At 40.8% G+C, this 72,089-nt stretch overlaps 1 protein-coding gene across 1 annotated transcript; it reads right to left on the minus strand.

The window, feature by feature from the left end:
• Positions 1–1,614: 1,614 nt before the first annotated feature.
• LOC122782264 (dipeptidyl aminopeptidase-like protein 6) lies at positions 1,615–52,154 on the minus strand. The gene is made up of 8 exons (XM_044046554.1): positions 51,141–52,154; positions 11,888–12,002; positions 9,741–9,839; positions 5,964–6,058; positions 5,777–5,851; positions 5,634–5,686; positions 5,141–5,222; positions 1,615–1,773 (listed from the first exon to the last, which is right to left on the minus strand). Exons 1-8 carry the CDS (start codon positions 51,333–51,335, stop codon positions 1,615–1,617), a joined length of 873 nt encoding a protein of 290 aa, XP_043902489.1. The 5' UTR covers positions 51,336–52,154.
• Positions 52,155–72,089: the final 19,935 nt, after the last annotated feature.

The raw sequence follows: 72,089 nt of genomic DNA on the forward strand, positions 1-72,089 counted from the left end.
GCATACTAAACTATGACATTTATGTCAAATTTATGATGACATACTAAACTATGACTTTTTTGTGTCATTTAGGCCATTTGACTGTTTACTGTTAGTGGCATGTTGATGTAGTGGTTAGTAGTTGTCACCATTGGTGCTTGTTGTAAGAAAGTGCTGTGTTCGATTCCAGGTCTGGGATCTTGTGGGATATATTTTGTATGAGCTCCCTGTCTCTCCCATGCCTTACTAAAACACAATGCTTAGTAAGGCATGGGAGACATTCGTACATAGAAAAAAAAATTAGACATGGGATTGAACACAGGACATTCTTAGTAACATAGTTAAGACCACTAACCACTACCCCACTATACCACGCAAGTTTCAGAGTAAAATGTCATAGTTTAGTATGTCATCCAAAATTTGACAAAAAAGTCATTGTATCGTTTGTCGTCCAAAATGTGACAAAAATGTCATTGTTTAGTAAGTTGTTTAAAATTTGACAAAAATGTCATAGTTTAGTATGTTGTCCAAAAAGTCACCAAAATGTCATAGTTTAGTATGTCGTATGTTGTCCAAAATGTGACAAAAAAGTAATCGTATAGTATTTCGTCCAAAATGTGACAAAAATGTAATTGTTTAGTAAGTTGTTCAAAATTTGACAAAAATGTCATAGCTTAGTATATCGTCCAATATTTGACAAAAATGTCATAGTTTAGTATATGGTGCAAAATTTGACAAACATGTCATAGTTAAGTGTATAGTGTAAAATTTGACAAAATGTCATAGTTTAGTATGTCATCCAAAATTTGACAAAATGTCACAGTTTAGTATGTGGTCCAAAATTTGACAAAATGTCACAGTTTAGTATGTGTCCAAAATTCCAAAACAAAAAACAAAAAAAATGTAATAGTTTAGTATGTGGTCCAAAAATTTGACAAAATGTAAAAGTTTAGTATGTGGTCCAAAATTTGACAAAAATGTCATGTTTAGCATATGGTCCAAAATTTGACAAAAATGTCATAGTTTTGTATGTGGTGCAAAATTTGACAAACATGTCATAGTTAAGTATATAGTCTAAAATTTGACATCCAAAATTTGACAAAATGTCATAGTTTAGTATGTGGTCCAAATTTGACAAAAATGTAATAGTTTAGTATGTGGTCCAAAATTTGACAAAATGTAATAGTTTTGTATGTGGTCCAAAATTTGACAAAATGTAATTTTTAGTATGTGGTCCAAAATTTGACAAAATGTAAAAGTTTAGTATGTGGTCCAAAATTTGACAAAATGTCATGTTTAGCATATGGTCCAAAATTTGACAAAAATGTCATAGTTTTGTATGTGGTGCAAAATTTGACAAACATGTCATAGTTAAGTATATAGTCTAAAATTTGACATCCAAAATTTGACAAAATGTCACAGTTTAGTATGTGGTCCAAAATTTGACAAAAATGTCAGTTTAGTATGTCGTTCAAAATTTGGCAAAAATGTATTAATTAAACACTGTTTAATTAAAAAATTAATTTGTATGTAAAAGTTACTGTTAAAAAAAGGTGTGAAGTGTCCATTGGCCCCCGAACATCTTTACATCAAAGGTTCAATCCACCCAAAATCGGCAGCAAGAAGCAGGCGCGATCAAAATTTTGCCACATAATTTTCTAGTTTATACTTACCCTCATACAGCCAGTCAGCGAGGCCGTTGAAGATGACTCCCTCTTGTCCAGTGGAAACCAGGCGGATTGCTCGGCTCTCTATTGTTGTTTTGTAGTAGATGTTGTTCTCAAATATGAAGATCTGGACAGGGAAAGGCAGAGCAGTTTTCAATCATTATTGTCTTCTATCAGTGCAATTCTAATTTCCTGCAGTGGCAAGCATGGCGAGTTTTACCTCAGCCTCTGTGTCTCACATTTTGTTTATCTGTGCCTTAAGCCTTTTGAAGTTGAAAGAACCAGACAAAAAAAGTCCTCACAAAGATAGGTTTGAATCACAATTTGCCCTCACAGCCTCCTACAGACGTGTGCACACACAAACACACATTACTGGAGGCAAAATGTTTTATTCTCAAGGTTTTATTGAGACGTTATGCTGTGTCCCCAGGGTGGACGACGATTTAAGCCCCTGGCATCAACATCATGAATGGTAATGCATGCCGGAATTAAGACACAACGCTGGCAGATGAGTGTGAGGATTTTAAAGTCCCAGTGTGTAACATTTCAGAGTTTTTAATAAGTGTATAATCCCTGTTTGTTTTAGCCTTAGAATAAGGCTTTTACATGTACATTTGGGCCCTGCTTTACTGGGGCCACCATGACGTTTACGAGTGGAGGAGTCCTACAGTCTCACTATCAGATGTCACTTATTCTCACACACTGGACCTTTAAATCCCGTTGTCAGTCCACTGTCACTTTCACTGCCTCATCTGGTGCATTGTATGGGAGATGAATGTGGAATTGACTGGCATCTGAAGCCCTCTCTGTGACAGCACTGTCAGCTAAAAAACCCCCTCAGTTAAATCGAAGCCTCAATTCACAGACGAATGAAAAAGAAAAGAAAGACTTTTGGCTAACCCTTTTACTCAGATCTGTGGCTGCTGTTAAGAAATGAAAAGGTTTTATATTTTGGGATCAACGTCTAAGAAACACAGATCAATAAAGGCGGAGAAAAGCAGAGGAATTGGTGGGTGGTAAATGTAGAAGTGCCATGGCAGCTTTCAAAGAGTAAAACTGAAAAATGTAATGTTATTTTTTACAAAAACATTCTATTTAATATTTTTATTTGCCACCACGAGAATCCTCAAAATTCAACCTAAGAAAGCTTGATTCACCAGCACAATATTAACTCCAAATGAATGATGATGTCTCCAGTCTCAAACATTCATCAGGCAGAAAACCTATTATAGCATATATTTAGTCACAGCCGATCCTGAATGGCCTCTGAAAACCAGATTAATCTGTCAAGAAGTTGGTAATCTCTTGACTTTTAAATCTTTTCAATTTATAAAAGGGAGAGTAAGCGAGAGAAAGCTGAAAAGGAAGGAGGAGAGGAGCTATTTTAAGTGTGGAGCGATGAGAGTGGCAGTAACGTCAAAGAAGTGCTACCTGTGGATCTCAAAATGCAGGATTTGTAATTCATGTTCGCAAGTGCATGCGTGTGTTGGTGTGTGCGTGCGTGCGCGTGTAAGTACAAGTGTCCAATTTTTTTCTCTTAATGCCCCTTATTTTATATGAATATAACCTCTTTCTCAGGTGTGTGTTTGTGTGCGTGCATCTGTCGACACAGTCTCACTGATTGCAGAGTAATTGCCTGCAATTTAGTGAGGGGAGTGCGGCACAATTCATCTCCATGCTCCTCTCACTACACATCTGATGCCTTACCGCACACAGCCAGCGTTGTGACACCCACACACCTTTCATTTTTACATGCTGATGAAACACTCAATGTTGTATAAGGTTCATATTTCCTCACGGCAATGTATCTCTAATTGACATAATAAATTCATAAAAGCAATTCTGGAGGAGGGGGATGCTTTTAAGTAATAGGTCTTGAAATGTCTGTCGTGTGAAAACTAATTCAGCCAAGTCGACAAGAAAAATGAAAGAAACTGGATTGTTTAGATGAGAGAAGAAACCACAAGATTATCAGGTGCTTGAATCAAAAATGTCAAAGGTTCATTAAGGGGTAAGGGATTATTTGATAATGTTCTTACTGTCAACAAATCCTATTGAAAAAAGACTAGTTGAAATAAACATTAGTATTTGTATCCAAATGGTTCACAAATATATGGCTCTGCAATGTCCTTAAAACAACAGGACACAGCTGTTCCTTAGGCAAACAAGAGTGAAAAGGTGCTTGTGTGGTGATGGTTGGATAGACAAACACAAAACAAACTCAAGTGCCCATGTTAGCAGACACAGAGCAACTCTCGCTGATGTGCTTTCACAACAGTTCTATGTCTCTCTGAGCTCTCTCTGCTGGCACAGAGTGAATAAATGAGGGCTCGACCTCCCGTTCCACTTTGTTTCCTGCCAGCCTTGTCTCGTCAGTGGAAACCCGACGAGTGTTTTATTCCTTTTCGTCAAAAACAACCTGTTTGGAGTGCTAGTTTGGAACGTGGGACATATTTTAATGTAATAGTCCATCCACACACCTTGTGGAGGGAGAAAGGCCATTTGTTTCACTTGTGTTGAATCCAAGGACGTCAGTTAACCCACAGATCTGTTCCACAGGTGCAGCCATCGTAATTTGCCTTATATGGACATCCTGGAGGTGTGTGTGTTTATACTGTAGGTCACATATTCAGGCTTTAAAACAGCTGCAGGTTTTTTCGTCTTCTTATGCGTTGTTGGGTCAAAGTTATGATTTATTTTATATCGCATTTTTAGTAGTGATATAAAGTAGCAATAATTGTGCAGAAGTCACAAACAATGAGCGGGTTTGTTTTCTTTTCTTTTTGTACAACTTTAAACTGTGACGTTTTTCCCAGTTTTTTGTGTGCTGTGATGTTAAAATCACTGATTTTCTCTATGGACTTTGGTGTGGGAGAGTGAGTGGTTTTAGAAACTTCAGTTTCCTGTTGGAAAAGTCTATCAGTGAGATAAAGACGTGAACATGTTCTTAAAGATAACGTAGACCCACTTTTTTGCCACATGTGGCCCGCGCGCCGCCAGTTTGACACCTCTGGTCAAAACATTATCTTTAACCTAACCCCTAATTAGGTTAATATTGGTCTCCATGAGGACTCCTGGTCCTGACAAGGTCAGTATTTATGCCAGAAAAGGTCCTAAAGACACATACAGTGCAAGTACACACGCACGCACGCACGCACACACGGAGAAACACACACACGCACCCTTGAGAACACCCCAGACTGTCCAGGCCAGGGGTTTCGCCACTAAGACGCCATCTGCCACTGTGGCTCTCACTAGCTCATGTGTTGTTGTGAAATTAAAAACTATTTTGGTCAAGGGCAAAGCAAAGAAAGCTCACCTCAGGTACTTTAAAGCAGTCATGACATTATTCAGAAACCTCCTGTCTGTTCCACTGTGACAAACCCATACATCACAAGTGAGTCTCATCTGCCATGACAAGCTGCTTCTGAGAGATACCCAGTATTTGATGTGCGCCGGTTTAATGTGTAACATCAAGGGTGTGGCCTTCTTACCAGCTGCTGGCCACGAGGACCCCATCCGGCAAACTGCAGGGCAGCTTCATGCACCTCAGGGGGATTCAGAGGCCAAGTTTCCCTGTAGAGGCGACACATTCCAGAATGAATTTACTAGTCGCCTGTACGTACACCGCATGCACAATGTGTGCCGCGTAACGGGAATACAAATGCAAAGTAAGAGCTTACTCCCTCACTTTGGGCCTCATCAATCATACACAAACTTTTTTTAGCACAGCCTGACTTTGCTTGGCGCGCTGCAAATACAGAAGAGTGGGGAAATAAGCAGACATAGATGGATGAAAGGCGAAAAAAACAGGCCAGGCTTAATGTGATGCAGCAATTGAACTTAAACACGCTCCCACAGAGTGGCCCCGAAAGCAGGTAAGAGGGGCTGACATGAGGTCTGACTGAGGACATAATGTCCATCCAGAGATCTGGACACACAAGGGGCAAAACAACAATAACACAAGACATATGAGGTGATTCTTACTGTGTCACAAGGCTGTAAATAATGTACTTGGCCACATAGGAGTGTTGGTAGATCTGTGGAACCAAAGAGTCACAGTTTTATTGATTAAAAATAAAAGTCTTAAAAAGTTCTACGCCGTGTGGACATACACTGAGTTTTCTCACCGGTTTTACGTCAAAAGCAAATAACACATGTTTCATGTCTGGAGATACTTGGTACTTGGCGGCTCTGGATCTCTCCTGAATGTGATAGAAAACACACACACACACACACACACTCATAGTAGTAACACACTCTTAACATAAACAACAGTATGTATATTTACTGCGTCGGAAGTAAGATGATACTCACAAACAACTGGTTCGGCACGATAACTGTTCTCTCCTCCATGTCCACGTTAAACCTGACAACATCTCCGTCCCTTGCGCGATACAGAAGCTCATAATCTGTAAATGGCAAATAAAAAAATAATCATCAGAGAGTGTGGGGAGGAAGAAGAAGCTGCACCGGCTACTCACAGATCACATTTTATAGCGTCTCTATACCGTCTTTTTCTCCTCCTTGACCTCCTCCTCCTTGAGCATTTTTAATAAGCCAGGATGCTATTCTGCTGGCTCAAGCTCCTTTTGGGGGCAATAGAATCAAGCTATAAACACATAACGCAACCTTATCATTTGGAGTTGTTAGTAGGACAGAAGGGGGAAATAAAAAGTGCAAATCTTCTGCCAGATTTAAACAAATGTGACCGATTAAACATTACCTACTGTGCATTGTATTGCAAGGATGAGAACCTAAAGATATGAATTGTTTTCACCATGTGTGGGTTCTTTTTTTATTTGCAAGATTTAACGATAACGCTACAAAAATTGCAGCCTTAGCAACTCGCTGATTGCAGTACTTCAAATTGTGGTTTAGGTTTAAAAACGATAAATTGTTAAGCCCTCGGTATTAGCGAACATGTGTGTCTTTGTAGCTGCAGTGACGTCCATCCATCCATTGTTAAATATCTAAACTAAACTGTGAGATGTTCCAGTCGGATACTTCGACTGTCTGCAGGTAACATAGATAGTCACCTTATAGTCACCTTATCTAAACCACCTCGTCGTTTAAATGTGTTTGAACCTAAATTGCTTTCTCTAGTTACCTCGGCACTAAAAATCCCTGTGTTTGAAAATGAAGGTGCATTTTTCACCCCTCTAATTCAAAGCCTGTCTCGGGAGGTTTTAAACTAAACTTTGGGGAACAGAAAATTGGGTCTCAAAGAGTGGAATGGCAAATTACTCAGGTGAAGATATATGTTAGCCCGACCACGGAGGTCTGGGATAGAAAGTGAATTTATGCCAAATACACTTAATACGTAGATCTGAGCTGAGATAATAAAGGGGAGAGATTATAAATTCAGCCGACACAGTTCTGAGCATTTTGGCTGCATTTCTTCCATTATTATGTTTAAACATACAGTATATACAGAGGCTATAAGAATGTGCAATATAGAGTTTCTTATACCCTATTTTTCAGCACAACCTATAGGCAACATGACGAAACAATTATTTCATTTGCACCAACTATATAAACACAACTGAGCAAAAAGTCCTTGAAATGAACAAAAAGAAAAGAAAAACGTTTTTTGTTTGTTTGTTTTGTTCAGTTTTGTGACTTCTGCACAATTATTACTACTTTATAGCACGACGAAAAATCATAACGTTGACTCAGGATTTTTTAAAGCCTGAATATGTGACCTATAAACACACACACCTCCAGGATGCCCATATAAGGAGTTGTGTATACACCTGCCTACAGCACAGATCCGTGCCACATGAGTCTGCAGGCCAACTCCTTTGTCTTTGGACCTGTTTCTGTAACTAACTGAGCGAGAGGTGAGTCCAGCGACTGCAGAGGCCAACGGTGATCAAAGAGCAACAGGGATCAATTACACTCTGCTGGGAATAAAGCCCACGGAATATTGATGAGCACTACTGAACTGTGAAGTTGTTCCACTGGGCATCTTATCAGATGGTCATTAGCACCAAATGGAGAGCTGATTGTATGTAATTTAACTGACAAGACACAATGCCACACACCACACCACCGACTGCCAAGGGATCTGTCAGGTGCTGCGGATGTTTTCATCCAGGGCACCTTCATCAACTGTAGATGAATAAGCAGATTTTAAATGAGTCATAATTTGTTTCTATATGTTAAACCTGATCACTTTGTGTATGATCTGACTTGAGTTTTTTTTTTATCACGCACAAAAAAGTGCCTGACCCTCATTGTGTTTATTGGGTTCTATTACATTACATAACTCTAAATAACGGATCTAATAAAGGAATATCTTACCTTATCTTATCTTAAGACACAAGCTCCAATATTTCCGGATCTGATTCAGTTTAAAATAGTGCAAATAATATTCAAATCAAGAAACAACTTGTTTTGAAATAAAATAAAGACGTTGTTTTCAGAGAGACAGTAGGGATATAGTGTAAGAGGGAAACAGTGTGCCAGGAGGCGCAAATAATAGCAGAGTAAAAAGATAAATCAGGTTCAAAAAACATACCAAATACTAGTTTTAAATAAATATAAGGATGACGAACGGCAGTTTAATCCAGGACAGTGATGAAATGGTCGTGTTTAAAGCCAGACTTTGTGTTCATTAAGAACATTGTATAAAATAGTGTAAATATGGAAATATTTGGTGAGAAGTCTTTAAATTGAGTTGTGTGTAATAGAAATGGGTTTCAGTTTCAGTTTATACTTCTGCCTACTCTTTTTCAAACACGTCTATCATGACTACCTATCTGTCATTATTTTACACGCGATTTTAAACAAAATAATAGATGAAATATTTAAATAAACTAAGGATTTTGACTCATTAGCCCTCACATTTGGAGGTACTTGCACAATATATGATAATGCATTAGATGGGCCTGTGTTTGAAACTATACCTTTTTTTGTTATTTTGTAATCACAATAAATCCTCCTTCTTTTTCCACTCTCTTTTCAAACAACACTTGGTCTTCCTCTTGCAGAAGCTGGAGACGACGCTGAGTACTTTTGCAGTGGAACAGCAGAGGGCACTGAGTGACCTGCTCTAACATTTGAGCTTCCTGCTGGAGACATGTCAAGGTTACAGAGGCCATCCATCCATCCATCCATTTATCCATTTATCTCTGTCTGTCTATCTATTCAGCTCACACCATCTTACCCTTCGCTTGTGCACACCATGCTGAATTAGTAGTACTGACTAATAAAGTGTAGAACGAAGAAAATCATGTTTCATCCTAGTAGAATGTGCATCTTGAAGGAAGACGATCATAGTCACTTCCAGTAATAATCTTGACAGAGTAACATCATTAACGTCTTTGTGTACACGGTTCCTACATCCAACACCATCATTAGCTTGCTGCTACGTGATTCAAAACGACTTTCACATGCAAATGTGTGGTGCTCACCCAACTAGTATGTGGAAAAAAAACAAGAAAATACTCATCGTAGTTACAACATTTTAGGGCATCCCTCGTCTATTGCTCATGCAGCAGCTTTTGCACTACATTTGCAGTTTGGTTCCATGTAAACCTTGGACAGCTGAACAGTAGATCACCTTGACTGCATCAGCAGAAACTTGTTACAGCTCCTCTGCAGTCACAAAGGGTTTTTTCTTTTATCCCCGTCAATTTCATCTGCCCAGCAGACATAAGAGTTTCGTCTGAAAGGTTTCTTGGTCTTCGGTTTTTTTCGTCTAATTTCATATTGCACAGTGGAAAATTTCAACCTGGAAGCTACTCTACGTCTTCTGCTTTGTAGCCATCAATTAACTCCATTTCAGAGCCTCAGTCATTTGCTTGGTGGAGCCCATGAGGTTTACTATGAGGTTTACCGAATTTATCATTAGAAAATGTGCTTTACACTTTCCTAATGAGTCAATTAAAGAGTTGCCAAATTTAAAGTTCTATATAATTAGCCGCTTTTTATGTGATAAAAAAAACAACAACTTCAGGGCTTGTATTTACTTCCTTTCACTAAATAAACCAACAAAATAAGGATTTTTTTTTTTATGGACACACTCAATCCCCACATTTTTGGCATAAGAGACATATGAAACATTTAAAAGACAAATTGGTCACTCACCACTGAGCCATTTTGCTTCGGGGTCATGGATGTGAAGGTCTGGACCAAAAACATCCTCGATAGTCACTTTCTTTTTGAGGGCAAGGCTGTCGTCTTCACCTGTCCAGTGCGACACCAAAGGAAACACGAACATGCGTAAAATGAACGTGATTACATCCGCTCACATTCAGTACAGCAGAGTTTCCTAAACATTTTATTGAGGGACCCACCTTTTTAAAAATGAGTATCACAACACAGTGGACAAAATCAATTGTGAAAAGAGCAAATGTGTGCATAAAATCACGTTTCTGGCTCTTTCAGAAGTATTTCTGTAACACCTAATATTTTGAATAGGTTGAATATATATGTTCAACTTGGTTCTTGTGTAATTTGATAGATGATGCACAAAAGCAAAAGACAATCCAGTACATTTCTCACATTTTGACTTTTGGCTGTGCTTCAAACGCTTGTCAGGCTTGAATTTTCATTTCATTTCAATACTCTGAAACAAGAACAAGAACCAATTTTTTTTTTAACTTTTTTGGCAGTAAATTTGCATTGCTCAGGGGATCCAGCCTCATACCACACACTGTCAATGTTTCTCTATGACAGACGTTCTTAGAATGGCTGGATATAACACCTATTTCCCGCTATAGGTGCAAAGATGATTTGGAGCAGGGCCAATCATTAGAGGGACCAGCACTATTGATCTATTGCTGAAAGAGCATAAAGTCCCAACTGCCTCCTTCATTTTGCAGCAGCAGTCGAGCGACTCCTTCCATACTTAAAACCAAGAACGAAATCTTAATCTGCCAACTGAACTGCAGTCACGAGGCGAACACAAATGAGTTAGTCAATGTGATTTACCACACTAACTGTGTTTGCCACAGTGGTACTCAGGAAAGTCGAGTTGTCACAATGTCTGACAGCTCGACCGTACTGTGCAACACAGTGAGCAGACAGACTGCTCTGCAGGCTTCACGCTGTGACTGAGTGGAGAAATCCGAGTGACTAAATACCTTGTCAGACATTATGAAGCGTTTTCTGCTGCAATGTACAGGGGGAAACATTGTTTATCCGACGTTGCCCCTGTTCCACCGTGACAAACGGCCGTTCGCACATAATCATAAAACACATCTGATAACCAGATGAGGTGAGGACATTAAAAAATAATGACTCAGAAAGAAACTGGGCTCCAAATATCAGAGGTTTTTGGAGGCAAAGACTCACAAAAAGGCAAATATAAGTAGGACGCCATACAACAAAGCAAAGAAAAAAGGTGCAGCATAAAGACGAGTGACTACATCTATAATCTGACTGTTAACCTTATTCAAATACATTTTCCTCTTGTGGGACTAATGTCTTATTCTGAATAAGACATCACTTGAACACAATATTTCAGTTGAATATTTATATTCCTGTTTACATGTTACCAGAGGTACCAGAGGTTACCTCTGGTTTACATGTTACCAGAGGTAACATGTAAATACTATTGTTTTTACATGTTAAAACAATAGTGATCAAATGTGTACAAGTAAAGTACTGGTTTAAAAATGTACTCAAGTTTGTAAAAAAAAAGTACCTTGTTTAAAATGTACTCAGAGTAAAAGTTACATGAATTAATTGTTTTTTTAATTAAATGCAAATCTTTACAAATTTACTGTAAGTGCTGACAAAATGAAGAATACTCCACATTCCCATTTTGATTATATGCTAATTTTGTGTTGGTAAACATAGTGTGAGAGGCAGGGACAAAGGGGGCGGGATCACTGAAACAAAAGTCAGTGGCACCAAGCTAAAACGGGAACTATTGCTACCAAAGTAAGTGAAAGCTTTTGACCAATGATGCACAGTGAGACATGACAGAAAATCTCTATTTTGAGTGTCATTTCACATAAATAGTCACAATGCCTGAAGAACTCATGTCACCTGTCAAACTGGGCCCCTCTGAAACAAACGAAGTAGCTTCTTCCTGTACACATTATTAATACAGTGACACTGCACATCTAAAAAGCTGCACGCATTGAAATAGTGTATGTGCAGCTGTTTTTGGTGCCACTGTACATATGGCCATTTAAACACCTGGGACATGTTGAGGGAAAGATAATCGAACACAGTGGATCATGACTAGCATAGCTCGTTAATGAGTGTGTGTTTCGTGAACTTACGCGGCGTCAGCAGGATGACGGAGGTGACGATCAGGGAACAGATGATGAGGATGACCAGCAGGGCAATGGCTATTCCCTTCCAGTTCCTCTGAGGCGGAGCACTGCCCACAAGATCCTGAGAAGCATACACATGACATACATCACGCCTAATGCAAACACGTAAACACAAAAACTCCTGAATCCTGCATATGCAGTGTCGTTGGCTCTCGTCCCATTATAGATAAGATAGATGCATTTTGTTCTGCCACAGTTGGAGGCTGGAGGACAGTTCACTCTCTGTCAGACAGATGCTGTAGAGTCAGCTACTTATGTGTAGAAACACTCCATCCTCCTGTTAACTTCTGCTGCTCGTATGTGGAAAAGTCCCTGAAGCTTTGTCTGATAACTGGAGAGGAGCTGTGGCTTCCATGCAGATGCAAGAGGGAGAACAATGAGCTGAACAGCAGATGGTAGATGGTCCTATTTGAGTCAATTACAAAACAGTACCAATGAAACTGCCATAACGTTTAACTGATCTACAGTTAAAAAGACAAGACAAGGCATTGTTTGGCTTGATTCTTGTGTCAAACGTCTGATGGCCGGCAAGTCTGGTGACGTCAGGCCTCAGCTCACCAGAGCAGGTACTAAAAAAAGTACCAGGTACCAGGTACCAGGTACTATCACTAATGGAAACACAAAATAACCATGCCGTGCCATGCCAGCCCTGCGACCCTCATGTGGAGGATAAAGCGGTAGACATGGATGGATATTGGATCCGGTCAACATCAAATTTGACACAATACTTTTATCTCAGCCCTCTATTCACATTTTTTAAACTTAAAACCAACCTTTCATTTTCTAAACCTTTCAAAAATTCCCCTTCAAAGTCTCAAATGTATCCATTATTTAAATTCCACCACTGCCACTACAGCGAGCAATCACACCTTGACCCGATACTGAGTTTCCTCATAGACAGCAAGTGTGAGTGACTAAATATTAGTACGTTGAAAATGTTAACTTATTCAACATTTATCTGTTGTTTTCCCAGAATGTCTGCAGTGAGATTAATTAGGTCCAATAAATAATGAATAGTTGTCAGTGAGAATTCTGAAGATTTCTCTCCTCTCCAAGAATGCATGACAAGGTTTTTCATTAGACAGTAGCACAACGTATTTAATTGTCTATAACAATAGAGTGTGCCAACCATTATTATAATGCACATGCATGTTCTTGCAGAGGCATGGTAGACATGCCAGTTGCTGTATGTACTGGATGTACTTTGACTACAATCAATTTGCTTTGGTGGCTTAATCAGTGTGTGGATTTTGGAAATGTGTTTCTCTTAAATGAGTTGGATATGGTGCAAATGTTCCCACATCATGACATTACATATTAAATAAACACAACCATGCCAGTAGTTATAAATCTTGCATCATTTGCTTCACTAAATCCATTTATGTGATTGCTGCCCTAGCATGCGAGACCAAGTGAAGACGGCGGGTGTTTATGTCAGAAACTGAGTCAGGATGTTGGTCTAAATACAGTCTGAAAATACATTTGTCACAGAGGGCCACACGGTTGCTGTAGTGGTGAGCAAATTGCATCGCATATGGTGTGAAAGCATCATAAGAATGAAGCCTCCATGTGACGTTTTTAAAGGTGCTACTGCGTTATTTTAACCATAAAGCATCTTTGGAAATATTTTAAAGTGATTTATAACTATGCACGTTATCATTATTATATATATTTTTTTTTTATTATAATATCAGATGTCATTCTGTCATTTCTGCCAAACTAATCCTCTCAGACAGACACACACGCACACACACTTATCTCTCTGGTCACAGTCAGTGAGGAAACTGAGCAGATCCAGCCACCCGTATCGCTCCAGCTGTTGATATCCTTGTAACCAATTAAACCTGGTCTACACAGTATACAGCAGCTCAGTGAACCATCTACAAGCTAATGAGGTTGTGTGTGTGTGTGTGTCTGCATGTGCATGTCCATGTGAGAGTGAAGCAGACGTCACACTTGGGCTGATGCAGGCCTTTTACATCCTTGAAGACTCTTAATTGCTACATTGCAAGTTACTTTCCGTTTAAATTTTTAAAATGTACCTGTGTGTGTGAGTGTGTGTGTGTGTGTGTGTGCATTTATGTTACCTGGGCACTTAGGCATAGTTTGTCTCACAACAAAGCTAATCAATACTGTGGGCAGTGAGTACACATAGAAAAACAACAGGCACATCAATAAGCTGATTTATGGCTGCAGAGGTAAGGATTTTCACCATAAGGTGCCCAGACTTGTGTTCTGGATTCATAAGATATTAATCTCTCAGCGTTATCACACTCTAATCGGAAAGGCGTGCTGCTGAAGGCGCCGTTGATATCAGCAATCGCTCCGGACCTCTGACCGAGGGAAAAATAAAATAATCAGATGCTTAGACAGGCATAGAGATAACACACTCATTTCTGCTTCTGCCTGCTTGTTTTCCTGTGTATATCCTGGGTGCAAATGGCAAACTATGAGGTGTTGGTAGGTGATTTAAATGATCCCAGTCCTGCATCCTGCAGCTCAGTACCTGCGAGGTACAGATCTATAAATGTGACAGCTGGACTTGTGCCACGTAGCGGGGGAGAAGTATCTCTCAGCCAGAGAGGCGATGAAAATAAAATGTAGTCATTTTTCCACTAATGAGAAATCCAACATAAGGCAAAAGGTGAAATTATAGCTTTCTTCTTGGAGTTTATTCAGTGGAAATGCTGGATATAGACAGATGTGACTGGTGGCTTCGCTTCTGCACTTTTCGCAACCCACTTATTCAAACAGAGGTTTTTCACATTTCCGATCAATAGACAGTCAAATACTGTGTCAGATGTTTGCCTTTCCACTCTGCAAAACCCTCAATAGAAGAGCGTTTAGCTGAAAAGGATACGACTATTAACCTTCACTGTCAATAACCAAACACTAAGTTGAGAGAGGGGTGGTCGATGCTTATCATACTTCCTGTGGTCAACACGGGCATCAAGAACACCTGCCACGACAATTTAAACCACCAGCTGAAATAACAAAAGCTACTGCGGCGCACAACAATAAAACATTAAAGCAAGATTTAGGATTGTGCCTTGAAGCTTTGGTGTGTAACTTTTAAATACAATAGAAATATGTCTGTTGCAGTCAAATAAGTTCAAACAATGCTGATTAAAGCCTATCAGCGCCACAGGAGTCCCCCTGGTTTTGTCAGTATAGCAGTGTTTAGAAGTTGTAGTGATGTGTTTCAGGCAACAACAGCATTGCGCTATAGTTAAAGCAAGGAAGGTGCGAGCACTCTGGACTATGACTGAAAACACAAAGAAGTCTCCCCCCACCCCCCCAAAAAAAAGTCTCAGTATTGAATTCTACTCCTGAATTAACCCGCCCCTGCGCCGCTGCTGTATACACACAAATGCTCCCTCAGTCAGATCAGATAGTTGTCCATGCCAGAGCCTGTTTTTAAACATAGGACGCAGCATGTACCGATCATATTACACCATTTCTGTTCACAGAGACAAACAAAGGCAGAATAATAACATCAACAACAGCAAAAATCACCAAGCTTGAAATATATGATTTTTTATTATTATTTTGGAAAATGACACACTGTTACACACTGTTGCCTCACAGCAAGAAGGTTGCTGGTTTGTGTCGCGACCTTTTCTGTGAGCAGTTTGCACGCTCTCTCTGCGCGCGTGGGTTTTCTCCTTGTAGTTTCCTCCCACATATGCAAAAACATGCCAAGGTTAACTGAGTGTGTGTGTGAATGATTGTTTGTCTCTATGTGGCCCTGTGATAAATGGATGGATGGATGTTTGCCTACATTTCATTTTTAGTGTTACACGCACATGCTAATGTTATGTCTTGATTTCTCTCCGTGTCTCTGACAAGCAAGCCTGAACTGTGATAATCCTTTTAATTTAAGCTTATATTTTCATGAGTGAGATAAAAAACAACTCTTACGGTATTCATTGCCCTTGTGTAAAAGAGAGAATATTGTATAGATCTGTGTTTTACGAAATATAATATAGTTTCTATCTGTCTATCAATCCAAATGGAGTCACAGTTAAAACTGTAGGAAGAAAATTGCTATTCGAGATATTTTCTGGGGGTCAGAGGAAGTGGAGGGAAAAAAAATGATTGATCTAAAATAAAATAGAATTGTAAAGACTGGAAATTGTTTTTAATAATACACTGTCAGTGGCAGTAACGAGATCTGCCTTTGAATTGATGTGTGTTTGTTCAAATCTGTGTGAGCTAGAGTTTGCACAAGCCAAGACAACAAAAGACTTTTATTTCGTGAAACTGCCTTCTGATTGGAATGGTACTGTAATTTTGCGACTCAGAGAAGGTTGAGAATAAAATGCTGAATCGCCAGGTGAGTTAAAATTTCCATGTTCTTGAAGAAAGAATTTCCCTTTCGCTGCTGAATCAGACAGTGGTTGTGTAGAAAATCCAATTTAAGAGAGGGCAGCGTGGAGATTTGGAAAAGTTTGTGGTGTGTTGTGAAAAATAATCCAAAACCAAACACAGAAGACTGAAAATACTGTCAGTTTCTTTTCAATATTTACTACATATAGATAATTACTTGTTTAAAAAACCCACTATTCTCTCTTACAGTCCACTGTTGTGCGGGTTAGGGTTAGTGCCTCAGCTCTGATTGCTTTCTCTCTACAGACTACTGTTTTTTCTTGTGTGAAAACAGAGAGATTCACACTCAGGATAGGGGTCGCTTTCATGAAGAGTATAAAAACCATCAGTTTCCAGCTATCAAAAAACCCTAAAGAGACATACTGCACACAAATAAACAGCTGCTTTGATTTCCCTGATGTTCAGACTGTGTAAGAGTTTAACAAACCCCGCTGTAAACACGAGCACTCTTGAGATGACCTCGCTGAACAGCTCTGAAAACGTGCAAGAGGAAATCTTGACCTCCAGCGATGTTTTCAGACATCTGCGAGAGACCGCTGACCGCTTGCTCGAGGCGACCTCCTTTTATTCTCTGTGAGGAGCGGGCGTGCATATCTCACAGCCGATAACAATAAAAGCAGCATCAGTAAATGAGAGCTGCGGCCATTTCCACCGTCTATACAGATGCCACATCGAAACAAAACCCTGTGCATTCTGGTCTTGACAACTACAAGGGTAGAAAATCCTCAGAGAGGAAGCAACAACATTGCATTTCTCTATTTTGAGTGCAAGGAGCAATGAGAATGAAGCATCTTTTAAGATCAAGCTTCCCTGACACCCACGACCCCCCAACACCCCTCTCTCCTTCTCTAATCCTCCCTCACTCTCACTTTCTTTTTGTCTAACCATCTCTTAGTCGCTCTGCTCGCAGCTCAAGTGTGAAATGGATCTTTCCTGATCTCTGAGCACCTGGTTTCCAAGGGAACCAAGAGAGCTATTTGAGTTAAATTTGCAGTGAAAATGGTCCTGGCTGGTGCACAGAACAGTGGGGACTAATATTACTGCTGCCTGTCATGTGGGAAATGCATCCTGGGAGTCCAAAGATACGAAGCCAGGAAGGAAGGGGATGAGACGTACTGTATAGACATTTGAAACAAAAGCAAACGTCACCTGTCTGCAGACATCCGACACTTGACATATGATATATCAGTCCCTGTCAGAGAGCAGTCAAACTACAGAGAGAAGCAGTAGACTTGGACATGGGGGGAAACTTTTTTCCTCTGGAAGAGCATCAATAAATCATGAGCATTCACGAGTGAGATTAAGAATTCATGCCAACTGGCTTTAGGTTTATAGATAACAGGACACAAGCATGTTTCTGTCCACTTCAGATTATGTGGACTGCACTTAACAGAAGAAAGGCCAAGAAAAACCGACGATGCTCTTTGGATGAGACTGAGTTCTTTGTCGGTGAACTCTGATATGGAGAGGGAATCTAATCCATGTGACATTGGGGAAAAGTGCTGGAACACAATCATGAAACTGTAGGATCTATTTTCTCTAAAATATACCTCAAAGCCTTCTCGCCTGGGGAAGTTGGGGGGGAAAAAAGAAGTAAAAACAATCAGTAATTCCTACATAAGATGTACGTTGAGAATAAATAAAGTTAAATGAAAGCTTTAACTCGCCTCCAAGGTACTCTGCAGTGAACTAATCAAGAGGTCGTTCCATGTTCTCATTACTCATTACAATCACACACTCATGAGTTGCTCGTACCATGCTCGAACGTGATAATGACTAAATCTGCAATTACCTTTCAAGATCTGATTATCTAGAGCAGGGTTCCTTAATCCTTGTCCTTGGGATGAGCTTGAACGGTCAGCTTTGTCAACAAGCTCTGCACATTTGAATCAGGTGCATAAGAGCCGGAAAACATCTAAAAAAAAAATGCATGGCAGTGGAATTCTCTGAATTCTTCAGTTGAATTGTCTCAAAATCATCATTCTTTGGGTACTGAACTGATCAACTGAATAATGTTGGTTCAACTGAGCCCCGAGGTACATTAAATCAATCTGTGCCGCATTTTGAGAGACATTCATTCCGAGTGAGACGGAGCGAAGCAGCTGCACCACAGAGTTCCATCGTTCTGCCTCCGACTTTGAGCTGGAGCGGAACTCGGGTCCAAGAGAGTAGAAACAGAGCCACACCTGAAACTGACAGCCTTTCTGTCTTTAGAATCCGACTCAAGCTCAATTAACTTCATTTATGCTTCACGACCCTGTCTAGTCCAGTCACGTCCAGAGGTTTTGTCTTATTTATCACAACTTAAACTACATGTTGCTATTACAGTGTAAAAGTACAGAGTAAATTACTGAAAAAAGTGGCGGTGCTGGGATTGATTCATATGTGAGCGGCTGCATTTGACCCACACTTAATGTTACTTTGGGAAATTTAAAATCAAAACGTAATCCTTTTACCTTCAGTCGTCTCCATCAGACCCATGTGACATAGTGCTCTTGTTGAGAATCTACTCTGAAAATCTACAGTCTACAATGAACTTAATATTTCTTTCTCTCATACATTCACTAGCTAACAGCTTTATCTTTGATAAAATCATAGGTTAATTAGCCAAAAAAAGCAACTGGAACTGGGTTCAAGTGGTGAATGTAAACCAAATTAATCAAGTTATGGCCATAAAACAACAACAACCAAAAGACTTAAAATGTTGTTGTTATTTTTGGGCAACACCTTTTGTATTGCACATATTCATTTGACTTTGACTTATCTAAAACTACTAAGTGTTTATAGGTGCTATAGCGGTGACCGTGCTGGCGACTTTGGTGGTTTCACTGCTAATGTCACGTTTCATGTATTGCTGAAGTAAGTGAGTGGAAGACAAGTGCATTGCGTTGTTCTTTTATAACGAGTCAAAATAAAAGTAAATGATTTAGACCACGGCCTTTCATGCCGCTATCCGATTTCACCTGCGAATAAATTATTAAACGTGGGATGAGAAGCTTCTTTTCTCTTCCATGGCTCAGAGCCCGACGTTCTTCCAGTCAACTTTTGTATTGTCAATATTGACAAATTGACCTTAAATTACACACAGTTGGTTGATATTCATTTCAAAATAGCCCAGCAGCCACTGTCTTAGTCATATTTTCAGTATGGATACATTACTGGCTCCTCTCTGCTTAGATTGTAAAAATATGAAAATAAGAACACACTAGAAACAAAATACAACATTCACACAGTGTGGAAGCCACTAACTTACAGCAAAACTTTATCAATAAAGAGTGATAATAATAAATAAATAGTCCCCTTTAAGCCTCGCTTAAAAACACAAGGACGCAGATAACATTCATCTTTTTATTATCGTAGAGGTTCTAATTCTGACACAACACCAGCTTCCTTATCATCATCATCTTACCACTGCTGCGTTTACATTGACCAAACAGGAAATCTTTTTTTTTTTTTTTTTTTTAAAAAAAGCTCCCAGAAACATTAATTATCTTTTTGTTTTTTAATCCAGCGGTGACCGATTTTATTGGATATTTATCAAACAGGAAATAGTCATTTGAGAGCTTGCAGCTCTGCGTGGCTATACCTGCTAAAGTGGGCCTGCTAACATGCTAACGTGCTCAGGTTCAGCAGGATATTGTGTTTGCATATCTATTCCACTCTTACGCAACTCCAGCAGAATTCCACATTGCTGTTCTCTTACGGACACACAGACACGCTATTCATCGCCTAAATCACTCTCCATCTGTTATTCCCAATGTGCTAAAGAGTAACTAGAGTAACTTAGCACGGTGTTGTGATTGAAAGTGTGTAGATTTCCTCTGTGACCCTTCCTGAAGTTAATTGTTTGGAAAGAAATCCCACAAAGCAGATGGGGAGGCAATCCAACTCAATCTCTGCAAACAAATATTTGCACATCTGCCTCAGAGAGGTGAGGAGATGTAGGAAGAGAAATGTTTAAAGGTCGGAAACGTGAGTGATTGAGACATAAATAGGCAAAAGCATGGATATCTGAGTTGCTATTCTGCGGCGGTTCATTCATCTTTGTAAGAAGAAGATGTACTATGTGAAACGGCGTTAAAATAGAATGTGCCCGTGTTGACGCTTTTCTTCAGAGGATATGGATTACCAGCTGCCTCTGGACAAAACTGGCACAGTATCTTTTAATCATTAGAGGAACCACAGCACCAAACATCCTGACTGAAATTGCATAACTGTAGAATGGATGAGTTCAAAGTAACCCTTGCTGCTTCTCCTTTGTCCCTATTTACCCTCAAACCGTCTGTGAAATGTAATCTATTCCAAGGAACGATAAGAGACATATTATTATCCTTATGACTAACTATGTGGCAACCAATCAGATGGAAGTGAAAATAAACCCCTTCGACATTGAAACACAATTTCACGGCTTCATTTCTGAGAATCTGGTGTTCGCTTTAATAACAGGTCTTTTTATAAATGCATTAGTGACCCTTGTTCCATCCAGGCTGGATGTTTAAAAAACACACAGTACTTCTCCCCTGCTGTTGAAGATGAGGTATTCTAGTGAGGACACAATTATATTATACCACCAACTGGGAGCCAATCTCTACTGTATGTGTCCTTATAGAATCGTGAGTGATCAGCAACCATGAGCGCGCTGTTTGCAGACAAGCAGTTCCTGAGCCTGTGATGGCTCTCTGCGCTGGAGTTACATTTCAAACAGATATTTTCCAGTGAACAAGGTCATTGTTGACGCTATTATGTCAGTGATGGGGGAGTGTATGTTTTCCATGCTCCTCATCCAACAGGAAATGGTATTCTTTCGACAATCTGTGCCAAATGGAAAAAAAAAGAAAAAAAAAAGGGAAAGGAAGTCGAGCCTCGGTCATGAATGAAAAATCTAAACGCGTATACGTATAACTTTGTTCAGTAATGAAGACGAAATGAAGGGTCGAAGTTCATATTGAAGGAAATGAATTATGCTGTACCAATTTTGTGTTTGACATCTGATTTTCTCTCTTCTCTCTCCCCATATTTGTTCGATGTGAACGTTGTTCAAGAACAACCGCACTGTTCTCCATGCGCTGCACTTCAGATATTCGAAGGTTCTAGCTGCACACAAGACATGGGAAGTAGATATAGTAGTTCCTCCTCCTAATTGGGCAAATATCAGATTGCATTATTTCCTGCCCGTGCAACAATTACTGTATTTTCAGCGCACCTCAACCAATTTACCTCAAATATTGCAGCGTTTTGCCTCGATATTTCTTTGTCCGTGAGGACATGCAGCAGACTCCATATTCATTCAATTAATTTGTCTGATCATCATTACAGATTATTAATTCTTCCTGTTCGCATCTTAATTTGCATCTTTTGGTGATTAAGACGTCCTAAGGGGATCCAATCATGGGAAGATGGCACTGAATACAGGTCTGAATGCTCCGAGTCCGTCCTAAATACGTCCTCAGATCTGATCACATTTGTAGGCGGTTTGAAGATCAATGTGTATTCTCCACATTCTTGAGATGTATGAACACCATCCAAGCCCAGGATGAATTAATGAATTAGAGACCGCCTCCTGAGCTGATGTTGTCTGACACCACCACCATGGTATGCACAATGACCACCACACAATCTGTACACTCAGACCTAAGAATAAAACACCACAAGTGACAGGAGACGCATCCAGAAGACATTTTAACAGTCCTACTTAAGGCCGTCCATAAAATCTGATCACTGAAAGCAAATATTAATACGGGGCCCTTGATGAACTTTTAGCAGCGTTGCTACATGATCTAGCAGTTATGATGTACAGCTGCTTGATGAATGAATGAATGTAAAGGAAAAACCTTTCTGGATTTACACATTTTCAACAAAGCCTTTAGCCCTCTTATGACCATCATGATATTCTGGATTTATTTTGATTTTATAGCTGTAGAATTGTCAACAAATGTTCAAAGAGTGAGTGTTTTTTTCTGCCCCCCTTTCCAAGATAACTTTCACAGTTATTCAACTGTTTAGGAATCTAAATCGAAGAAGCTGACGTCACAAACGTGCGTCACGCGTCCTGGTGATTGGATGGTCCTGATCAGTAATCTCTGCTTTCTGGTTGTTTTTGAATTTTCTAGATATCACAATCGGTCTAAGAGTTATGGTAATGAGAAGCATGCATGCCAAATCCTGCCGGCGACGACAGGACGGAAACAGAATGGTTAAAAGGCTCTGCTAGAACCAAATGCTCGACAATCAACAGCTGTTATGCGACATGTATTTTCAAGTAAACAACAGTTTACTCTAGTGGAGCACCTTTCAGCATGAATTGTAATGTCAGTGCCAGAAGCTGAGTTACGTGAACCCAGGAGTGGATAGTGTGTCTGTGTACTGTATGTGTTGTTACGTGTCGTTACCTACAGAACATAATTGAAGTCACTTGACAGAAAAGTGCAGAGCAAGTAACAGCCACTCTTTCCGTACACGTCTGTCCTTCTAGTTCACCCTGGCAAACACAAACACGCCGATGCTTCTCGGCTCTGTTAACCTTTGTCTTTGGTGCACAAACAAAGTGAAGTTGTTGATGAAAACAAGACACCACACACACGCACACGGGCTGTTGTGGTAAAGGCAACACGTGTGAGGTTACAATGGGATTCATTCAATATTTAGGTAGAAGAGTAGAAGTTGTGTCGTGTTGTTGCACATGTTCAATCTGCAGCACTCAACCATTTCCAGTCCACAAAGGAAACAAGATTGTGATGAATATAAACGGTTGTCGTTTTGTTTTTTAAAAAAAAGAAACATTTGGTTTTATTTTCTATTGGTTATTTGTTTTGCTTTGTTTGTGTGTGTCCGTCTCCTTCCTTGAAGCTAACAAATGTTAAACAATTAACAGTGAAATGAGTGAAACAAAGAGGATCAAATGTGGATCCATTGTCACTCAGGCAGACAAACCAATCACAGTGTTTGCCGTCTGCAAATCCACGACTTCTATATCTCCATGGAGGTGAGCACCAGGCTGAGCCATAACAGCAGTATATACTGTGCAGTATGGTACGTTTCAGTGCAGAAAAGGGCTATAATTGTCCCAGCAGTGACAACAGCAGCTCTCATCTTCTCCCGGCCTCTCCGCCTGTGCCTGCTGCCAGCCATAAATGAAAGCATTACAACCACAAATAGTGTTAAAATGAAACCTTCGCAGTTTCACTTTAGCAATGGAGATGGTGACATACTCTCTTCTCGGGGTTTACCACAGCTTTATGCACGTATTCAGCTGAAACCAGACGCTGCGAGAAATGAATAAATAAAACCCGAGCCAAAGTTTTCAACACATCTATACACACGCCGAGCTGCAGACAGTGACAGAGCTGACGAGACACGAGTGGAGTATGTATCATGTACCAGACTCAGACAGGTGACTGTGGCTTTCAGATAGCAACGGCCCTTAATATCTGGACTTAATGCTTCAGTTAAATTATAAAACTCTCAGTGCATGTTAATGTAACCCTGATTTCTGGATAGGTAGCATTTTCTGGATTATATGTGGGTTACAGCTTCTCTAATTCACCTCGCCCCTGCAAACACTAGCAGATAAGAACCAACGGAGTCCTAATAAGAACCAACACACACAGTTACATTATACATACTATCTTTATTTTACCGTGCTACTAGGCTACACCATTATATGTTTAAACAAGGTGGGAACAGCTCTGTCTATTTGGGCTGCCATAGAAATTTTATAATTGCAAATGCAACAAATTAAGTAAAAGGTCAACTGTGTAAGACTGAGCAGGGCTTCAAGGCAAAATGTGAATACACTTGTTTATCGCTTAAATCCCTTTAAAAATTGTTTTGCTTACAATAAGCCTTTTATATGCACTTCAGGCAAGGACCTCACGCTGCATTTAATTTTGTTTTAAGCTTAATCGCACGGTACAAACGCAGAATCCTCTCTGTTACGCAGAAGCCACCTCAGCTCCCTGATGTACTTGGGAATAGGAGGAGTCGTCTGTTATATGCAGTCTGCAGTCTCACCTATAGATGGCACTAATTCTTACAGACTGGACCTTTAGAATGATAGAGTCATCTTTAACGCTTTCCCACGTAAAAAAAAACAACTGGCAGGTGGAAACCAAAAAGCGCACAATTAATAATGCTCTATAGAGACGGGAGTGAGTCACAAGTCAACCTGAGACCCTGATTTAAATCAAGGACATTACAATTTAAGTAAATATAGAATGAGGCTGATTTCCCAGATATTCCACATTTAAAAATGCAAAATCATTTTGTCATAGAAACACTGTTTTACCTCTACAATATAAGGACTGCTTCATGGCCCCATACAACTCAAAACAACAAATAAAGCTAATGTAAATAATTACATTAAACCATGGCAATGTATTTCAAATTTTAAAAAAATGGCATCTTTCGAGCACTTATGACCAACTTATGACCCACCAAGATGTTTAAATAGCACTCCCTTTGTGGGATTTGTGGGAAGTGTGGAATGAAATGTCGTCGGTGTCACTCGGTTGCCAGATTCGTACGCTCGAAAGCCACAAAAGCAGGAGGAGCCAAGTGTTTTCCTGTGTTTCAGAAACAATTCTTAACGTAAAACAAGAAGTACTCATTGTTGTTGTTGTACTTATTGTTTACTCAAGTCTGAGTCGAGTCTGAGTCGCGAAGTCTTTAACCAGTGTTAAAAATGTGTGACTTAAGTCAGACCCCACCTCTGGTACTCTGTGTTAATAATAAAAGAAGTAAAATAATAACGATAATATACATATTTACACACACACTTACATACATACCATATTTAACCATGTCTTTAACATATGTATAAATATTCAACTTACAGAATTGAAAACTATGTATACTAATAACGAACTAATAATAATTGTTATTCATCTATATATAAATAAAATTTTGACAGTGGAATACAGTAAATATTGTTGCTGTAAAAACATAAAAGCAAACGCAACACACACAAATAAGTGAAATAAAATCGTTTGCTGATGTCATACAGCTCTGTGCAGCCTGTTGATTTAGACATAGACACATCATAATCTCTGACGAACTGGCCCGAAATGTGAAACACGCCTCACTCAAAATACTCGAAGAGCTTTCACACGTGGAGATCTCCATCCGGTAGTGAGGGAAACACTCAAGGGTGGGTGGTATTCGGAAACATCAATAAGTCTTACCGGATCCTGCTGCTGAGACGCCTTCGCCGGCCCGTTCGCGTCTTTAACAGAAGTCATGGTGATGCTAAATCAAGAGGAGGAGAGGAGGAGAGGAGGAGTGGAGAGGAGAGGAGAGGAGAGGAGAGAGCGCGCACCGGCGTCCGCTGCTGACAGGTGCAGACTCTGAGTATAATGAAGCGAGGAGAGGGAGAGACAGAGGTACACACACACACACACACAGAGAGAGGGAGAGAGAGAGAGAGAGAGAGGCGTAGTTCCAGAGTATCTGGTGATTTGGAAAGAATAAGGCAGAGGCAGCGCGCGCGGTGTTCAGAGGCTGATGTGCACCGAACTGTGGACCAACGTGGGAGATCCAGATCACCTTTCACAGTGACGGTGTCATCATCATCATCACCACCTGCTCCCACACGTAATCGCACACCTGGATGTTATTTTCTGTCTGTCGTTCAGCACTTTAAATGGTTTTGTTATATTTGCGTCATGCACTTTATTTTTTTTTAATTTCTTCTTCGCGAATGCCAGATAAATGCCAGCCTGCAATCACTTTCTTTCCAGCAAAGAAATGAAATGTCTAGAAAACTCACAACAGAATGGAACAGGAAATCGATACTGGTAGATTATGTCACGTCACATGAACAGAAAACAAGAGCAGTTTAGATCACACGGTGACTTTCTTACTTTGCTGGTCTCCCTTTACTCAAACACAATTAAATGCAGAGGAAAAACAATCAAATTGTGAATAGAATTATAAGTGCGGGAGAAGAAACTGGGTTTAATAACCTCATTTAAAAAAAAAAAAAGAGAGAGGAAAACTGCAAATGTGTGTCAGCCACAATGCCTTCATGCTTAATTGGCCAAAAAGAAAGGAAAAGCTGAAAAAAGATAATAACACCAGAACTGTGAGTAACTGCAAAGACGGCTTTATTGCTGAATTTCTACAGTTTTCCAATCACCCATCACTATATACGGCATCTTAATTGTTCTTTCACCTGAGCCTATATTTAAGTTGGCTTCACTACTCAGCACTGCGCTCACAGCAGCTGATAATATGGAGACCTGTCAGTTGGGATCATATCATTTGAGAGCGCTCATTACTGGCAAATCCATTACACAGGAAATGGAATCAATGTAAGACGAAAAAAAACACTGTCAGTTCTTTTCAGATGTGATTGTTTTCACCTCGTTGGAGCTCGACTGTACATTCACGACTGACGGTGTGTTCTGAGCACTGCAGGTCAGGCAGGAGGAGAGAAAACATTTGCATAGTGCGTCTCTACCCATAAAAATCACATTCACTCCACTGTACTGTATCCCAGTTGCTGCCGTATTGTCTGCCAATAAAATAAAAAGGGTTTGTGCTGGCCTGGCTCGAGAGCAGCAGTGCTTCCGTCCTCCCACATAGAGCAGAAATAGTTCCAGTTCCCAACAAAACATTGTTTGTGCTGGAGCTTTTCAACTGCTGTATGTCACATCTCTGTGCACACAGAATCCACATTCTTGTTAACACAGCTTGTCTGCCTATTTTGTGTCACACACACACTCTCTCTCTCTCACACACACACACACGCGTGTGCACACTTTCATCAGGAGCTATGCTCAGTTTCTGCCCTTTTGAACCAATCATCATCTGTTGGAGGCAAAGGAACAGAGCAATCTCAGAGAAGAGCCAAAGACAAAAAGTGTGAGTCACAGAGAGAGAGAGGAAGATATGTTTGGCGCCTGTGATGAAAGATGATCTTGTTGCAATACAGTAATATCTTCACTGCCTATCATCATCCACAGGGGTTTTATATTCTCTCTGCAAGTGGATCTACAGATCCAGAAAAATGCATGGAGCAAACTCAATTTATCCTGGAACCATAGAATTGCTATGCAATTATAATATAATAATATAGAGTGACTCATGAAATGTGTTGAATGAAAGGAAATTAAAAAAGTGCAGTCTGGCTTAATCTCAGATGCCATCTTTGTTCTTTACGCGCTTATATGAAATTAAATGCTGCAAGATCATTAGATTAGGAGAAGAAAGGAAATGCTGTCAACTGAGATCGCACTTGCGCGTGATGTTTTCTGAACGTGAGACTAAAAAGGGGTTCATTTGTTCGCCTGTGTCTGTGCTCTCTCATGTTCTGATCAACATCATCACCGTTGTCATGCTGGCACCACGAATGTGACAACAATGTGGCCCTGCATCAATCACAGTCTCTCTTAAATCTGAACTCCCATTTTTAAAGCCACCTGTGACGATACCAGCTGTCAATTATACCGCTTTATCATCCGTCCGTCCATCCATCCATTTTCTACCACTTTATCCTCCACATGAGGGTCGCGGGGGGCGCCGGTTCACCGTGGACAGGTCGCTCGTCCTATTTTCCTCTAAATGGGAATACCATTTAGAAAATTGACATCATGTTCTGTTGAAGAATATCTAAATCTAGAAATTCAGACCATTAACTCCTAAGGAAATAGTTTAGAAACGTATAAATATTTTCTTACTTCCTAGTTAGCTTTAACTGGCAAACAGGACATGGTCCATGGTCTAAATCAGGGGTCTCAAACTTGTGCTTGTGGGTCATTTGCGGCCCCAAAAATCAATTTCACGCAGCCCGCCACTTCAAACCAAGTTTGTATTATTTACAGATTCTTTTAGCACAATCAATTTGTTTTTTTATTGTGAACTATATATTATTCCACTTTTATTTTGAAACTCTGTAATGGAAAATGTATGGTAAATATCAAAAGAAAAAGTGACCCCCAGTCAGTTCAGGTCTCTTTAGACCCCCTATTTAATGGCAGATACACTTATCCAGTCAATATTGGCACTGACATTTTACATCAATGACATTGATGTTAATGATCTACATAAATTTAATTTCCTCACCCATTAAAACATAACATAAATTCCCTGTCCTCACGTTAACATGACATTTTACATAAAACCTCACCTTACGTCACTGTGCACAGAGTGCTGCTATTGTAAAAGCCCAGAAAAAATAGTCTGCACATTCAACCACCACTCCAGCAAACAACCACTCTTATTATCAGGGACGTACACCTGAAAAGGGGAGAAATAATGAAAGATGCATGGACACAATCTTTCCTCAGGTCATGGGTGTAATGACTGAGGGGAAGAAAGCCGAGTGCAGTGTAAGGCAGCTCGACAGCTATACGCTCCTCCAGATGGAGCCCTCCAGCAGTTACAACTAGTGTTACCACGTCTGGTGATATGATGTCTTAAATGTAAAAGCATAAAAACATACAAAAATACTGTACTGGAACTGCTGTAACAGACAGTGGACATTTAACTCTCATACAAAATGTGATAATACAGATTACATCCGTCATTTGAAAACCATAACTACAGAAATGAGTCAGACCAAAGTAATGAAGGACCTGTCCTCCCATTCTCTCCATTTCCTTCTTCTTCTTTGTTGGTTTATATATCAGCGGAGGCGTTCTTCTTTGTTTGTGCCGTAAGCTCCTGCTTCAATATTCGTACAGGCTGCTGGAGAGACATGACAACACAAGATGACCGCCTCCAATAAGCAATGCCCTTTTCGACAAACATATAAAAACGGAACAATTTGAAAGTGGTTATGCACCTATACGCATTATACTTGGTAGCGTGTTTTGCCAAGAATATTTGACTGAATGACTGAATGAATGAATGAATGAATAAATGAATCAGTTATTCCCCAAGAGTCAGGACCCACAGATGAGTCACAAATACATTTGCTTTTGCTTTTTTCCCCCCAGCCTTAAACTGAATGAAGATTTACATCTGCAGAAGGCTACGTCTCTAAAGGATAACTGCTTTATCAAAGTAATATTATTTCAGAAATGGCATACATATCAGTCACAGACGTTAAATTATGCACATATTTGCTCTTGATTCATGACTCATGGGTTACATTGTGAATTGGGTCACAGTTTGGGACACACACACACACATTCTGGTGGAAGTGTAATTGAGGCAGTCACTTCAGTCAACGTAAAAAGGTCATGCATCATACCAAACACAACATTTGGCAGTGCTGTCACTGTGCAGCTTCACACATGGCCTGAGGGAACTGTACGGACCAGCTCAGTGCAAAGACAGATTTCAGCACCTCGTCTGTGGACAGCTCCAGTGAGACAAGCCTAAAGAGGCCAGTTGGTTTCCCCCTTGTTAACTTTTAACCAACACACATTCACATCATCTAATTCAAGTACAACATCTTGTCTCGTTGTGTCTGTTTCGCACAGACAATCCTCAAATGTGTGACATCCTCTCATACTAACGTGCATTCCACAGTTACTCAGTGAAATTCATCTTGCTGTCTCCACACAAGCTTCTGACAATGAGCGGCAAAAAAATAAACGAGCAATGTTCCGACGAGCGGTGAAAGCCAAACGGGACAGTATTTACAAAACAAGCGCTGCATTTAATCCAAAGCAAACACGGGGAGTGCTTCAGTGACCTGCGACCAAGCCTAATATCCACGACAAGGGACTCAAACACAGCGAGGGGCACAAAGACTGATTATCACTGGACAACACTCGTATAGGTTCTGGCAACAATATTAATTACCATCCAAGGGAACAAAAGACCATTAGGTTTAATGTGGAGAAGCAAAGTAAAATGAAGCCAGATGAGGTGCCTATGTTGTTTTGTTTTTTTAACAGAACACACTCTCCTTTAAGTAACATTTTATCAGCTAATTAAAATCCTTGTAAATTCATTTATATGCTGCCTCAGACAGCATCTCCGTGTGGCATCTGTCAGATGAATTCTGTCTTCCAAAGCTTCTATAAAAGTGGTTTGCATGGACGTGGAGTGTTGGGAGCAACAATTGCTCATTTATCTAACTGTCAGTGAAAAAAACTTGGACTGCATGCTAGCTCCCTCCAGTGATCACTGTGCTGTCTGACATCTGGATGCTGGTGAAAGCCTAATAAATATAAGGTTGTTTTTTTTCTCTCTCACAAGACAGCTCCTGTTTTTAGAGGTTTTTTTTCCCTTGACTCTGTTGACTTTTTATTATTTCATTTTCAATAATACAGACATAAATCAGTTTTGAATATGCAGGTCGGCAGGGTCATAGAGTTATTACATATGCACATAATTTCTCTTGATGAATGGGAGATGAGGTGTTCTGAGGGAGATTGTGAACGGTGGATGTAAAAGTCTAAAACCCTGAGCCTTCAATCAAGGCCATTAGTGTGCCAAACCAGAGACAGAGACACAGAGAGAGAGGAGAATACCTTTTACTTAAAAACCAATCATTATCAGCTGTGCTCTCTCCAAACACCAAACAGCGCACACAGCCACAGTCACTACAAACGAACAATGCCAGGTAGGGAGCCATTATATGCCGTGGTTCTCTGTAGCACAAATGCACAGCTGGTCATTCCAACAGCACAGTACTACTACAGTGATGACTATGGCAAGAACATTATCGCGTACTATTATTTTTAATTTTAGATACTTTTTAATCCCCTTAGGGAAATTATTCTCTGCATTTTGACCCATCCTAGAATTAGGAGCAGTGGGCTGCCACACTAGTAGCGCCCGGGGAGCAATGGGGGTTGGGTACCTTGCTCAGGGGTACCCCAGCCCTTTTGACCTGGTGGGGACTTGAACCAGCAACCTTCCGGTTACAAGCCCAGCTCCCTTTCCACTTGGGCACAGACTGCCCACATTTATTTATAGTGTAATGTGGTTTTGTTTGTTCTGAAATTAAATTAACGTGAGATTATTTTTTATTTTTTTTATTACCTTCAATACCATAGCTTTGTATTAAATTGTACATTTGCAAACCCGCTCATATTCACGTTAAGTAAAAACAGTGTCACAGAACTGCCAAGGCTAATTTTGCTCATGTTAATGTGTCATTCATTGTCAATGAACAAGTCATGTTCTAGGACTTTACCCTTGGGCACTAAATATGTTAATATGTGACGTTTTATTATGTGCAGCATTTTATACCTCGAGAGTTTTAGCTGTTTACGGAGGGGAGGGGAATTCTTGTTATTTCCCTCCCTTTCTTTTAAGAAAACTTGATCCAGATTCAGGCAAAAGATGGTACAAACATGCGTGTGACACTCCTCACAACAATAGCAGCTGGAGAGTTCTTCTCGCAAGAACCCCAAAAACTGAGAAGGTTCCTGTATTCTGGAGTAAAAGTTCGGATTTTAGGATAGAAAACCCATCGAGGGCAGTGGTTTCAGCCACCCAGGGCTCTCTGTTGGTCTGAGGGATTGGGTTTGACCAATGAGCAATAGCTGGTTGTGTTTCTTTAGGGAGGGAGATTTGGACGGAACAATGGATGTATATTTCAGTAGTGCCTGTCTGGGGGAGGTTTGGGGTGTGAATCAGATGATGTGAAAGGAAAGAGGTAGTGGTGGCTTTGGAAATGTTAATCTGAAGGGGTAGCATGTTAATGTGTGATTGCGATTGTGCTGCAAACCTAATTACCCCACAGGGATAATAAAGTTATCGACTACTACTAAATCAACAATATTAAAGGAGCCTGAATATGCAATGGTATTACCAAGATCTCAAAAGTAGTTCACTAAAAATTCACAGAGTCTTTGCAAAGATGCAAGAATGAGGACGAAGTGATTTCCAATTTGGATGAGCTGAGGAACAAGAAAAAAAAGAAGAAAAAAAAAAGCGACTTTCTCTGGAGCGACTCCACTTTTTGCTTCTACTCTACTGTTTTTGAAAGTGACGCCAATGAAAATGAAGCCCTGGCATGCGTCTAGTGAGGAACTACTACTCTGTTGCATGTTTTGATCATAGCCTAAGGCACAAACAGTACTTCCAGCTTTCATCTCCCCTTCACGTACACTCATGTCAGCTGGTCACTTCTGCACATGAGCCTAATCATCGTGTCATTGTCTCTTTCTGCATAAGTTATCTTACTCTTGGTCATGTGACCAATCATCCTTCATCACATGGTAAATAGTCTGTATTAATATACAGCCTCTCTAGTCTTGATGACTAGATCACACGCTGCCAGCACAGCCATCTGGAGCAACGTGTTTCTCACCCAGGGTCACATCGACATGTAGACTAGCGCAGCTGGGAATTGAACCCACAACCTTTGAGTGGAAAGATGACTCGCTCTATCACCGAGCTACCGTCACCACCAGTGTCTGGACTTCATGGGTTTTTCAAGTCACTGCTCAAAGGCGAATTTCCTTGGCTCCCTCTTGCCCAACTGCCGACGATTTGTATAAACTTTAAATTTTCTTTTTATTATTATTTCACCAGGTTAATCTTACTGAGGACAAGAATCTATTTCACAAGTGTGACCTGGCCATAAAGCAGCGGCACAGATACATTGAAAGTCAGAACACATAAATTAAAAACATTCAAATTTGCTCACATAAAACCGCACACAAGCTGGACTCGTCAACTCCCTCAGGGCTTTGAAGCTGAAGATCAGACCGTAAATTATTCCACGCATCAGGCTTCTGCTTTCTTTCCCAAATCACTTCAAACCTTAGGAACAACAAACTGCAGGCTGTCCAAAGAACAAGGATTGTGGCTTCCATGTTTCCATAAAAAGGACTCACTTAAGAAGTGAATGAGGCAACAAATACACAGTCACGACCACTTCACTTTCAGAAGAAAATATAACAAACAAGCAAATACATGAAACAAGCAAACAACCAAAACTGAACCAGTGTGGCAGTAATCCAATCAATCAACAGTAGCAGTTGATTTAGGAACAAGCTGTTTCCATTCAGCCACGCTGCCTGCTGTCAGCCCAGGCCAAGTCAATCATCACTCATGTCCCCTTCACCCTGTGGCCTGCTGCGACTCTTTCAGCTCTCCAACTGGCATCGCACCTGCCTGAACCTGAGTGTAAATACTCCTGCTTGTAACTCCACTCCCCTCTGCTGAGCTGCAGCTGCAACTCACAGGTTTAAGATAAAAGCCTCCTCCACTTTGTAGTTTATCACCGATCATTACTAAACTTAAAGGTCATCAATTTGCCCCGGAGGGAAGACAAAAGAAAGTTTTCAGACTGCAGGGAGAGGCAGTTCTTCACGGCTCGGACATTAACAGATTACACAGAGGTAATTAACAAACTTACACAAGACTTTAATCAGACTCATTATTGGTCTTTTACCAAGAGAGGACTTTCCAGGGGAAACAATTAATCTACCATTGTCTCATCGGGACTGTTTGTGCACACACACACACACACATACACACACACACACACACACACGCGGGTTTGTGCCGCGCTTCTTTTCAGGACACTGCACTGACTTCCTTCTATTTGGACAACATAAACAGAGCATTATCCCTAACATGAACTATAACCAGTTAATGCCAAACTGTAACATTAACCAGTCCCTCAGAAATTAGGTTCTGCCTAATCAGGACCAGGTTTTGACTACTGACACACACACGTTTGTACAGCATATGCAGTGAGGACATTCATGAACATAATGCCCTAACCTTAGCCATCACAACTAAACACCTATAACCCTTAACCTAAACCCCATTCTAACCTTAACACTAAAGTCGTCTTAACACTCAAATAGTAATTTAAAAATAAAATAAAAATCTCCTCACTATGCTTTTACATATGTTTTGGTCCTCACACAGATATCCATACCGGAACACACACACAACTATATAAAAAAATCACTTTAACCTTTTATCATTCCTTTTCCTTCAATTGTTAACAGCTGGGTAAGGAAGCCCCATTGGTCACCTGACTTGTTAAGTAATAACAACAGTAACAGTCCCATTACTCACTGTCACTGAACCTGTGGTTTTGTGTTGTAGAATAGTAATAGTAGATTGTACTTGGAGTAAAAATTAAGTCCATAATCAACCGATTGATCATGTTATTTTAATCAGTTGATGCACAGTAGTTTGAAACAAAACTGGATTTCTGGCATAAAGTGTAGTGTTAAGTGTATTACTGTGTAAGTGTATTCTCTTCCTTAGGCTGATGAGTCTTTTCCCCCTATGATTACTGACATATACACACAATCCAATATAGTGTGACAATGACATCCTCACACCTTTTCAGTTTAATTATGAGGACCTGTCAGTTGATGAAACACTAATTGGACTGCATTAGTGTGTCATTTTGCCTTATTAAAGAATGTTCACATCTGACAGACGTTTCTTTTGTGTTTCACACTCTACTATGTCGCCCTTAAAAATAATCCTAATCATATGCAGAAACCCAACCTCACTCCTGTGAACCGGAAAACACGCTCAAGCAGCACAACCTGCGCGGCACAAGGGAAGTTTCAGCACAAGACTTTCATCTCGTCTGCACAACAGACCGCAGAGTTTTTCAGTAAACACTAGTAAAAAGAAAAAAAGAAAAAAGAAAAAGATCCACACAGCTCGGAGTCTGACAAAAGCATTGGCCCCCGGAGATCAGAATGGTACGCTGCCAAAGGAAAACTGCACCCTTGGAGAGGGTGAGTGAGAGGGAAACAAACAGTATTACAGTACGAAGGTTGTCAGTAATGGAGGCTCACACTGTCTTCTCAATTTGGCCTCCATGGTAGATCGCAGCAGATCAGGACACCCAGACACTCAAGGGTTCATTTACTGCCAGGGTTAGACTTTCATCTGATGGCTGCTGCTCCATCCTTAATTTACCAGACACTTTTAAAAAGCGGGGCCTCAATATCACCAGGGTTCGGAAGTCTGCTCTGAAAAATCAAACTTAAAAGAAGGAATCTCAGAGCACTCAGGGCCACTGCAGACCTGAGCAGAAACTCCAGTATTTGTATTTGAGAAAAATCTTCATTTTACTACAAAAAAAAGGTTTAATGCACCAGCTCACTAGTGCTGAATGATTTGGGGGAAATATCCACCCATCCATTATCCACATGAGGGTCACAGGGGGCGCTGTGCCAATCTCTGCTGACATAGGGCGATAGGCGGGGTCACACCCTGGACAGTTCACCAGTCCACAAACAACCATTCACTTTCACACATATGGTCAATTTAGAGTGTCCAATTTACCTAATCCCCATATTGCATGTTTTTGGAATGTGGGAGGAAACCGGAGAACCCGGAGAAAAGCCAGAAAGGCCCTTGTTCCAGCCGGGTCACAAACCCGGGGTCTTCTTGCTGCAAAGGCGAGAATGCTAACCACTTCACCAACCGGGTGAAATTTTTTTCTCCCCGATGTCTTAAGGATGAAGATGTAAAAACATGATTTGCTATGGGCAACATATATGCATAAAAGATAGAACAATCAAAATAATGGAAACAAAAAAAAAATCAATTCAATGAAAATAAATGACAGCTTTTGTCAACTATGTCAATATGATTGATTTAGAGTTCATTTTGATTTGAATACGATTAATTGTTCAGCCCTGAAGCTCACACATTATTCCTTCTTTATATTAATTATCATTAATGAGTTTAATTTACGTTAATGTTTTAGGAGTTTTTGACAAGAAAGTTCAGTTACCTCACTAAAGATTCTTAAAATGTTATGAATTCCTCAGTCATAAAAAAAAAATGAATGTGCAAATACTTTTCTTTTACAATGTTAACCTACTAAAGGAAACGTTGTCCGTTCAGAGGAGTCCATTTACAGTGTTTATTAAACTTTGACTGGCTTCCAAACTTTGATCCTGGATTTGGAGGCGAGAGAGATGTTTTCACATCAGTGTGAAAAGTACAAAGACGCGTCTTTGTTGCTCATTTTAAACCACACACACACGGGATCCAGATTTCGTCACATCGAAGTTTACAGTCTTTGTCGACCACAAATGACTTGATGAAATGAACTGATGAAAAACACCTAACGTTTTTTGTTTTTTTTTTCTCAGCGTTGCTGCAACTTCACAAAAGCATCCGGAGGCACCTTTATGGAACTGAGCAAACAGATTATCCAGGTATATGTGAATCTGATTGTAAAACACAACAGCGGGGAAATTCTGTCAACAAGGAAACAGTAAAGTATAGTTCATTAAGTTTAACGTGTGGGCAGCTGGTGTATAGACAGAAAGACATGAACAGGGGGAGTCAGCATGCATTTGCAGGGCATTAACCCATCTGCTGATCCCGTCCTTGTAAAACAGACTTACTAGCCTCATGAACTTTCATGGGCTCATCAAGGACTTACAAGAGGGTTATAAAATGAAAAGAGAAGGAAAAAGTTAACTCTGCATTTTGGCAAGTGCAGTACTTATGTAAATGTGTCAGACATAAAGTGCGGTCATAAGAGCAATAAAGGAGGAATTAACAGCAACTCGTGCTGTACATTCACATTATGGGAGTAGCAAATCATCGAATAAACAAGAGTCACGGTTATAAAAATAAAGTCAGTGGACCGGTGAATCAGGTATTTAAAGGGACACGGCATGTGTTCTGACTGTCGTTGTACGAGGTATTGACATTTTATCAATTGTGTCTCTATCGGTCTCGCACATGCAACCATTTTCATGGAAGATGGACACTCTTTCTTACTGATAACATGGTTTCCATCATGTACAAAAGGAAAGGAAAGTTTTTAGAATCGTAGCAAAATCTACGATATCCACTTTCTTTAATTGTTAAATGGTGTTTCATACTAGAAATGGAAGTTTGCTGGTCGACTGCTGCCCTGTTTGGTAAGTTTGTGCCACTCATGTTGCCTCTGTCGCACGGTCATGTCGCTTAGTGCTATTCAATATAAGAAGAATCAGGCCGTACCTAACCCAACAGGCTGCCCAGCTCCTATAGTACAGGCTTTGGTCATCTCCCGCCTCGACTACTGCAGCACCCTGCTAACAGAACTCCTATGCGCCCGGATGTGAAATTGCTGACTGTCTCGGTGGATTTGGCACAGAGAAGTGAGCGGTTTACAAAATGCAGGCAGTGTAATGGCAGGCTATAGTAACAAATTAGCTCCTAAGATATCACAGACTTGAGTAGGCATGGGTTTTATTAGTGATTTGTCTTGACAGCCGCAATGTTATTAGTGAGAGTCTGTGTTCCCATTTGTCATCACCTCATACGACCACACTTCTAAAAAGCCGAACTATCCCTCTGAAAGAGCACTGTTGCTCTTCTATTCTTCTTCAGAACCCAGTGGAGATGCATAGAGGAGCGGATAAAAGCAAATTAGAAACATTTGAATGAATAGCACATCATTCATTGTACATCAAGGTTTTCATCATCAGGCTAAAGCACATCTCCAAGGACTCACTGCCAACTAAGTGACAATTTCCCATTTAGTGTATGTTTAATTATTCTCTTTATCTCTTTCTTTTAGCGTTTCAGGCGTAAATGAGGCATTTCGCACACAAACACAAAAACAGAGATGAAGATTTAATAAATGTCCCCCCAGAAAAAGTCAACTATACAACTGTGCTTAAAGCCACTTTCCTCTGTCACCAATAGTGAAGGGTAAAATAATCTTATATACCTTTTTTTTGGATTTTCACAAAAAGCAGATTTTCAAATTTAGATACAGCCTTAACCCTTAGCATTAGGGTTACCTAATCCTCAAAATGTCTGTCTGGAGTTTTGTGCTTATTTTAACCTCTATGACTCAGTAGTGGTATCTTTTTTTGGAATGGTTGGTGCTGGGGCAGACCACTATCACAGCTGCGGACAGGAAGAGGCTGGACTGACCGATTAAAAAAGCCAGCTCTGTCCTTGGATGTCCCCTTGATCCAGTGGATGTGGTGGGAGAGAAGAGAATGACTTCCAAGCTATCATCTCTGATGGACAATCTCTCCCACACCATCTCAGCACTGGGCAGCTCCTTCAGTAACAGACTGAAACATCCTAAATGTCTGAAGGAACGGTATCACAGGTCGTTCCTCCCTGCAGCTGTTAGACTGTACAACAAGCTCTGCTCTCAGTAGACCATAACCAATCCTCATCCTACCAAGTACAATATACTTATATAATATTATTTCCCATGTTCAATTTTGTTTATAATGGAAATATCAAGCCCATACTGTGTATATTCTGCAAACAGTCTATAATGTACATTCTACATTCTATTTTAACTTTTTTATATAGTCTTAGTGTTAATATCTTTTTATATTGTACTTTTTTTTGGTAATGCATGTTTATTAGTTATTATCTTTATCTTTACCGTCTTTGCTGATGTAACAATGTAAATTTCCCCACTGCGGGACAAATGGAGGACTATCTTTTATTGAGGTTTTATTGAGAAAAAAACACTGTCGTTGTACATTTTTTTTACAGGTTTTAATTTGAAATTTGAACAATGTAAAACATATTTAAATTAACATTTGTTTGAGTCTCAAAATAATGGAAACTGTGTACGAAAAAGACGCTGATTCTCTGGCTTTCTGCAACAGCGCGAGTGAAATTACCATAATAACCACCGTTGGATTTTTTTCCGATAGCACACACCGTCGCGTAATTACACTTTGCATGGTGCTCGGTGTTAAAGGGTTAATATTGGCTGTTGTTTTTAGAAATAATGTCAAAACGGCAACACTTGTTAAATTGCTGAAATCCTTGTCCCTGTGTTGACCATTTCAGTTTGGTGTGATCATTAGCACTAAACATAATGTAGCTTACAGCTATGTACACCAGCTCACTGTTTGTGCTGCGGAGGTCCAGCTTTGTCTAATGGGGTGCATATTAAATATGTAGCCAAGTAAAAAAGCTGATAATGCACGATAAGAATGAGGAAGCACTCTATGCATTACACTGCAATCTTTGCTTAACCACAGTTAATGCCTGGAAGTCGAATGCATTAAAGTATTTCGGTGCTGGATCCTGCTTGTCTGGTTTACTTGTCAGCACAGTCAAGAAAAAAGATTCAGGAGAAAATGTTTGAAGAAAAGAAAATGTTATATTTTATTTATATACAGGTTAAGGTGCAGCTGGAGTTAAAAAAACAAAAAAAGAAGTTTGAGTGATACCACACTGGATTTTAATCCATAAAACTCTGTTGTGGTGGTACTTAATATGTATTTACAACAACAAATTGCCCTTCAGCACGTCCCTGGAGTCTGGTGATGAAGTTTACCAGCTGTCAAGTTCATATATATGTAATGACCACAATTTCGCAACAAAATAACAACAGCTTACTGCATTGGCTGTCAACTACAAGTGCTCATTATATCATCACACAGCTTGAAAGCTAAATTAATAAATAAAGTGCTCTCACTGACACTTGCTCAAGCCTGACAACAACAGCAGCGTGTAATTTCTTTGGAGAATCTACTTCAAATGCTTAGCAACGCATTGATGAAAAGCACAATTAGGGAGAGAGAGAGAGAGAGAAGTAGACAGCAACGATCCTCACACACGGCAAATAAGTGAACAAATGCAAACACGAGTTAACACATGTCCCTGTTCAGATTGCAAACGCACTCACCTTCCAGAGTCTCTCCACCCGGGACAACTTGCGTGTTTTCATTGTGATGGAGCAGCTGCATGTGAGTGTCAGTGCGAGGAAGAGAGTGAGGAGTGATGTGGACGCAGGGAGAGACAGAGAATAATGACCCGTTCATAAACGAGACACACCTCAACTCTCAGCACAAATAATCCCGACGTCAGCATCTCAGCACTAAGTTCCACACTTGAAGGTCTGTGGTCTGTGGTGTGTGTGTGTGTGTGTGTGCGTGTGTGGGCGCGTGTGTGTGTGCTGGCAGAGACACTTTTCAATCTGAAACACTGCCCCTGCTTCCTCGGGTGAAAACAACATCATCATAGAGAGCCCAGAATGAACCAACGGGAACGGGTGGCACTGGGGAAGGTCACGTTAATTTCACTGAGGAAGAATTGGACAGAACGGTGTTTCTCCTCCGTTGACCACCCACAGGAACCTCTGACACACAACTCTGGTGGAGGAGATCGAGACGACAGGCCCCCTTCACAACAATCAGCACCGAACCACTTACCTGGGCCATTAGCTGCATCTAGCCGTTCAGCTCAGATCAGCATTACACACCACACACAGAGCCACTTTATGGTGCTTTTTAACCAGGGTTGTTTATCCTGCCTCTCTGCTCCTGTTCTCCCTGGAGCCATTTACCCACAACACTGTCTTTCTGGACTGATAACAGTGCTTCGTTCACAGCTACAGGCCGATGCAGGTTAGAATTTCTTTGAAGTCTTAGCTCAGAAGAACCTAAGAGTCTGTGACCCCCGTGACCCTTAAGGTGTCAGTAAGTGCACATACTATCTGTGCCCTAAGGAATACTAAATGAAGTGTCAGATGTGACAGGGACTGTGCTCTCTGTGCGTGAAGTCTCTTTAACTTGTGAATGATTTAAAACCACTCAGAAAGCACAGACTTACAGAAGTTAGGCTTATACTTCAAGCCGCACCTATCAATATTTTGCAATGTAAACACTGTTTTTGCACAACATGAAAGAAAGTAGATTATCGCTCAACTCAGGCCTAAGGAAGATTAAGTTTGTGGGTAGAAAGTGAACACAGAGGAGCATTCAGAGGCAAAAGAGTCACACATTTGTTTTAAATGTTGGTTGACTGCTTACATTTACCAGGTGAGCAGAAACATCACTTCAAATGTGTGTAAATATTCTGTTCTACTGCCCCCCCCCAATGGCAAAAACAACAACTAATTGTGTGTGTGTGTAGACAACTTTTACTTCACCCGAAAAACATACAACATAACCTAAAAACAGACATCTTCTGATTCAGAATCAGATGCCAACCCACATTTCTACAGGTAGAAACTTAAAGTGCATATTTTTGGCTCAATCATCTATGAGGCCTTCCTATACATTCACCTATAAAGTATATTCCCGTGATGCATCAGCCAACTGGGGAGTAACAACAATCATCACATTTTGACTTTCCATTCTTTGGCAAAGTACAATTTGACAGGCTGCCAGCTTCAGAATAGCAAATCACTCAGTAGTTCTCCAGTTCTCTGCACCTCCACCACACAAAAAACAATCGTTATCTCCCCTATTTCTGTTCTGCTCCACGGGCGCCGCGCTGAACAATCATCACAAACGTCTGCGCTTGATTCCCAGCTTGGGGAAAAGCAACCTGACTACCAGCTTAGAGGACGAGGAGGGGGATATTGGCTGACGATGATGAAATACATACGCAGCTGTGCGGTAGCGACAGAAAAAAGCCCTCCACACACTGACAATTACCAACAAGTAAAGTATACATACTCATTGTCACAACACACACTACTACTTCAGAGCCAAGATGCAGCAAACAAATACTTGCTCTGATGTCGAATCTGACTAATGATGAGCTTCCTAAGAAATAGAAAATAAAAAAGGCACCAGCCTTCAAACCCACCTTCATGGCTGGAGCGACAAAACTTTTCTCTCCCTTCAGTCGCGGCCAAACCAGAAAGCACACAGGAGGTCTGACGAAGGACGCAACATGAAAACCTCCCTCATGTGTTATTCATCAGAAGACTACACCAGAGCCTGGAGGCAGGAGAGGCCCTGCTTAGTCGTGGCATCATTTTGTGAGAGCGCCAATAACAGCCGAAGCTTGTTGCAGGTCCTCGCACGGGTTGAGCTAACTGCTTTCATCATGGCTGTCTTTCTTTGTTCAAAATCCCTGGTAACACCTCTGCTTTTCATGCTGCAACAAGGGTCTGATGTGGAAAAGGTCTATCAACATACAGCATCTGCATGCTCCACCACAAAATTGTACAACACTTGTTAGAAAGCCCACATCGAGCTTTAAGCCCCATCGAGATTCAGACCTGGTATTTAGATCCCTCCTCAAGGATCAAGTCACACGTAGATAGCGTTAAGTACGACTGTTCACACCTGGATCCGTCTCCTGTGACCAAATGTGATCAGATCTATCTCGCCTCACCTGCCCTGTATTCAAATACGTCCTGACGTAATCGGCGCTTTAAACATGTCTGACTGACATGAAATAGGACGGTATTGTAGCAGTGTCTACAAATAAACCCAAATACGGCCAGCGATCGGAGTAAATAAATGTTCAGTTCACACTGAAACAGACTATATTCATGCTGCTCAGTAATGCGTCCACATCAGTCCCCAAACCACCTCTAAATGTGGTTTTTGGGATCAAATTTTGGTGATGCTCTACTAAGACAATGTTGACTTTGCAGCATTGACTTTCCTTTCATGTGTGCATGAGAGTGCGTCCCCCAGGGGTGCGTCGCTGCTGTATCATGGCCGGGTCGATAAAAGAACCCGCCTGTGTGACACAACATATTACTGCTGCCTGGACTCAGCCCAGAAAACATCTGTGAGAGAAGCCAGAAGAAATGGTAGCAACACCGCTGCTCTAATTCCCGCCAGCAGACATGGTGTAAAAGAGAATTTCCTTCTCTCGCTTTAGGGTCGCTTTCATTATCGCAGTCACAGAGGACGAGAGTCTCAGTTTTAGCATAAATAAAAGCAGGGGAGATGATCTGGTGTGCATCCTCTGGTTTCTCCTGCATAACCCCACGCATCTGTTATGATCTTTAGCCCCGCCTCAATTAAACGTTACAATTAAGCAAATGGCTTTGATGAGTCTTTGTCTTCCTCAGTTAGAAAAAAGGTCTCTGTCTGTGTCTCCAGGTCAGACCAATCCCTCCCTGATGTTGCTAGGGCGACCATGCAACCTTCCCAAATTAAATGCAGAGGTGACATCATGTGTCTCTTACAATGTAAGCTGTCAGCTTTTTAGTTTAAAAATTGAATATCCATTTCTTTGTTGATGTTTTATTTATTTATTCATCTACCTACTGAAGGATTTTTGACCTAATTTTCACAGATGGCATCCTACATTAAGATAGCAGCGGTGAGGAATGTGCCTGAGGCTATGTTTCACAAGAACCAAGCCTGAGCTCACCCGCAGCTGTACTGTATGTCCAAAAATATAGGCCAGTGTTTCGTTGGCACAATGGTTGGACCACAACAGTCTCTAGTGGCGGAACAGACAAAGTGCAGGGAAAATCTATGAAAATGTCCCAGTGCTTGTTGTTTGAGATAATGAAATGAGGCAGAACTAATATTAACCCTTAGAACACAGAGCATTTCGGCTGCTCTGTGTGTAACATGCAGTGTCTTATTTTCCAGCACAACCTAGGCAATCTGATGTTTCTCATTTTCACCAACTACATAAAGATAAAAAATGTTTGATTTTGATGATTTGGAAATACGTCACAGTTCAAAGTTCACTAGACGTGTTTCTTGTGAACAAAAAGAAAAGAAAAACTTCTGCAGAATTATTGCTACTACAAATGCGATATAAAAGGATTCATAACTTTGACTCAACAACAAAAACATTTTTAAAGCCTGAATATGTGACCTATAAACACACACACCCCCAGGATGTCCATATAAGGAGTTGTGTATTATTATTCCCACAGCAATCTACAGATCTGCGCCGCGTGAGCACTAAGGGTTAACAAACAGCAGACAGTAAAGTAAATGAATGCTTCAACTAACAAAGACGTTCCCTCGTCATCTCTTAAGACATGCTGCACTGCTGTTATCCAACCAGTTACAGAGAAAACTTGTCTGAAGTTAAAAAAAAAGAAGATCGAATGGGAGAATGAATTTATATTAAGAAATGATGGATGAAATTCTTAAAAGCAGCGGAAATCTGAATGATACGCAGTTACATCACATCAGTAGAATGAGCGTTTGATTTACTGAAGATGTGACTGACACCAACAATGAAGGAGTTTGTTTGTTTGTTTGTTTGCTTGCATGTACGTTTAATGGGGCTACATTTTGCCCAGAAAGATTACAGTTATAAATGTGTCAGCGCGACGTGAAAGGGAATAAAAGTTTGACACCTGATGATGATGCGTTTGTTTCTTCACATCATCTCCGCGAGCAAAAAGTTCCGACGCTCAACAACAGCCGCCTGACAGGATCCTGGTCTCATCATGGATTATTATGGACTGTCTGCGTTTAAACCCTGACTGATAGCTCTGTCAGCTTGTGTAATAATACAGTAAATTATCGAGAGGAAGAGGAGCCAGTCTCAGAGCCAGGCAGCAGAGGCAGAGCGGCCTGCTGACACGCTGTTGACAGTTCTGCTGGGGTGGGTGGGGAGATGGTGAGAGGGATGATGAGTGTTGACGTGCCGTGCGGGGGATGAATGACCTGTTGAGATGCCCGTTGGGGGAAAAAAGAGTTAAAGAATAAAAAAAAAATGGTCAATAGTGAATAAGTCACTCAGCAGCAGCCTACACAGTAACAGTGAAACAGGAGTAGAGGCTCAGGCCGAAAGAGGCCGACTATTTTCAGATTGAAGAGGAGAAAAAACAAACATGTCATAGTTACAGTGGACAGTGTGTGTTGCGTGACAGAAGCAAAGGACACTCAGAGTGTGCAACGTGAGACCTGAGTCATCTCCAGATGGCAGTCAAAGCCACCAAGAAGCAGCAGAATGTGTGTGTGTGTGTGTGTGTGTTCCTCGAGCTCACAGCCTCACCCTCTCCACCTTTGCAACCATGGCAACGCTGAGCAAGAGGTCCTGCTGAGGATGCTTTGTTGTCCTTAGGGGAGGAGCAGCACTGGGCGACAGCACATTGGCTTTGTGTGCCTTTTGCTGCGCACTGGCTCATACGGTCAATCACAAAATTGTATTTTCCGACTTCCTGCGTTCTAATGCCAATTCCTTACATTTTGAGATCAGCTTTGAGATCCAGGGTTCAGCATGTTTTATAACAGTGGATCAGGTGACCATGCACAGGGAAGGAACTGCTCAGTGAGTTATCCCTCTGCAGTCCCCTGTGGCACAGTGAAGCAATTCACCATCTTTCAGCTGATTGTTTTGGATTTATGGCCTGCAGCTGCACTGTTTTGGTTCACTCTCATAGCTCTCATCATCCTTTGCAGGTGGCTATACTCACATCCTGCCCAGAACTAAGACTGTACAGATGGGTTAGAAAATAAAGCCAGATCAGAGAAGACCAAAACAGACAGTTCATAGAATGAATAGGCCTTGGACTTGAATGCAGCATATGGACACAAATATTACTCAAAATAAATTACAAATACACCAACAGACAGACGCAGATCTATAATAACTGCCAGAGGCTGTCATTAAAGCTAAGTGGTTTGTGTTGTTGTTGATACTATTATTTGCATCCTTCATCTGAAAATCAGTAAATACTGATCAGATCTGACTGAAGAATTCACTTCTGAAACTTCTCGTGGCCACTTCTTTGTGATTTCACTCATCCGTCTCGCTTTACTAGCACAATGTTGCCTTTGCCTCCATTTCCCACTTCCTGTGTGCAGGGTGGACCAACACACAGAGACAGTTGTGTGGAGCTGATGGGCTTAATCGGTCAGAATGTCCCAGGCGTGTTTATATTTAAAAGTTAACTCACACACACACACACAACTGATTGACAGCGGAACAAAAAGCGTGTCCTCAAATAAAGTCCTTTTTTTGTGGCAAGTGCTCCACACGCCTCTACCACTTTTTGTACTTTGTATTCAGCCGGCTTTACACCTTCAAAAGGAAAAAGGCATTGTGCTTCCATCGATAATCATATATTTAACTCATTACTCATTACAGTTATAAGTAAAAACTGATGGAGGGTTAACTCAATAATGTAAAGCAATGGGGCAGAGGGTGGCCAGGTCTTTGAGGCACTAACCTTTGATTTTTACACTGGGTTTAAAGCAAACCAAATACCCTTTTTTTCATTACTCATCATTCCCCATCTCTCTCCTCTGTCACCTTATTTTTGTGTAATATTTCAACTGGTAAGTCTAAAAAGAGACAGATAAGTGGACTGAACACAGCACACAGACACAAACACACACACACACAGGGAAAATGTGGCTTTTTGCACCACCTTTGCAAATGCAAAAGGATTTTCTGGGGATTCACCATCATTTTGGAGGATTGCAGCGGGTCATAAAAGCAGCGGCAGTCTTCAGAGAGAGAGCGAAGACAGCCTCATCTCATCGCGCTGCTCTCCTTCTTATCTTGTTGTGCTCCATCTGCCTGATTTATCAGAGCTCCGGGCCTCAATGGCAGCGCAGCGCTAAACTAAGACTTGGGACGCGGGCCAAAGTGTCTAACTCACATGTGGAGTATGTCTAAGTTGAAGGCACAAATAAGTGCACATACGTAGGAGGACAGACAGCATCATGTGTGTCCCGCTGACGATATACAATTTTATCTACGGGAAAAATGACGATGCATGGTGTAATTCATTTCTGAAGGTTTATAAAGCACTGTGTAAACACACACTGACTCGAATATCCGTCGTGCTACTCGAAACAAGCGTTTAGTTCACACACATAACCTTCACAGAAACAGCTGTTAGTCTCACACACACACACACACACACACGTGTGTTGCCTGCCTGTCACATGCTCACCCCAGATATTTAACCCTGTATATCATAGTGCACTGTGACTATTACAATACTCATCACTGCTCTTTTTTCTTTAAAAAGTGACTCCACTTCTTGCACTTCTTGCAAAAAAAGAACTCACCTCGGGGGCACCTCGAGTTCTCGACCTGTGCCAGAATTTGAACGGGCAACCTTCCAGTTACAAGCCCAGTTCCCTTCCTCTTCCTAATTAAATTTATACAGATTTTCTTTATTGTCATTGAACATTCTGTTGAGGATGGAAGGCTTTCGATTATTATTTCATTATCAGGTCTTCTTCCGTAGCACAGAATGTTCCCAATTTAAAGTGAAGTGGATGATAAAGCACATTTGAGCGGACGCCATTGTGATTGACAGCTCTCATCATCCAATAAGTGCCTGGACGCGGGTGACGGCTGCCAATTTCTGGTTTCATAAACTGACATGGCCACTGTCAAATCACTCATCTCAAGCCTTTGTGTTGTGCAGAGCACAGGCACGGCCTGGTATCCGGTCAACAGAGCACACAGGGCACACGTGGGGAGGTAGAGACAAGACCTGTGGCCCTGAAAGGTCAAGGTTCCAGACAAAGAGTAAATGAATGGCGCCCAGAGTCACAAACAGAAAGTAAGTCAGGATCATGAGAAGGAGTAAGTGGAGCAGTGTTAGAATAAATGTTATTTTTCCATTCCACTTTATGTTGTGAAAGTTCATCATGTCTACTGATTGAACTTGTTTTTTTAGACAAAAGGAACAACAGCTGGACCACACACGCCAAAACTGTTTTGCATCCAGAGGCCAAAGTCCAGTCTATGGTTGGATGGTTGGAGCTCTCTTATGCCATAACACTGAAGCTCCCAAACTACCTCACTACTCTCACTTTAATCTACAAGGTACTGTTTAAATGGAAAGAAGTCCAAACTGTCCTCGAACATCTGCAATGGAGAATCTCAGGTGTTATTATCTGATGTGTGTTATGATTCTTCTAAGTGTCTGTTCTTGCATTGTCCTTAAATGTGTTTCATAATTGTTCCCGTCTTCGAAAGGAGATCATGACCGCACTGAGGCTGCCCGACTAAATAAAGCTTAAATAAAAACGTCTCTGTTTCAAAACTCCTCTTTCACCACCAGCAGCTGCCTTCACTTTCCCGACATTACGGAGGCTTTGTTTTACAGGCTATGCGCACATTTTAGGAGCAGCTGATCAAAAGTCAAATTAGAATAATTTCCCATTACATTTTCATAAATCTGCAGCCACTGAGGGAAACACATTACCATGCATTAGAGCACAGCATGCATGGTTCACATTAAGGCAGCACTGCGGAATATGAGTTTATCACTGACGACTGGAGCTTTATGAACACAAATTCAAAGCTCTTATCACACACATCATAATTACAAAGCAGCTATTTGGAGTTAAACTGATGTTGGCTTACAATGTATAAATGTTGGTGGTGATTAACAGGATAAATTGATATTATAACTAATTCAGCTACTGACATAAGCCCACAGTAGTACAGAGCATGATAAAAGCTTTTAGATGTGGCTCAGCGGCATGAATCTGAGATTTGTCTTAATTACAACACCATAAATAGTTTTCTTTTTTAATTATATGAAATTATATTACAGCCGCACTCAGCAGAGGCTTTTTACATCAGAACTCAATAAAGGACAATGAGGAATTTCTCTTTGAGACAGTAATGGCGCATTTCCACTGGATCTAGCGTTTCCACTAGCCTAGTACCCGGTACCAGGTACTATTTTTAGTACCTGCTTCGGCGAGGTTCCAAGCGTGTTAAATAGGTGCTATGCGATGATTGGTCAGACTGCCGGCCACTGACTGGCCAGAGTCCCGTCACAGGAAGAGACGTCCCACATTTAACCCATCCTCTACTAGGAATTAAGAGCTGAGCAGCGCCCGGGGAGCAATGGGGGTTGGGTCCCTTGCTCAGGGGTACCTCAGCCCTTTGACCTGGTGGGGACTCAAATCTGCAACTGTCCAGTTACAAGCCAAGTTCCGTTTCCACCTGGCCATGGCAGCCCCAAACCAAGACTCAAATGTTTTTTTTTTGTAAATGTGTTGTAAATTGAAAACACAAAACCTGTACAACTCTAGTGTTTTGGTTTTTTTTTCATTTTAAATTGTTGATACGCTATTTTAACATGCAGTAAATTGTAAATAAAGGCAGGTAAAACCTCACGAGGAAGCACTCAACTGCCTTGTGTTTGTATTGTTTTGCATCCGACATCCACAACAGTTTGTTGAATGTCTTTGTTATCGTTCAGCATCACACTGTGAAACACAAACAAAGACAGAATGGTCACGTTTCCTAATGTGATTGCCCCATAAAGACAAAAAAGTCACAATATTTCACCTTCACGTTAGGAAACAATCAATCAAAAGGACACCCAGGTTTCTGTTTGCAGTAAAGAGTGGCGAGGAGGAGAAACAACTGCTCCTGTTATTTCCCTGTCGGTGACTCAAAACCACAAAACACTCATGTTGGCACACAGAGCACAGCAACAATTAATCAATTCAATAAAGATGCTACAAAGACACAGGGTTTGTGTTGTGAGCTTAAACACCCCAGTGAACAAATTACCGTTTACAGTTTTGAGCAAACAGCAAAGCGTGCGTCTGGCTCTGCAAGATTTGAGAAGCGGGCTGAACAGCTGTAAATATCTGGACAAATGAAAATAAACTACGCCATTTCAGAGTCCATTTTTACCCTTTACCTTATGAAAAATAAATGGAAACAACATGAGCTAATCCAAACTTTTACACTCGAAGGAAGGGTTGGAAATAACACTCTTTGAAATCCTCCGCTCTTCTCCCGAGGCAAGAGGCAATTTCATGCTTCAGCACAACTCAGGGGGAACATCAGTACTAGAGGTGACTTCAAGGTTAACAGTGCAAACCTTATACATATGCTAAAAATCCAGTAATAGCTCCTGACCACACTTCTAGAACCATTAGGGGAAAAAAATCATTATTTTGAATCTTCCTCTTAAAAGTGCCCATCAGGGGCATAAAATGAACACGGGGGGGATTTTGAATGAAACATGAGAATGTGGCGATCAGTGAGAAGTTGCAGTTTACCCTCCTGACAGCAGATGCGTCGTCAGCACTGAGCCTGTTGCCACCATTATCTCTTGACTCTCGGTGTGACGGACATCAATAATTCAGAGGAACATCCAAGTGTTGGCAGCAGCCAGTTAACAATGAAGGGCCAGTGAAGCACATTTGTGTTTGCGCTGTGTCCTGTGCAACAAGCCACACATTGTATACTAACAAATGCACATGACACGGGTCCAGGCCATTAAATCTGGCACTGGCGTCTTTGTTTAGAAAGAACCTGAGAACAAAGTCAAAACAATGTATATGGAGAGACATGATTTCATACTGATAAACCTTTAGAAATATATGTATTATTTAATACGTGGCAAACATTTGTGACATCACGCATACAAATCTGAACTCCTGTACTGAAGCCAACAAAAGCTGTCAATCACACGGGGGCGTTGCTCGTCTATTTTCCTGTAAACAGTAACGTTAAAGAAGACCTGAAACGAGTGATTGAGACCATTAACTCCTCAGGAAATTGTTTGCTAACGTTATAAATCAAAGCCAGCTCCATGAAAGCGTGTTAAAATTTAATGGGGTTCAGCATCGAGCAGCGTTCTCCACATATAAGTCAAAAGAAAATCTCCAGTGATAATTACAGTTGTAACAACTAACTCTCAAAAAACCACAGAACCAAAACTAAGCCAAGTCTTCTCATTGTACAGAATAGAAAATCAACTTGGTTACTTTCAGTTCTTCCCCCCAAAAAACAACTGCTTTTGGAGTTGCAGTTCCACTTCTGCCTCCATTTTCCAATTAAAAAATAATGTTGATTTCCCAGCTCCACATGACAAATACCACTACTGTATAGGGGACTGTGAGTGATGTGGCTGAAGCCACGTTTATGTTTTTGTCCAAAGCGTGTGGCAATTTCAGCACCACAGACAGCGACAAAGGAAAAGCACTGTGTCTCTTTGCGTCAACAACTGCACAAAATCATGTGGCATTTGCACATTTCGAATCCAAATATGTCCAAATGCACACATGATGACAAAGGGGGAGAAAGAAAACATTGCATTGCATAATCCTTATTCTTAAACTTTTGAAACAGCCTGTAAACATTAAGCCAATGACAGAGCATCTAAAGCCTGAGGTATAGAGTTGAAGCATGTGTGTGTGTTATAGTGTAGTAGTATAGCTGTGATGTGTGAGAAGGAATCATCTATCTGCAAAGCTTGCATATAGGATCGAGAGCTACAGTGTGTCGGCAAGTGAAGCATAATGTGTCTTACATCCTCATCCTCCCGCAAGCATTTTTTGCGGTACGGCACGTGCGGTCTGCCATCGCTGAGCTGCTGCGGGGTCTTCACTGCGTTTTCTTCGTCTGCCACCTGTCCGCCCAGGAGACGGCTGGCCTCAGGTGGGTGCGGGAACGAATTGGCCGTGTTGATCTTCCCGGTGAATCTTTGATACAGCGAAGTCATCATTTAAAGGAAATAACTCACAGCATGTCAGAGCCACGGATGGATGGTGATCGGGGTTTTTTTTCTTTTTTTTTTTTTTGGTTTTCTGTGCGCTTCGAGGAGACCCAATAACGCGGCCAATTTTCACCACCAGAATGGAGCAATAATAAAAGAAAGAAGGAAAAAAAAAAAAGATAAGCTGAGGGTATTTAACGAGGGTCTGTGGACAGTGGATGACTCACAGTTCAAAGTGGCAGAGCGATGAAGCTGAAACCTTGGCGGTGATGACCTTTTTTCTTTATCCAGGCGCACAGCAGACTGCTGGGTTGTAGGTGTCAATAGTTACTCTCTTCTGTATTCACAACACGTTGTCTCCCCCTCTTCAATATCCCAATGTCTCCATCCATCGGCGAGATAGCAGACGGATGCGCAGAGTTCCCGACCAGATTTTGGATCGCGTCCAGACTCGACAAAAACAAAAGCGCAAAAGATAATGTCTCCACACTTTGGGCTGTGTGGTTTCTTCTTCTTCTTTTTTTTTTGGCGGACAGCCTTGGAGTAGTGTCAGAGACGCAGGGAGCACCGGCGGTGTTTACTCTCCTCCGCGGACGCGCTCTGCATGAGAAGTGACCAAGACTGAGAGCAGCTCCACCGTTACACCAACTGTCATAAACGAGCTACTGCGCAAAACATGTGCCATAAACGCACTCGTAGCACCTCAGTTCACCCTCATGTACATCCTTTGACGGTCTTTGAAGTCTCACTAGAATATGATTTCTTGAATTAAGAGTTTAACAAAAGCCCATAAATGGCTGCACATGGTACCAGGACAGAGCGCGAGTGCCTCCCTGTGGCGCAGTGCATTACAGCAGACTGAACCCCAACATAGAATCTACTATACACGTATAATGTGCAACATAAATCTTGTTTAATGAGAATAAAGTTATAATAACCTCAGATGCAAGTAAATTTACTTAGTAAGTATTAAGCATTGTTTGTACTGGCACAAATGAGTTCTTAAATTGATTAGATGTCGCAGTATGACTAACAGTAAGAGCTCAATATTGTTTTTTAAGTAGTTAAAGACAGACTTGAAGTTAAAGCTGCAGTGTGTTGTTTTGGGGATTTTTTGTACAGTCGCTGATTAATATTCTCCCTCTGCGCGTGCTGCACCCTTCGTCTGTCTAACAAAACAATCACACCTGACTGAGGGCGAGCATTTGTGTACGTATGTGTTATTATTATTTATTTACCTGTCAAACTGCCGAACGCTCAGGTTTTCTGAGGAGAATAATTATCTGTAAATAACTTTTTGGAGGGTACTCCAGCTGTCTCACTTTACTAGCGTTACATTGCTGTTGTCTCCGTCTTAAGCTGGGGACACACTGCGAGATTTTTGTGTCACAGTTGGGCAGAGTCTGCGCCAGTCAGCACTAGTTGGGGACAGTCGGCATGGCTGGTTTGGCACAGTAATCTGTTAGCGTGTGAGAGTGTGTGATTACTGATCCGACTGCAAACACATGTTGCGACAGGAAGTGGCGGGAATATAACGACTGTCGCTCCCGTAAGAGTTTCATGGGTTCAGTTGGCTTCACAAAGTGGTGTAGTCTGTGATCCCTCACCAGACACAGCCGTTAAATGTGTGATCCCGTCTTTCAGTCGTCATAAAAAAACTCATCTGATAATGGTTTGAACGCAACAGACAGCATTTTCAAGTCTCATAGAGAGTTTTCTTTAAATCCCAAGACTCCAAAAACATCAGTGTTTGTTCGCACCCTTAATTTGCACAGTTGCCCTCCCTCTAAAGTCAGTTTACTCACACGTGGTATTCAGCTTCCATTGCAGGTAGATTTCAAGGTTGAAGGGCTCATAGACAGCTTCACAGCAAATGCTAACAATATTGGCTTATGCGTGATATAGAGGAGGTGGTCAAACTGTTGCCATCGCTGTCATAAATGCCTCAGACGAACAACGCCTCAGCCGCCCACCGTGTCAGCTCCAACTATCACTCCACCGGGCCGAGCCGTATTTCAAAAGAAATAGGTCATCTTAACAGGAGTACGGCTTCAAAGCAGCCCTCAAGCTCAGCTCAGCTCAACAACAGCCCCTCGATATTCTGTGCCACCGCTCTGCATCTTCCGTTCACTGAAGCCAAGTTCATTCCGTAATTGTATCATGGTGCAACAAAGACGACAGCGAAAGGAGAAAACATTCCCATTCAGTTCTGAATGAAAGTATTAATTATTCTTTTCCAAATGGTGACTCATCTCTGCTCAAAAGAATGATGGCTTGCATTATGATAGAACATGCATCTGGAAGAAAAGATATGGATTTCAAAGGTTTGGTCATTCATTCAAAAACAAGGACATTACTGCCTCTGACTAATTAAAGCGATTCTCTGTTCCTTCCTTCCTCTCCATTTTAAAATCAATTTCCCTTTGATTGTTAATGTTGTTCATGAAGTAATTGAAGCACAAGTTTTTGATGTTTGATGTTTATGAATGCTTTTTAACCGGAGTCTTCTGTTTTGGGCTTTACATCTGGGCTTCCAGCAGCTTCCCCCTCTTCCACAGTGGCTTCCAATTTGGTTCCGGTCATCATTTGTTTCTGTTGGTTCATAAATGCCTTTGCTGGGTGTGCACACCCCTTGGGAAATAGGTCTTAGTCACTTGTCGTCCATCCCAGCAGCACTGATAGATGTCTTCCAGTCACCTTCACCTTGTTGGAGAGCCATTGTGCCTGGCTGCTTTAACACTCCCCTCAGGACCATGGCAGACAGCCTGGGCTCAGCTCGCTCCCCCATATCGCCGCCTCACAGATACAGCAGGTGACTGGAGCGATGCCTTTCCCCAGTCTCTCTCACATCGCTGCAGTCAAGCTCTGCAGTACGGGCGGTAAAAGACAACCGTAATGATGACGTTAGTTGAGGCCTACAGGCAACACCTCTGGGGGTGGATGATGAAGCCGGTGGAGATAATACAACTTAGAGCTGCAGTGCGTAACGTTTTGTTGTTAATGACATTATCATTCTGCCTCTCTTTGGTCTTCATGAACAGGAACGACGGTATGCTGTGTCCTCCATTTGTGAAGTAATACTATCAGAGCGGACTGAGGGAGTGTTTGTGTGTATACAGCAGCAGTGCAGGGGCAGGAGGGGCAAGAGGCATTAACCCTTTAACATCTAAGCCTCAAAATGTCAATCTGGACTTTCTGCTTATTTTAAAGAATATGTCAGTTTGCTTTTGCCCATTTTTCCATGTATTACTTTCAATATCTAATTTAATGCATGTTAAAATAGTGTATTCACGATTTTAAATGAAGAAAAACAAAAAGTTTTATATTAAAAAAAACAAAACACTGTAGTTGTACACGAACACCAGATTTTGTTAAATTTGAAATTTGAACAGTATAGAACATATTTAACGTAACATTTGCTTGAGTTTTTGTCTCAATGTCTAAAAACAGGTTAAAAAAAATGGAAAATATGTACAGTTGTTTTTCCAACTCTCTCCTCTCTGGTGACAAAAACGTTGATTCTCCGGATTCCTGCAACAGTGCGAGTGAAATTACCACAATAACCACATGTTGGCTTTTTTTCCTATAGCACAAACCATTACGTAATTACGGTAATGCATGTCTGCGATACGCTCGGTGTTAAAGGGTTAATCCCCTTAAATGACTTGGTTTTTGTGAGCAGATTATTTCATCATTGAATCTTTCCACATGTTTTTTTTCCGTCATACTCCAACAGCCACCTCGTTTTACTCGTGCAATGTTGCTGTTGCCTTCATCTGTCTTGGCATAACATGTGTCACATCCTGTGTGCAGCGCGGGAACGTCACTGAACAACACGAGATCTAAACGCCACAATACTGAGAGACGCACGGAGACTTGTGTGGCATGTTTTGATTTCAAAGATGCACACTACGGTTTGTTTTTCAGAAATCCCATAATAAAAATACGTCTCAGCCTGGTCACTTCTACTTTTTTGTGAAACAGACATGAATGTGATGGATAGCTTGAGGTGCACTGTCACACTACATTCATATATGATTCATGGACCCATGTGTAGGGCAATGCACGTTAAAATCTACAAAATAATGCACTGGCAGTAGCTGAAACACCGCAACATCGGCGCACACAACATGACACACAAATTAATTGGATGGAAGAGCAAACAGATCAATCACTGTAGCACTGTGAGATCCAATTTCCTCCAAACACTACTCGGCAAAGACTGTTCCTCTCCACATGTATGTATCTGAATGGGCTTAGTCACAGCCCACTGTAATCACATTTCTGCACAATTTTCCATTTGGTATTAGCCAGACACTAATGATTTCCCTTGATGCTTTGCTTTGCCAATCCAACCAAGGCAACAGGTTACTTCATCACCGCGCTGCATTACATGCTCAGCTTTGCTGGACACATGCATTCTATCTCAAAGTTGCCCTCAAGTTACTTTAATACTGTGATGTGTGTTAAGTGGTTTGCTCTCATATTTAAAACAAATTGTCATAATCCATTTAAAACTAGCGGTGTACATTATATCCAAAAACTAGTCTTCAAGCGGAAATTACACAATTAAGCGGTTCAGAGCAGAGGTTTTCTTCCGGGGGAAGAGGGGAAGAGTTCAAATGAGGACATGGAGGGAGAGTGATAATAAGGCGTAAAGATGCAGGATGAGGTGAAAGTACACTCACACTCAGTGGTGTGACTGTCATTTTTATTTTTATTTTTTTTAAGATGACAAACAAATATGACCTAATTCACAATATGAATCATGACAAGAGCTGATTTGTGCATAATACAATACAAGGACTATGTAATACATGATTATTTTGACCAGAGAAACCAGATATTTCCAGATGTACAATTGGTAAATGAATCGAAAAAAAAAATGTTCCCCTCACATAATTGAAAACACATTGCGAAAGACTGCGCAAACAAAATCTGCAAAATCTTTAGCAACTCAAAAATAATCTGTCATAATGATCCAAACACACTCATTGGGAATGTATATACAGTATATGCACTCACTGGCCACTTTATTAGGTACCCCTGCTTCAACACAAATATCTTGTCATCATTGCCCAGTTTTGCCATTCACCCATTCACACCCAATAAGTATATGCAGAAGACCAGCTCTCAACACACAACACATCAAACCTCGAAGCAGATGGGCTACAGAAGTAAATCTCATCAGGTCCCACTGCTGCCACCTTATTGGGAGTCATGTGTACCTAATAAAGTGGCCAGAATAAGTACATATACACACACACACTAGATGGAAAGAAACAAATACAGACAGAATGTCAGGGTGAAAAAGTGTGTGTATTACTAACCCCTTTCCATTGGGTTCACGGTGGTGTATTGAACGCATTGAGATTTACCTCCCACCGCTCTCAGGGTGGAAATATGTTCCTCTGTCAGTGTTTATCAAAATTTAATTATGCGTCACTGTTGGCCAAAGTCAGTAGGACTGTGGAAAATAAAAAAAATTATTCTTTATCACTCACATATACCTTATAACTCTGCATTACAACACTTAGTTCACTCTGAGCCATGTAACAAAGGTAAATTCAATTACTGCGTGCTGCTAGTCACAGCACTTCATTACAATTGTGGTCTGCTGCACAAATCACCAAGGCAGATGCATTCAGTTCAGTCTGTATTAAGCTGATCATATGTTAACACAGGCAGCATAAACACAAACTGAGCCTTGTGTAACTTTACACATTTAATGCACTGGGTTTTTTTTAAATAAAGAAAATCTAAATAAATGATAATATTCCATTATGCTCTCATCATTAACTTGCTTGTAAAATTCAATTGTGTTAACAGCTTTCCGTGAAGTTCGCCGAGTGTGTTGCCTCTTCTGTGGAGAATAAATACGGAATCCTCTAAGACATTACAGATGAAGGGTAGTTATGTGGTGAGCTGAAATTGAAATGGCAGCAGATAAGTCACTGAGGAAATGGAGTTTAATGCCGGCTGATGTGACAGAAAAGACAGAGACTGTGTTTGAGGGGAGCAGCAGACTCTAAATGTGGCTGCAGCAGATGAGGAGGAGACGGAGGAATGATGGAGGGAGACACTGATCAGTGCGTGTCACTTGAAATTTTGCGCTGCATGTGTGTTTGTGTTTGTGGCAGAACAAGGTGTGAACAGGGGTCGTAATGAAATCAAAATCAAAGAGCTCACGAGAGGCAATCAAAACCGCCGTGCCTCTTTGGGGGCATGCGTCTCTGCTTCATCAGAAAGTAGATCATTTACAACCATAACTACATTATTCACATGTACTCTTAAGATTTCAACTGCAGCACTGAAATATCAGATAATTAAAAGTATGAAAATAGATGTAGCCGTTCTAGTTTGTCTAAATAAGAAACCTTCAGATGTGACTTAAAAACAACCCCAAGCTTCCCCTCGACAATCTCCATCACACCACATTTGCATGCAAGTGTGCAAACAATGTAAATTCAGCCTTTTAGACAAAGCTGAGCAATTAGCCGTCACATCAACAAGTAAACACAATTCACAACACGCAGGCAAGGAATGTAAAACAGTCATTTATTTAAAAAACTCAAATATTCTCTCATGAAAACACACACAGACTTCAATCCAACTTTACTCCTTCTCTCTAAAAGACAACAGACAGCAACACATCAAAGAGAATTAACAATTAGGGCACAGAGAGTTCTCCACCACAGCATGTTACCAAGCACACATTAGAAGAAAATTAAACAGGAAACATTTGTCCATTAAGTTCCTCAGAAGGGACACCGGGAACTGCCGCTCCCTTCCTGCCAGTCCAGCTGCTATCAGAAAGAGCCAGCAGCCTTTTCTGTCAGAAGCAGGAGACTCACCCATAAACACAGACATTCCCCACAACGTGCCATGCATGCTAACAAGGGCCCTTACCCTTCTGGAGGAAGTGCTGGTGTCTATCCTTAGCTGGGTGGCTATGAGGACAGACATGATGCAAAGTGCCACTCGCTTTTCCACCCACTGCTCTGCTCACACCTTTGTGCTGTGAAGTTGGGGCTGCTCGAGGTGTCAGAGAGTTCTCTGCCCCCCACCCACCACCACCACCACCACCACCTCTTTTCTCTCTCTTCTCCCTCCCTCCCTATCCTCCAGAAGGGAGGGATGACCCAGGGCTCCAGGAGCCCAACCAGAACACCTCCCTCTCTCCTGGCAGGGTGAATCAATCACACACACACACACACAGACACTGGCTTTGCCTCCACGGGGGGTGGGGGAGAGGGAGGGTGTGCCTCTGCTCGAGCTGCTCCAAAAGCTCGGTTCTCCCTCCATGATGCTTCTTTGCTTACCCCTCTCTCTCTCACACACACACACACACACACACACACACACACTCTCTCAAGATGACTCTAACAAAAGTTGAGTACATCAGAGACACACACACACATGTGTGTTCCGTAGCCGAAAAAGCCCTTTTATAGAACGTGAGGACCAGCCAAAAATGTCCTACAAACCCACAGTTGTGCAACCGTCTTAGTGTGGACGAAGAAGAAGATAATGTGGACACTCACAGTCCCTAGCCCCTTAAATGCCTAACCCTGCCCTCAAAAATGTCCTCACAAGGTCAAAATGTCCTGAATACTACTACTACTACACACACACACAAATTGCTCCTGAGCAAAATCAGTACCAATACTGCCTGTTAGGCATTTTTCCTTCCCAGTGTGTGTGTGTGTCTATGTGTAAGTAGATGTGTGTTTACCCAACCTGCACATATTATAGAGAAATTGATCACTTCAAGTCTGCTTTGCAGCTGGGTTGTGATTAAGCACACGTAATATTTATGCTGCCTGTCACCCACCTCATAAAATACAACACCTCAGCCACTCTCTTTCATGCACACACGCCCATCAAACCATATGCTAATAAGACAGAAACCTGGCACAGGCACTACTTTATTAACTTTATTTATGTACAATTTGTGTGTATGGAATCCCACAGCTGAGACTGTGCAGCAAGCACGGGTGTCATGAGAGAGCGCGAATGCAAGGGCTTCTTGTAAAACTATAAGACAAATCATATTTATCTTGGCTTATCTGTTGAGTGTGACAAAAGGCAGAGGAAGGGAGCGTCATATCTTGAGAAGAGCGGCACAGACAGCACAAATAGCAAAGGATTCATAGGTCGCTCTATAAAAATGGTGCAAAAAAGAATCGCAACAATTGAATCACCAATCAGAGTCAGGAGTTAAATCACGGCTGGTATTAATGCCACTTGTGTGTGGAATTAAATACAGATGTGGTGTGAGTTACACACATTATATCATATCATATTGCAAAAGAGTGCCGCAAGTTTTAAACCGTACAGCTCTGGAGGCTGAGATTTAATTTAACATTCATGGAAAAAAAAAAAGTGCACTATTTCAATTTGACCTTGACAATTATTCATGGGGAAATAAATTAAAATGAAGTTGAAATGCCCACACTCTTATTTCATGGACCATGGCATGTTTTATACCCTGTGGTAGGAACTGATTTGAGGTTTCACAGAGCTTCATAAATACTTACATTTAAAGTCGGATGAATTTCTTTTCAACCATGACTCATGGACCCATTTAAAGTGAGAGTTCCCCCCCTGCGGCTGCAGCAGTTTATCACCAGCGGCTTCCAGGCTTCAGTGCATAATTTACATGTTTACATGCAACGAACACTCAGTGACAGCAACAGTTGATGAAAAGCCACAAAGGTGGGCACACAACACAAGAACAAAAAAAAAACAAAAAAAAGGAACAACTGCAAGTTTCTTTTTTTGCAGTCCAACATTTAATGCTTCACTCTAAGATGAGGAGAAAGATGAACTAAAAGTTCATATTTGCACCACAGGAGATAAGGTTTCATCTGACAGAATAATTGCGCCAGTGCCTGTACCAGGGAATAATAAAGTCATTTGAGCCAATGCAAGACGTGCTGCTTGTCATTATGGCCACTGCTGTTAACAAGCTGATTTTGTGCCATGACATTTCCCATGGGTCCGTTAAACAGGTCCCTGATTGGTCATCTTCCACATTCATTTATGTCACAATTACAGCCTTGACATATAAACTCCCATGATTATGGACACTGGGGTTCACAGTAAGTCACTTTAATTGCAATTAGTGTAAAAGGTCAGAGCTTATTGCTGCAGGGCAGGTGATGTGGACCTGTATCAATGGGACAGACGATTAACAATGTGCGCCTTTAATTGTCTTTACTTATTTACTTTTCTGTTCAGCTCATTTGCTAATTTCCTCCATTAGTCACCGGCCGCCTGCTGATTTGGCAGAACCTGAGCTGCCATTAAAGTATTTTAAGAGTCGATGTCAAAACACAACCTGTAATAAAGCCTATGATATAAAGATAAAGCAAGGACAAATTGAAGGAGACACTTCAGCTTATATGAGTCATTTAAGCATTTACAAGGTAAATGCCCATAAAGCACATATGGCTCTTGACAACGATAGAGAAAGCTGGATTTATTGCTCAATACTGTGGTGATAGCGATTGCGTTAGCTTCAGTTTTGGTTCATCTAAGAGCGTGTGCCGTCTACTGGTGTCTCCATCTGCAGAAGTAACTTGATCAATCATAAACTGATCAGCAAATAAAGCTCATAAATAAAATCCAAAAAAGTTAACATGAACTGCAAGGAGCAAATCATCCATAGTAGTGCATTACAGCTGCATTGCTCCTCACACACACACACACAGACACTGGGTTCGCCAATAAACAAGGGTGACAACACGCTAATGCTGTACCAAACTTGCAATCCGAGACCATGAATGTTGTAAAAAGTAAAAACATATGTCTGGATGTGCTGCTCTGTATGCACAGACATTTATTGCAACACCCCCTGCTGTGGAAAAAAAAACGAAATACGCATAAACCTACAGTAATTAGTAATATCTGGCGAGTTGTCTGAAACTTTCAAATCAACGGGATGTGCCGATACAGTAGTCAGTATCAGCATTGGTCCGATACTGCTCAATATCACTGGATTGGGTATCGGACAGATCCAAAAATCTTATCTATAATATCACTTGCTTCACGATGCACGGACAGCACTTTAGCGGAGTCATGTTTGTTTGTCCTTTATGGGAGTTTGATTGTTAGTTAGTCACAGAGCTATGTTTGAAATGACTCAACACAAATGTGTTGTTAACGGCTTCGTAATCTAAAAGGTCCAAAATGACTGTTTGTGATATCAGTATCGGACACAACAAAGTGCTATTGTGCCATCCCTGCTTACAACGTCCACTAAAATATAAGACAGCTAGTTCATTTCTGGTCAGTTGTCCCTAAAAGGTAAACTTGGACTTGGTCAGGTAACTTCCAAAGACGACCGAAAAACATTTACATTGTGTTTTGGTAGTTGTTTTCATAGTTAGCCCTATATTCGACATAAATGTCAGCGTCATCACTGTGAGCACAGCTTCTGCTAAATTCTACAATACACTAAATACTCTTAACCACAGTGTACTGGCTTCTCTATCTGGTGAATTAACTTGATCAGTCAATAAACCGATCTGATCTAAAGGACACACATTCCAAAAAGGAATAAAAGTCCACATGAACTGCAAGGAGACACAGAGATGCAGGTGGGCTGACTCACTGAAAACCTGGAAGTGACCGTGCATATAGTCAATTACCAGGGGAGCAATGTTAGCATCAGACTTCCATCTTGTAGCTGCAGCAGAGCTTCTTTTTTTTTTTTTTATGCGGACACATTGTTTACACCCATTCAGTTTTTATCTAAATGCATCGATTTATTTCCCAAGATGCCACTAAATCATTACAAAACTTGACCTCCAGCCAGATCACGCCACCAATCCCCCGGTGACTCCAAGGTCTCAAGCACACTCCTCCCCCTGAATCCCACAGTTGCACAATGCTGTATACTTTGTATGTCAGACCAGCTCCAGATATTGTCACAATAGGAACGAGTGCCTGCACATCGGGCAATGACGTGTTTTTATCAGCAAGATGCCACAGACAGACCTCGATCAGGTCATCTGTTACAGGTGACAGGTATACAGATGGACCCTGCCCCCCAGGGAGCAATGCAAGAGCGTGATTGGGTCCAGGATGAAGAGCTTTAGGTGCTCAATGGTGGCCAGGAGCTGCAAACCCTCTACAGCTTTCATAAATGTGGTTCTCATCTACAACAAACCTTCCCTGGAGAGATAAACTGCAGCGCAGCAGTTAGCGGTGACAAATGACTGCTGTTGAATGGTGTTGTCCCTGGCTGCTGGGCGTCCCTCGTTGTTTCTCTCTCTGAATTTCATTTCGGTAAACAATATACCATTGTCTGCCCCCAGCGTCACCGCTCTCAGTATGGTCATTTGGTAAAATATAGCGATTGCAAAAATGTGCGGCTCGTCCGCGTGTGCATGTGCAGATCAGGAATATGAGAGTTGTTCTGTAGCAGTTAATAGTGGCTGTGGGCAGCAATACAGGCATTTAAGCAGGGGATTCAACGTGTAATGGTTCAATGCAGACAAACAGAGCGCTCGCTAGATGAATACAGAATCATTTTGGAAGTCATTTGATCTGTACAAATTCCTGCCGCATACAAATCACTCTAGTCAATGTTTGCCTCTGCGATTCCAGACCAGGGAACCTTTACATTCCGCTCAAACTACCAGTCAATCTTTGTCACACACTTTCCAACAGCTCTGATAAAAGATTCACTCGAAAACAAATCAAACAGATTAAGATTAACACACACACACAAATGCACTTTTCACTTATCAGCAAACATGATCAAAACAAGTTCTTCAAACTGTGTTTTACCCGGTACGGCAATTTGAATGTTTCTGAAATGTCAAGGTTGTGATTCACTAACAACATATACTGTGACATCATGTTCTTTAACATCAATATTACGAAGGTTAAATATACCATATACTATATAATGTCATTTCCAAACACAATTTGACACACTTTACACACACAGCAATTACCATTAATCAACTGGTTTGATTTCCCCCCACAGTAACAAAAACATGCCGAGAATGGGAATTGGACACTCGAAATTGACCATAGGTATGAGTGCAAGAGTGGATGGTTGTTTGTCTCTATGTGGTCCTGTGATGTCCCCCACTTTTCACCCTGTCAGCTGGGTTCCCACAACCCTCATGTGGAGGATAAAGCAGTATATGAATGATTTCATTTTGAAACCTTTTCAGTGTTATCTTTTTGCTCATATCCACCAGTCCTATGCCTGCGTATTTTACTAAAACTATAGGTACAGTACATTTGCACCATATTCTATATGCCACGGCAAGGTTTTTTGGGTTTTTTTTTGTCACGTCAGACAATAAAGATTCTGTTTTTGGAAGCAAAGAGCATCATAGGCGTCTGACTGACTGCCTCTCAGTCGCTCAGTAAATGCAAATAATGGAATTCTAGACTCTGCAGGAAGGTAGTGGCCTCGAAAATGTTAGGCATCAGGCAGTAGCCGAGGCAGTCGGCAAAACAAATGAGACAAGATACCGCAAAGGCATAATATAAAGTGTATTTTCAACTTTGTGGCACAGAAATACGAATGAACGCCACTTAATCAGGCTGAGCCCCAACAACTTTCTTCCTGATTTGAAATCATTTCAATAGTGGCTCCAAATTGCACTTTAAATTCTGTGTGAAAATGGGGGATGTGGGACAGATACGGGATACAAGAATCTGCCAATACACAGATGTGACAGCCTAGTTTCCACGGGGGAGTTTTTTTTTTTTTTATGTTTGGATTTGTGCATCCTTGTGGGAGATATTGCATTACATGAAAGCAGTCATGGACATCGTCTCCAGAGAGAGAATATATCAAAAACAATTTGGCACAGCAGCTTCCAAACTGACATCAAACACTGCGAAAAAAAAAAAAAAAAGCTTAAGGCAATGTGATCATAAACAACAGTGATCTATATGCCAGCGTGTTGACAGCACAATGATGATTTGCATGTAAAACACATCAGAGCACATTACAAGGTGCCATTCAATTATCATTATTATTATTCTTATATCAAATAAAGTGTGTGTGCTTGTTTGTCCATTTTCACCAACAGCTACATGGTATTTTATCTTCTTTTTGAAGTAAATATTAACATTTTAACAATTACGACATGAAATGACATTAAATGTGTCAAAAGACAAACGTGACACTCACTGTTGTGCAATAACTCAACCTACTCTACTTGGCTGGACCATAACAACCCAAAATAAGTCATTTTAGTGAAGATTTATCTGCATTCCCTCTGTCCTTACAGAAGAGTGGGCAGCTCATCCTCAACCTCAGACTTAATCATTTCTATGCAAATTGGCCATGGATTACGACAGAGTTTAATAGGCTGTGCCTGCGAGTCCTTAAAGAGTCAAAATTTGGTCACAGAAACTTAACTTCATGAGTTCAGAATGAGGGATTTTGCAATCTCCAACCATACATTATATGGCATCGTCGGAAATGTCATATCCATGGGAAGTGAAAGGCATAATTTAAATGAAACTGAGTGGAGTAAAGCCTAAAGCAATAAGAAACAAATCTGTGGAAACTCTTGACAAATTGGAAAATGCTTGGCAAGGAGTCCTGATCCGGAGTGTGTGACTTTGTGCCTCCAGCAGAGGGCAAACTAACTCCAGCGTCCAGCATCGATCTGGACACACAGGATGTTTGTCAGTCAGTCAAAGACAAGTCAAAAGGTAATCTGTGGCACAGCAGCACTGAGATTGTAAGGTGTTAATGACACACAGTTCTATGAAACTGTGTAGAAATGTGATTAAATAAATACTCCATTTGACTAAATTGTATGTGGAACATGTGGGTAAAAGACATATGTCTAAAAGTTTGTAAAATATTATGTTTCCAAACACATAAACTCTGGTTGGCGTGTGCCACCTTTTTGGAAATATCTATAAAAAGATAAAGAGCCTCTGATGTGCAAACATTTTGGGGGATAACATGCGCCTCAGAGAGGGAAACGGATTCAATTTAACACTGATCTTCAGATTAACTCGTGCAGAGAAAGTGATTCATGCCTTGATGTATTTTTGTCCCTTATTGAAACCACAATCAATACACACACACACATACACACACACACACACACACACACAGAGCCTCTCTGTGTAATACTGGATCTTTTGTGTTGAGTGTTGATCAGAAATAGCATTATGGGAACAATATTACGTGGGGGGATATTAGTGAGCACACTGCGTTGTTGACGTGCAATGTTTTTGTTGTGAAAACGCCAAAAAAATGGAGAAGTCAGGCAAAAACAAAGTAACACAATCTGTCAGACGTAAAACTGCAGAGCAAGAGCTGAGCAGAAAATGTTGACCAGGACACGAGTCAGAATAACCTTGTTAGTTTGGAGATGGAGGGCAGACACACTGTTTACTGTATGTCTAGGAACTTAGCTTATAAATCAATAAACAAGTCTTCAACAGCAATATAACAAATGTTATAACTCACTGGGAGACAATTAAAGACACAATTAATATGCATATTTCAGCACAGATATGTTGTGTTTGTGATGGTCTACTGATAAAGAAGTTTGAATAATTAACCGATATTTGGCCCTTGCTATAAGTGGAATCAACCATTCTTTAATGAATTGTGCAAATGATCACTATTAGCTGGTTTGACAGTGTTTCATTGTGGTGGTGACATAAAGGACAAATGAAAAATAAATGAAAAACAAATGAAAGCAAGGATCCCTCACCAGGGGGAAATACACTTAAATGGGGCCAGTTTGACACATGAAGTTAATATCTGGTTAAATTGTTCAGCAACATCAACACAACACTGATAACACGTAACTGTGATAGTTTCATGTAGCGCAGTGAGGCAAATCCACAGGAGAACGAATCGCCTCCTAACAGCTCTGGGTTATCTTCTTGATTTAAAGCCAAAGAAAACACGAAACACCGACTGAAAGTGTATAAGATTAGGGCTTTTTGGGTAAGTATCGATTACCTACCTTCTCTCCTTTAACGGATCCGCGACGATAGTTTCCTGCACCTGCTGATGAGTTCATGGTCCCCAGTTGCAAAAATGGTCTGCAGTAGAAAAATATTCACCTGTCAACTCAGAGTCAACTTTGCTCACACACGCACGCAGTCAATAACCACTTTCTTTCTTCTTCTTTTTAACCCTGTATCTTGAAACAATGTTGAAAAGCCTTTTGTGACGACCGTCCCTCACTGAGAGCGCGCGCGGCTGGGCTGAGCTGAGCTGAGCTGAGCTCCAGCTATTCCAGCTGTAGCAGCGACATTGAACGTGACTCACCTGTAGTGGTGCTCTTTGAAAGTGTTGTCACATGGTAGATCATCAAGACGCTATAGGCGAGTTCTCTCTGCAGAGACAGAGGCTGTATGTGCGGGCTGTGCACAGAGTCTGCAGCAGCAGCAGCAGCAGCAACAGTGAGGCAGGAATGAGCAGTTCACTCTATGACAACTCAAGACAAAACATAAATAAAATATTTAAAGAGAAATTTGGTTTATATCGTACGGGAGAGTATTAGGGCCACATGAAAGAAAAAAATAAATAAAACAGCATGAATTCTGACTTTAATCTCAGAATTTTGACTTTAATCTCAGAATTCTTTATTCAATCTCATATTACGTTAATCTCAGTATTCATGCTGTTTTTTCAATCTCACAATTCAGATTTTTGTCTCAGAATTCTACTTTACTCTCAACATTTTGACTTTACTCTCAGAATTCTGACTTTAATCTCAGAATTCATGCAGTTTTACTTTTTTTCAATCTCAGAATTCTGACTTTATTCTCAGAATTCATGCAGTTTTACTTTTTTCATTCTCAGAATTCTGACTTTTTTTCTCAGAATTCTACTTTACTCTCAGAATTTTGACTTTTTTCTCAGAATTCTGACTTTTGTCGCAGAATTCTGACTTTAATCTCAAAATTCATGCAGTTCTACTTTTTTCATTCACAGAATTCTGACTTTTTTTTCTCAGAATTCTACTTTACTCTCAGAATTTTGACTTTTTTCTCAGAATTCTGACTTTAATCTCAGAATTCATGCAGTTCTACTTTTTTCAATCTCAGAATTCTGACTTTAACCTCAGAATTATGAGGTCAAAATCATAATTCTGAAATTATGAGTTTAGCTGCTGAAATATGAAATTAAAAAAATACAGAATCTATATGTAAATCATCTATAAATGTTGTCATTGACTTCCAAAAATGCCAAAAATAAAATTATTGAAAATAAAATATGAGAAACAAAATAATTTTGCATTGGTTTAAAATCATTGGATGACATTTTATGAAAGCAATGCAATTATTTCCTTTCAAATGGGAATTTATTGCTGGTTTCTGAATGAGAAGTGGGTGACAAACACGCACCACATGGAGTATTACTGCCTACATGGTGTACTATACATCTACTGACTGGCGGATCCAATTTTAGACCCAGCTCCAGACCGTAATCCGTGGCATAATATTTCACTGCTTACTATGCATTATTTGCACCTATAGAAGAAGCTGCACAATTCACATGCACCCTTCTTGCTACTGTAACAATTGCTGCAAACAGACAAAAGGGAAGGACCAAAGAGTAGAGATCCAGACAGAGATAATTCAGTTTTTAGTGATTTAATAAAAGAACAACGGACACGGCTTATATGGCACAAACAGCCAAAACACAGGTGGAGCACGTAGTGATCGAAAATCCAGAGAGAAGTGTCCAAACACGTGTGAGTAGACAATGCACATGGAGCTCATTCAGAAACACACATGGACAAACATGGTAAGAACTCTGGCAAGTAAAGAACATGCAAGTTCACAAGACCAGCAGATCATGAAAACAGGGACACACAGAAATGATGACACATTAGCATCAACATAATCCATATTTTGTATTCCCACCCCCATTTCAGGGCATAAACTTGCACAGCAAGCCAGTAAACAGAGGCTTTCAGTGGTGGGTAGTGATCAAAAGTAAAAACATGTCACCGTCTATCCCCTCAGCAGTCAATATTTTTGCCACGAGCCTAATGAGGAGGGGAGATGCAAAAGAGTTCATTATAGAGAGTAAAGTGTGAATTTAGTGAAACCACAGGGAGCTAAGAGGTGGAGCACTGCAAATACTAATGATCTGGAGCTGGGGATTTGCCTCCAACTTAAGCTGGAGCTAATTAGAAGGAACAAAGAAGAGAGTTTTGTTCAAGCTACAGTGTGTAACTTCTGTTGTTATTATTCTGCCTCTGTTTGGTCTTTGTGAACAGAAACATTCTAACATCTTTAGAATGCTGAGTCCTTCATCTAAAACCAGGCTCTGTCAAGCAATACTATCAGACCTGTGTGTACACCAGCAGTGCAAGAAGCATTTATCCTGTTTAACATCCAGGTTTTAAATTGATATGTGTTGTCAGTCATGCTGCAAGATTTGTTTTTAAATCCCTTCATGGCCGCACCTCTCTGAGCTGCCACACCTTCACACTCGCTGTTCAGCTGCTCCTGACTTTGCCGAAAAGTAAACACAAGCTCAGATGAAAGCGTACGGTCGCTGTTGTGGCCCCTAAACAGTGGTAAGATCTGCCTGTGCACGTAAGACATGGACTCTTCCCGGTCTGTTTTTACACCTCTTTTTAAAACTCCTATATTTTCATTGGCCTTTGACACCATTTTTGTTGACGTTGTTTCATTCTATTTTTTTGTTTTATTGAATTTTATTGTATGGCTGTTACTTTTATCTTTTCCTATATTTTAGTTGTTTTGTAGATGTATTTTATTGCCTCGTCTGAGCTTTAATGTCTTTTGTTTATTCTGCGTCTTTGATTTATTATTCTGTACAGCACTTTTGCCCGCTGTGCTTGTTTTAAAGTGCTTTACAAATAAAGTCGGATTGCATTGTCATCTCCCTTTATTAGCACAAGTTGCTGTTGCCTCCTTCTGTCTCAACGAAAAGGAAAAAGGATCCCTTGTGAGTCAACATCTAAACACAGCCGTACTGAGAATGAACACAGGGAGTCATGTGGAGCCGACGTTGTGGGAACTAATTTCACATGGCTTAAATGTAACATTTGATAGTTACGCACAACGGTTTTAACACGAAAAAACATGATTGATATTTAGTTTAAGATAGTTGGATTAATCCAGCAGGGCTTAGTTCTGCTATTTTCTGCACAGTCGTTGGATGTTGCCAGTTCCACAATAGTTCACTGCTGAGGTGCATGAGTGATTATAGTGAGTGGCCAGTAGAGATAAATACTGCTCTGTGGCGACACGAAGAAGTGCAGAGAGGGAAAAAACCTGAAGTGTAACTCTCAACTTGCTTGTCCTTGTTATTTTTGCCACATAGCACAAGTTTTGGACCATAAATGAATAATCTGTATTATACAATATCCAAAAACACATTCCCCAAATTGGTGTTGGTTTAATAGCAACAAGGGAACACACAAAAGGCTGCATCTTTTGTCCACTTTAAGGTGATTCTGGGTGGTCATAATATTAATGATTTTCTGCCCATGCGTCACTTGCAAATAATTGGGAAACAAATTACATATTAAAATAATTCAAATGGTCCTTTTTTTAAAAATGCGGAGATCATAGCGCCATTAAAAACCCCCGACGCTTGATGACATTAAAGTGCAATTTTTTGTATTCCAGAGGAAACAACATGATCATGCATGAGATAAATGTGTGTGAGGCACAGGGCTGACCAGCGTGGAGCCGTCCTCCATCACAAAACCATCATTTACAGATCACCATCACAGACAGCAGCCCGCCAGCTCTGTGGTGGTGTTAATGGAAGAATAGGCAGGGATTCTAAAAAACCACAGGAGGCCACTTACAGTTGTTACACTGTGGAGGAAATGTTCAAGTGGAGTGGTTTTAGGAAGACTGTAGGAACTGCGTTACACCCTCAACCCTGATAAATTGAAACCACGGCAGATGAAATGGAGTGGGGGAGGTTGAATGAAGGAAATCTGAATGAGAAACAAACCTTATGGTGCGCCTCTCTCTATGTCATTCCCTGTATTTAAGAAGAAAACACATAAGACACCGATGAAAACAGAACACATTTACAAAAGTCCAGCACTGAAACCTGTGCTTTATTTGCTTAGTAGAGCTGAAACAATTAATCGATTACCAAATTAATCTATTTTGGTAATTGTTTAATGGTTTTGAAGCTTGTTTCATGATTAAAACAAGATTTCCGATTGTTTAAACCTCTTAAATGTGTACTTTTTCTTAATTTCTTTGCTCTGGATTATAAAGAAATCATTAAAAGTTAATCATTTTGGTTTGTGGACAAAACAAGACATTTGAGAACCATCATTTCCAGGTTTAACGAACACCGATCAACATTTTAAGGTTTTCTGATATTTTATGGCCCAAATGATTAATCAAGAAAATAATCAACAGATTAATCAATTATGAAAATATTCATTTGTTGCAAGTCTATTTTAAAGCTTTTTGTTAATGTTATTTTTGTACTCCTGTTTGGTCTTGCTGCATCCATAATCTGAAAACATGGTCTGCAAGCAAAACTATCAGACCTGACTGAGGGAGTGCTTGTCAGTATACAGCAGCAGCACAGGGGTGAGTGGGGCTAATTTATACCATCAAACTGCAGGTATGACTGGGTGTTTTGAATTCACATCTGAAACTTGGCACGAGCACGTCTTTGTAGTTTTGAGTCATGTTGCTTTTGCTTCCTTTTGTCTCAAAATGAAAATAATCACTTTCATATGTGCAGTTGGGGAAAGTCACCACGTGACACGAGAGCCAAACATGTAATGGGTCTGTGAGGACCAAACTGCAGTAACCCGGACCACAGGATAGTTTGGAAATGAGTCTTTAATGTCTTCTTCAATAGTCTTTTCAGCAAACAGGGAATAATAAACGCAGCTCAAAAACAAACTTAAACCCAGAGTCTCTTGGGGCTGAGATATGTCCAACCTCTCATACAAGTCCAGCAAGATGAGGAAATCCAGCAGTGTAGCAGCAGGAAGGGTTAAGACAGAGATCGTGGTCGTCAGAAAGCTGAAGAGTTTACCGGGAGAACGACAAAGTAGGTTAGTCGGAGGCGGGCAGGGTCAGCAAGCCAAGGGAGAATGCTGGAGAGTCTTGCATGGAGGATAAGAACAATCTGGCAGTGAGAGGATTAAATAGTGGCTTGATTACTGATGAGGAGCACCTGAGTGCACAGGTGAACAGAGTTGATTGATGAGGTGGGAGTGGCCTGCAGGGAGAGTGGTGCAGAGGGGAGGAGAGTCGAAATTTCATGGCAGAGCAGCAGAGGAATGGAAGTGATAAAATGTATACTAGACATCAAATCAAACCCTTCAAAAAAAAAAAAAAAAGAGGGCCAAAATGAGGGCAGAGCCATTAGAAGACTTCATTTATTATTGCTCTGCCTCCTCAGGTTCCTGTGCCATCATGTCATGTGAATGATAATCTGGACTGAATTTCGTCTCTTTCGCAAGAAACCCGCTGACTATTACAAAGTATCCGTGTTCCCAAGATCCTGTTATCAATAAGACATTTCCTGTCATATGGTGTGCGTGAGAGCGCTGTGAATTCTTTGCCGCATCTTCTGATCTTGTTTCAGTCCCTGTGGTCTACAAGCACTTTATTGTGACAAAGCTAAATATGGCTCATAGTACAACGGGATGTAGGTGACATGGTTTTATTTATTTATTTATATGTATTTATTTATTTATTTATTTATTTATTTAATTTGATATTACCCAATTTAAATGTGTTATTTAAAAAGAATATGTGGGGATTTCT

This window comes from Solea senegalensis, linkage group LG1 (assembly GCF_019176455.1).
Source record: "Solea senegalensis isolate Sse05_10M linkage group LG1, IFAPA_SoseM_1, whole genome shotgun sequence".
In the NCBI taxonomy this organism is placed as follows: domain Eukaryota; kingdom Metazoa; phylum Chordata; class Actinopteri; order Pleuronectiformes; family Soleidae; genus Solea; species Solea senegalensis.

Excerpts from the sequence above, each read along its gene's own strand:
- LOC122782264 (XM_044046554.1), bottom strand. The coding sequence starts at position 51,335 with ATGATGACTTCGCTGTATCAAAGATTCACCGGGAAGATCAACACGGCC. Across the intron at positions 5,852-5,963 it reads TCGTGCCGAACCAGTTGTTT|GAGAGATCCAGAGCCGCCAA; the intron begins GTGAGTATCATC and ends TATCACATTCAG. Across the intron at positions 5,223-5,633 it reads ATTTACAGCCTTGTGACACA|GGAAACTTGGCCTCTGAATC; the intron begins GTAAGAATCACC and ends TCGCCTCTACAG.